Here is a 72,089-nt window from a genome sequence, read left to right as displayed (position 1 = left end):
TTTAAAAAGCACAGTCATGTTAGAATTCCATCCAAATTATGTAGTTTGTACTAACCATTTCTTAAGAATTTTCTTTAAAATGACATATACTGGAATAAGATTTTGAGAATCCATGCTAACATTAATATATTTCTCTGCCTTATTAACATGGGCTTTAATATTATTGTTATAACCCCAAAGTATTCAAAAATTAAATAAATTATCAGCACAAAAATATGTCTTCTAAAAAATAGAATATTGAGTTAAGGAAATAGTTCCTACTGAATCCATGCAGCTCACAATCAAAAAATATGGTGCTTTCAGTCTTTATCCTTAACTGTTCTAGAAAAGGGAGAGGAAACTGTTTGGTTTGACTCCATGAGTCCATTTGATCTTTTTTGAAAAAGTGTTATGAAATTCTTTTAAAAAACTCCACTCTACCACAACATCCATCCTAATCCAGTAAAATGGGACTAAGGACAGGTCAGAAAATTCCTGTCTAGGTCTGTCTTTCACTATATTTTAGACAGAGGGAAAGGTAAGGACTGTTGATTGATGATATCTCTCATAATGTGCTGAATAAAGATGTCCTTCCAAGGTGCCCACCATATCTGTGTAGGCCTTTGGACACTTCTATTTAATAGACTTGTAAACATCGGCAACTGTAATGGTTAGGTTCTGGTATCAACTTGGCCAAGTGATGATGCCCAGCTGTCTGGTCAGGCAAGCACTGACCTGGCCATTGCTGCAAGGATACTTCTTAGAAGGCTGGTATTTTAAATCATCAGTCAGTTGATTGCATCTGTGGCTGATTGCAACTGCAATCAACTAAAGCGTGTCTCCCAAAGGAGATAATACAGTCAGCTGAAGAATTTCAAGGGAGAAAGAGAAAGACTTTTTCACTCCTTCTTCAACCAGGGAAGTGTCTCTCATGTGGAGTTCATCCAGATCCTTCATTGGAGTTGCCAGCTTCATAGCCTGCCCTATGGATTTTGGATTCTTCCATTTCCACAGCTGCATGGGACACCTTTATAAATTGCATTTTTACAGATTTCTCCTGTTGGTTCTGTTTCTCTAGAGAACCTTGACAAACAGAGCTTGATACCAGGAGTGGTTCTTGAGAAATAAAATCTTAAAAATGGGTTTTTACAATTGATTTTCTACTCTGACTAGATTCAAAGGCACTGATGACTCTGTTTCCAATAAACAAGATGGCACTGAAAGTCTATGGGGTGAGTTGGCAAGAGAGATATGCAAAATATTACCCATTAGAGTTTGCTAATTGTATGCTTATATGAGACAAGGCTCTGGGTGAGAGTGTTTTTGACACCTTTTGTGGAATTTAGAAGTATAATGATGTTGGCTGGTTGTTGTTAGATACACTGGATACAGTGATGAGGGAAAGGGATGAGCTGGAGGCTTCAAATTTGCAACTTAAGCACCATATGGATGATGCAAAAGTTTCCCTGTTTGTCTTGAAAGAAACTCTTATTTCCTATGGTCGCAGACTTGAAATCTCTGTAACCAGACACAGAGCCTCATTATGTGAGTAGCAGATTTACAACATAGACTAAAATCTCAAACTTGCAAGGTGTCTGCTGTTAAAGTAAAGGCTTTCATTGGAAGACAATGGGATTCTGAAATGCAGGATGGTGATATATGACTTGATAATGACAGTGATGGGGAAATGGAATCCTTGGAATCTGCTGAGCCTTTGCTAGATAGACCTGCAATGGACTGCTCTGAGGAAAGAGCTTCCGGACTCCAGCCTGCCTTGAGGAAACAGATTCCCAGCCTCCAGTCTGCTCTGAGGAGTCTGCCATACAACTTCCACTTAACAAGATTGACCTTTCAGTGCCTGCTAACCCTGTAACCACCTCCCCTGGAGAAACAGCCCTCAATCCTCTGTCTGGAGTGATTAATTCTGTTTCACCAGATGAAACTGTAACATAATGCCTTGAGGTAACTGGCTTGAAAAACACTTTTACTTCTTTTCATCCCCACTGCCTCTCTTTTCTTCAAGGCGTCTAACTAGACTAAAGTCCCAATAGGCCAGGAAAGGTGAGATACAATGTGTGACCCATGAGGAGGTATGCTATATTACAAATGAACTACATGAGTTTTTCAATCTTTATCAAGAGAAATCAGGAGAATATATGTGGGAATGGATATTAAGGATGTGGGGATATAAAGTTGGATCAAGCTGAATTTATTGATAAAGGCCCACTAAGCAGAGATTCTGCATTCAATATTATAGCTTGAGAGGTTAGAAAGGGCATTAACAGTTTGTATGGAGGTTTGGCTGAAACATGTATCAAAAAGTGACTGACATTACCAGAGATTGAAATTCCAGAACTGCCATGGTATAATGTAGATGAGGGAATCCAGAGCCTTAGAGAGACAAGGAATATCAGATTGGATTTATCATGGAAGACCTGCTCACACACCCCAGGAATTTCCAGAGGATACATCTTTCACCAGAACCTTGAGAAATAAATTCATGAGACTAACTCCATCATCCCTGAAGAGCTCTGTAATCACCCTTCTCTCTACGTCAGATATTACTGTGGGAACTGCTCTCACTGAGCTGAAATCTTTAGGCACAGTGGGGATTATCAGATCCCAAGTTGGCAGGAGCCATATGGTGACAGTAAATCACCATAGACAAGATGAGCATGGCCACCATAATGGACAGGAGACTCAAAGCAGCAGTCAAAATAATGTGACTCACGGAGACTTGTGGTGTTGGCATCTACTGATCATGGGGTACCTGGAAGTAAAATAGATGGGCAATCTACTAAATTCTTGTTTGAGCTGTATAAGCAGAAAAATTCTAGGTCAAGTGAACAGAAGTCTAACTTGAATTACAAAAATGGAATCAGAGCCCCCTAATCAACTCACAGACTTGAGAGAGTTTACAGACCCAGAGCCCCTTGAATGAAGGGAGGACCAGGTACCCTTGGGGAAGGATGATTTCACACTGCCCAAAATTTATACTCTTAACCTTCTTCCCAGTCTTCCCCAAGGAGACCTATGGCCTTTTACCAGGGTGACTGTGCATTGGGGAAAAGGAAATAGTAAAATATTTAAAGGATTATCAGACACTGGCTCAGAAGTGACACTAATTCCAGGAGACCAAAAACATCATTCTGGTCTACCATTCAGGGTAGGGGCTTGTGGAGATCAGGTGATTGATGGAGTTTTAGCTCAGATTCATCTCACAGTGGGTCCAGGGGGTCCAGTGGCCCCTGAACTCATTCTGTGGTCACTTCTCCAGTTCCAGAATGCATATTGGAACTGACATACTCAGCAACTAGGAGAATCCCCACATTGTTTCTCTGACTCATGGAGTGCTGGTTAATTATGGTAGGAAAGCCCAATGGAAGCCACTAGAACTGCCTCTACCTAGCAAAATAATGAATAAGAAGTAATATTGGATTTCTGGAAGGATTGCAGAGATTAATGCCACTCTTAAAGACTTAAAGGATTCAGGGTGATGAGTCTCATTACATCCCCATTCAACTCTCCTATTTGGCCTATGAAAAAAACAAACGGATCTTGGAGGATGCCTGTGGATCATTATAAACTTAACCAGGTAGTGACTCCAATTGCAGCTGCTGTTCCAGATGTGGTAACATCAACACATCACCTGGTACCTGATATGCATCTATTGATCTGGCAAGTGCTTTTTTTCTTAATAAGTGTTAGTAAGGGCCACCAAAACTGCTTGCATTCAGTTGGCAAGTCCAGCAGTATAGCTTCACTGTTCTGCCTCAGAGGTATGTCAACTTTCCAGCCCTATGTCACAGTCTTGTCCACAGGGGTCCTGATTGTTTCTCCCTCCCACAAGACATCACACTGGTCCATGAAATTGATGATATCAAGTTGACTGGACCTAGGAATCAAGAAGTAGCAATTACTCTAGACTTAGAAGTAAATATTTTCATGTCAGAAGATGGGAGATAAATCCAACAAAATACAAGGGCCTTCCATGTCAGTGAAATTTCTAGGTGTCCAGTGGTGTGGGGCATGTTGCGATATCCTTTCTAAGGTGAAGGGTAAACTGTTGCATCTTGCCCCTCCTATGGCCCCTTCATGGCCTTAAAATTGTAAACTTGTACCTTATTAGATTCCCCTTTTTACAGGGCCATTCCATTTCTGGTATGCTGCATTCTGACAACTAACAAACTAGAACAATGATGTAGAGAGGAAAAGAAATGAAAACAAAAATTTCATCTGCCAAACAGAATATGCAAAGAAAGGGAAAGAGAGAAAGCAGATTAACAAAAACTAATATTATTCTCTGTGTTTTATTCATGTCATATACATAATGAAGAAAGGATGAAGAATAAGAGATACATAAGTTGGATTGTTCATGGTTATGCATAAAAAGTACTGGCTTTTCCAAACAAATGATATTGTCCATCTCTTGTGGAGTGTTTTGACATTTCTCCAGTTTCAAAGAAAAAAAACTTGCTTTCAGTTTAGCTTTTAGTATCCAGTGAAACCTCTTTAACTAGATCAACTTATAAAGTTTTAATGATTATCTTGTCATTCACAGTCTCTGTCACTATAATTCACATAAGGTTGTGAAATAAAAAGAAACTAAAATGAGTTAAGTTTAAAATGTGAACATGAATTGTCATTTTCTTTTTTCAAATAAGATCTTAATTCACTGTCAAAATGATGCATTGAAATGTGAGGAAAATTGTCAAATTAAAACAAATTAGTACAATAAATAGAGAAAGACTATGGCATGAATAATTAAGGGGAGAATAAAAAGTGATGGGGAAAAGCTTCAATATAGCATCCAATTAATTTTAACAGCAGAGAGAAAACCAAGTAAGGAAATGTGTAAGAGAATAAGGAGATTCCTTTTAAGGCTTCCACAATAGCTCTCCTGAGAAATGGTTTTCAGTTCTTATACTATGATAAAAATGGGTGTTGACCATCTTCCAGGGAGCAAAATTCTCACCCACAAAGATAACTTATTTACTAGACAATAAAATCTTGCTACTTTCGAAAAAACTTCTCTAAATCCGTGTTTTTGTGCTAGCCAATTTGCCATATATGATTATGGATTTGAATCTAAGCAAATACTATTTATTGGCAGACTATCATAAGAGTTAGGGAAATTTTTCATTAATTTTAAATTTTGAAATATTTGTCCTTGTCAATATTTCTCCCCACCACTCCTGGAAGAAAAAATACTTATACTTGAAGCCTAGAAAAATAATACAGGAATGGAAAGAAATAGGACAGCTTATTTTTTTTTAATATATATTTCATGATTTAATACACATGTCCTTGGTTTATAAATTGTTAAAAATAATTAAAATATGTTAATAGCATGATGGCTCCCCACTTCCAGTAGGTCTTTGGATATACATGACTATAAATATTTACAGTACAATTGTTGGTGAATCTTAAGGCAAGATAAGACTGAGATGGCAGTAAAAAATCTAAACTAAGCTTGAAAATGTATCAGCTTCATTCAAATGTCATTTTGAGCAATGACAAATCCTAACAATCATGGAAAATATACTTTGAATAAATGTATAGCTTTCTATATATAAATAAGATGAGAAACCCTCTATAGATCAGAAAATATGTAGAAACCCTGGAAGATGGAAAGAAGATGGGAATTAGAAAGAGAAAATGTAACAAAGGAAAGATAAGATAGATAGAATACCACAGTAAAGGCTTAATGTTCCACCATAGTTCTTCCAGTCTGAAAGTATTGGAAGCTAGAAATGGGAGGACATCCCAGGGCTGACAGCAAAATCCACCCTTTTCCAAGAAGTAAAGAGTCTAACTCAAAGATGGAAGGGGAATATGGGAGCTAGTGCTAGAGAGGCATCACAGCTAGGTGGCTGTCAACCCCTGGGGGCAACAGAAAGTACCTAAAACGAGAAGACCAGCCTCTGAGGAAACTCTGATCTCCTCAAATTTAATGGAATACAAAGTAGAGCCCATGCATTATCAGTACCCTCAACATTTGTGCCACACAGACTCTGCAAATTGATGTAGCAGACATTCTAGCAAGCAGTCTTAGATAAAAACCTACACAATCAAGAATCATATCATCAATAAATAAAACAGTGAAAGAGATGCAAACTCAACAAATAAAATAATTTACATCAGAAGAAACCAAGTTGATTTAAAAAAAAAGCAGAATAAGACTTTAAAACAAGTGTAATATTCTTGGAAAGATAAATGATAGGCCTTTGCCTATAAGACAAGAATAGGCAATAACGAAAAAAATTTTGAAGTCAATCTACCCCCCCCCCCACAAACACACAAAAAGATTAGATTCATAATGGACTCCATCTCAATCCATTATTTATTCCTTAAAAATTAGTTGTTCATCGTACCCCGGAAAGTTTCCCAGGTTTTCATGGGTTTAAAGCCTTTACCACTGAATTTTTTTTAAGTCACTAGTCTCACTCACAAAAAATAGAATAGAATCACAAAAACAGACTACAGAGCTGCCCACCACCCACTCTCAATAATGTATTAATTTTATATCCCTGGAGTAGTACTCACTTTCTTTATTAGCTGCAACTAAATGCTTGACAGTTCACAGTTTAAGTACTATGCTTAATCAGATACTGAATTGCTCAATTTGTTGAAGGTCCATTAGTATACACGCAACATTCTGTATTGCTTGCCCATCCTAGGCTGAATTTTGTTGCATTTTTATAGATGAAGGACTCACAAAATTCCTCTCAATAACTATTTCCTGTAAGAAACAACCTTGCATAGCTATGATTTAAGTGTGTAGCCAAATCATTTCCTCTACCTAATATGCAGTCCAGCTCAGCAGTTCTACTTCCACAGAAGTCACTATTCTGCATGTGTATGTAACATTAAGAAAGGAAATAAAGACTATCAATCAGATTTTCAGATGCTGTTTTAATCAGAGCACATTCAAGGAACCATCTGAAAGGCAGAGTTTTTCAATGCCCCTGTTCAAGAGGGTTTTGTTTAACTGATTTGCAGCCCACTGAGGAAGAACAAATACTGGCGATGCTTTCTATTTAATTTGGTATAAGTTCGTAAAGCAAATTGTCCAGATAATTGGACATGTCTTCAATTCTGAACAATATTTTCCATAGATGTAAACCAGATTTATAACTTAAAAGTGCAGCAATAAATGAGCATTGCTTGTAATAGACCTATGCCAAGTCTTATGTAAAAGTTAAATAAAATGTGAGATCAACCACTTTGAGTAATCAAATCTGTCAGCTCAGTTAAGTATTTCTAAAGTATAGACGAGAAACTTTAAAGTCTACAAAAACAAAAATTAATTATTTCTACTAGTACAAATATACATATAAAATAGGCAAAAAATATATAACAATCTGAAACAGGTTCCCTAAAAATAAAACTTGTTCAAATCTGTAAATGCTATTTTCTTGCATTTTTTTCTATTGTTCTTTTTTTACTCCTTTGAAGAATTTAAAATCCACTCATACTGGAAACTACGATCTTGAGGCTGAATTCCCATTTTCCACTATAGGAGGTTTTCCAACCCCGTTACATGAATTGCCAATTGTGCTTTTCTGAATTGGACTGCCTGGTCACCACTTGTCTGGTTACTAGTCCAAGAAGAAAAAAAATAGTAAAGGTCAGCCCTATAAAGGTTGGGAAATAGAAGATGGTTTTTAAGCACATCTGTTAGTTCTGTGATAAATGAATAAATATGAGGCAAATCTTAAAACTAAAGTTGTTCCCTAATTGAATTCTTCCTCTTTGTGGTCAAGAAAAGGGAAAGATATTAATGGTAATAAAATGGGGAAAGCAGATTTCCTGCCTGCAAAGACTTTCCTAAGACTAAATATTTCATCAAGTCTATTTGCCAAGGGCAACATTCCAGAGAAAATAAGTTTAAATAATGTCCTATTCCAGGAATGGACACTTTAGGTATATGAATGTGTGGAGATCAATTGGTATTAGAAAGACATTTCCAGAATTAAAATATATATATATATCAGGAAAGAAAGAAAGATTTATTTTAAAAGAGAAACTGTTTTCCCCAAATCCCTTTTTATATTTTTTAAGTAAGCTATTTTACTTTGCCTTACTAAAGTACTCAACACACACACACACACACACACACACAAATTCATCACCTTCTCTCTGCTTTTTCTACTCCTTTTGTATCTAAAAACATCATCCATTCATTTAGCCAAACTAGAAACCAGTTGATCACTCTTTTCTCCCTTTTCTTTTTCTCCCTTACCTCCGGATCTAGTTAATGGTGAAGATCTCATAGCTGTCACTCTTAAATATTTCTTAAAACTGTTATTTCCTTTCGCTAAAACTACTATTCACTTTCCTTTGCATTAATGTTCTACCTTTTCCAATTCAACTTTCCTTATGCTACCAGAGGTATCTTTCCAAAGGCAAATCTGATCATGTATCTCTCCCACTTAAAATCTTTCAGTGCGTCTCCTAAAGTACAAATTCCTTGCCTTAGTATACCCAAGACTCTTCAAAATACATTCCAGCAAATTTCTTCTATGTCATATCCTACCACTTCCTAAAAATCTGCAGTGTTATAGCCTGAAGTTTGCAAAACAATCCATGCTTCCACATGAACTGTGCAAAATTCTCCCCGTACATTTTATTCTCTTTACCTGGAATGACAGTTCCTCCTCTGAACTGTTGGGAATTTAGTCATATTGGATTGAAATCAAACATGACTTCTGAAACCTTCTCTTACTTTCCTTACCACAGCCTTAATATCCCAACTCTATAAAAACTTATCACATGACAGTTCTATTATTATGTGTGCTTGTATCTATCTTCTCCATTAGTCTAAGCTCCTTGAAATAAAGGAAAATATCAGTTTTTTTTCCCAATGATCTGACACTTAGCAGATAATAAATACTCATAATTGATTGTAATGTGAATGAATGAATGAGTGAATGAACGAATGAATGATAGATTTATAATTGACCCAAGTAGTAGAATCTCTGTTTCAAGTCTGGGCAATATTTTATAATTATCACCATGTTAGGTAAATTGAATTAACCAATTGGGACCAGTTTTGACATATCATTAAAATATGTTAAGTACCTCCCGAAGTTGAGCTCTTGAGTCAGCCCAATAAAATAATCCCACTGATCCTTTAATTGATGTAGATCTTTTTCCTTACAGTTGACTCTGCATTTCAATGGTTCCTTGGATTTTTGTGTTATGGTTTTGTTTTCTAATTTTATTTGCCTTGTTTTCTCTTTTGATGTTAAAATTTAAAGACTGGTGCCACTGCAAATCTTTCATTTTTAAATAAACTCTTAATAAATATTTATCTATGCTAAGTAGGAGAGTTTGTATTTGGAAATATAACCAAGGGAAAGGAATGTTTTCCATTGTTATTTTGATTTAGTTAATTTCAGAACATCTCACCACTCTTCTCTCACTTCCCATCAATCTATTGGCTCTGCATTTGTTTCCCACCCTGTGAAATAGGAATAAAATCCTTGCTCTTTACACAAGGACACAAGGCGTAAAAATACATAAAATCTTTAGGTAAAAAAGAGTTTGTGTAAGTTTTTTAAAGAGATTAATGCCATTTGAAGTGCTTATTAGGATGAAGGCTTTTTGAATTAATGACACTTTTTTCCCTAACATCATATTTTGTTTAGTTTTTCTTTTTTTAATATTTGATTGAATCCTTATTTTGGCATATACACCACTAACTTGAACCAAGGCAGATAGCCCTCAGGGGAACTTTGTTACCTTCCTCAATTTCTTTTGCCCTATAAAAACAACTCACTGACTCAGACTATATTAAATCTTTTATAAAAACAGCTCAAAACCTCAGAATTACATCTTAGGGGCACTTCTTCAGTCCTAGTTTATTCATTGTTCATTCTTTTCTAAAAGGATGCAGGTTTGGAGTCATAATGACATCACTAGAAACATTGTTTTATCATCTTTCTCTTGGTTTTAAAATTTGCTATTACGTCTACTTCTGTGACTATATATATATATATATATATATATATTTCAGTTATTAAGCGCTTGAAAATAAGAATCCATCATGTTTCTAAAGCTTTTTACTCTGTTACTTTTATTCTGTTTACATTTTTGTTAGTATTTCTGTTACACAATGAGCAACTCACTCCAACTAATCCTCCTGAAAGCTAGTGCACTATTTCTAATCTGAATTCCCATTAGAACTGAATTCCACTCCTGTGGGTGGCAAGACTGATTTCTTCACTCTTTCACCTGACATATGAAGGTTGTTACCAAGTTGATGAGGATAATCAAGTCATACTGGAAAGAATGTTTTGGACCATGAAAATGCAGCTGCAATGAGGAGATATTTTGGCATTTCCAGCGTTATAAAAGTTAGAATGATTAATAAGAAATATGGAATTGATCTACTGAGAATACTGTAATCCCTTCATGCTTATTAAGAGATGTGTGAAGCACATGAAAAATAGATGTAGATTATTTGTTATTAAAGGGATTCATGATTCAATTTCATCACCTTTTAAGAAACTTATGTTGTTTTTCGCATTTTACAAAACAATTGGAAGTTGTGACTTCTGAACATAGTGTTATTGGATAATGATATATTTTAAGACCTTGTATCAAAAATGTTCTCAATACTCTAAATTGAAAGGCAATTTATATTTAAAGATGATAAAACCATCACATGCTTACCTATTTCCTCATGACAACACCTTATTATGTAACAGCAAGTGGGTTTTTAAACCACAAATACAAATACAATGTAAGAAGACATGACTGCAAAACAATTTGGGAAGCTAGAAAACAAATAAACAGATAATAACTGCCTCATCAGCCTCGAGAAAACTGAAACCCAAGACAACCATCCAGAAAGTTCATAAGCAGAAACAAAGTGAGTTGTGCTGTAAAATTCAGTAAGCCTCCAGAATTGATGGCACCAGGTATCTGTGAATCTAAAGATAAAGCAAGGTTAAATAGAGGGGGATTATTGATATCTGCAATTAGAAACCAGGATCCATAAATGCACCATAGAGAGTTGACCTCTTATTCTCCTGCTGAGGGTAACCTTCAGAGATCTCTTTCATACCCAGAACTAAGAATAGTGTTGGTCAGCATTAGACTTTCCAAGTAGAAGACTGAATAACTCTCCTCTGGAAAATCTAAAAAAAAACCTAAAAACAAAGACCTGAAAAATACTAACATTCAGGCATCTACTGGCCAAATATTGGGGCCAAAGAACCTAGCAAGGAGGCATATCAGTTGATAAGCTGCCCATGGATACAGAGCTTCTGAACAGATATTCAAAGATTAATTCTTAAATATTTATGGGTAGCCAAGGATCCCTAGATATTTGAGGAAAGCCTGAAACAGAATTAAGTTTGAAGAAGGTAGAGCAATGTAAGCAGGATATAAATAAATGTGTACATGTGTGTATTTAATATCCAGCCCCTAAGTGATAAGAAATGTTGCTTTCATGAAAAACAAAAGTAAAGACAAATTCTTAGAAATAAAAAATATGATAGCAGAAATGAAGAAAAATCAGTGACTGTGTGATTGTGAAAACCTTGTGTCTGATGCTCCTTTTATCTACAGTATGGACAGATGAATAAAACATATGGATTAAAAATAAATAAATAATAGGGGGAACAAATGTTAAAATAGGTTTAGTAATTGAAATGCTAGTGATCAATGAAAGGAAGTGGTAAGAGGTATAGAAAAAATAGGGGAAACAAAGTCTAAAATATATTTGGTTGATGGAAATACTAGCAGTCAATGAGAGGGAGCAGTAAGGGGTTTGGAATGCATGAGCTTTTTTCTTTTTATTTCTTTTTCTGAATTTATGCAAATGTTCTAAAAAATGATCATGGTGATCATGGTGATGAATATACAACTATGTGATGATATTGTGAGTTATTGATTATATACTAAGAATGTAAGAATGGTAAGAATGTTCATGTTTGTGTGTTGTTATGATTTTTAAAAAAAAATTTTAAATGAAGGAAAATCAACTGGGAACTTTCTATTGTTAACGTGAAGAAACTTCCTAGAAATTAGTCCAAAAGTTCCAAATGCTAAAAATTAAAGCAGAAAGAAAAATAAAGCATCAATCTTAAAAACAGGAAAATCAGAAAGAGAGAACAGAGAAATTATGGTGAGGAAATAATTCAAGAAAATATTCCAAAGAAGAGCCCATGGAATGCGTAAAAAAAAAAAAAAAAAAAAAAAAAAGGAAAGAAAAAAGGCCCACACCAATGCATATTACACTAAAATTTAGAACACAGTGACGAAGCTTCCATAGAGAAAAACCAGAGTGGTATCAGACTTCTCAGAGGCAACACTAGAAGCTAAATGAACAGATAGATCACTGGGTAGCTAGAGAGATTAGATAGGTAAGACTGGATAGATAGGTAGGTAGATTGATTTATAAAAAACAAGGACTTCAACATTATGAGGGAATATTATTACTGTACCATACACTCTTCTTACAACAAGTCAAACTGTGAACAAACTGTGAGTATGAAGAAAGACTTTTCCATACATATAACCTTCTACAAATTTGATTTCCCATGAACTCTTTATCAGAAAATTAATAGATGTGTCACCAAAATGAAGGTGTAAACTGAACAAAACAAAGACATGGAATCTATACATAGGGGATCCAATACAGGCAAAATGCAATAGGAATCTTTAGGGATGATGGTGAAGGTTGATTCCAAAACACCAACAGCTCTGCTTAGGTCCAAATGAGCATCAAGAACAGAAGAGAGCAGGAGGAGAAAATATTCCTTGAAGGTTATCTACAAAAAAGATAAAATTAAAAGTTGAAATGTTTAAAATATTGAGAATTTATTTACCCTTTGACGGACAGTTTTGGGATTAGTTGGTGATAGGTATATAGAAAAGGAAGCAATCAAATACACACACACGCACCATTCTTAATTCTGTTGGAAACAAAACAAAAAATACATATTTAAGAATGGAAATATAAATATAATATTTTGTATGGGTTAGCTGTGAAAAAATCATTATAATATAAATGCATTAATGATCAAACAGAAGATATAAAGATATTGCTATATTGGGAAAATGGGGAAGAAAATAAAAGAGATTGGGCTTATAAAAGAGCTAAATATTCCTCCTCCCATTGTACTAAGTCACTACAAAATACATAAAATTGGAAAAGCATAGCTATATTAAAGGAGTGTAAGTCTATTCAGAAATATAAAGAAAATACCAAAACAGTGGATGGGAAAGGTAGAGAAAAAGAAGATAGACACTTATTTTCATAAAAAGGCGTGTAGAAATATTGGACTTTAAATTCATATCAGAGTTATTCATTTACTTATTTTAAAAGTAACAAGAGATTTTTGAGCTTGCTCTAGTTTGCTAGCTGCTGGAATGCAGCACACCAGAGATGGATTGGCTTTTAATAAAAGGGGATTTATTTAGTTGAAAATGTATAGTTCTTCAGAGGAAAGGCAGCCAACTTTCAACTTTCTCACATGGGAAGTTTCTTTCTTACATGGGAAGGCACAGGGTGATCTCTGCTGGCCTTCTCTCCAGGCCTCTGGGTTCCAACAACTTTCCCCAGGGTGATTTCTTTCTGCATCTCCAAAGGCCTAGGCTGAGCTGTGAGTCCTGAGATGAGCTATGCTGAGCTGCTTGGGCTGTGCTACATTGCGTGCTCTCATTTAAGCACCAGCCAATTAAATCAAACATCATTGCAGCAGGCACGCCTCCTAGCCAACTGCAGATGTAATCAGCAACAGATGTGGTTCACACGCCATTGGCTCATGTCCGCAGCAATAGGTCTAGGCACCTTCACCTGGCCAAGTTGACAATGAATCTAACTACCAAAGAGCTCATATTGAGATTTTTTAAAAGAAACAGTTTGTGAAATTGGAACAAATTTTGGATTTGGAGAGAGAAGTTCCAACTTAGAATTAACCAGGATTGTGTCCTCATCTGAACGCTTGGCTGAGTGAAAATTTGATTCAACTCGCAAATTTTTACTTTCCTCTTACATGAAACAGAAACTAATATACTGGCTTTATCTATATAGGGCTTTGTAAAGATGCAAAATGTGAAAATGTATATGAAATTATTTTAACAATCTGTCCCTATAAATGTTAGTACTATATACAATGTAAAAACTCTGAATAGATATGCAATAATTTACATTTATTTTCTAGTCTGTATAGAAATGAGGCAAAGAAAAAGGGATCTCAGGGAAGAGAAGTAGAAAATTATTTTGATTTTGAAAAGACATCTCATCATCATTTGATATTATCTTCTCAATTTCATGAATTATTCAGTTTTTCTGATGAAATACATTTTGGGAGATAAATCTAATGATCTATAAACTATGAAATTACAGATTAAAGGATTTCTGGCTTTGATAAATTAAAGATTTCTTTTCCTTTAATTCTCCAGTATTTCAGACAACAATGAATATGTTCTCAATGAAAATATGCTCTCAAAGATTAATAACACTTTCATGATTTCCAGTTCTTAACTGTGAAGGAAGAATATTAGTTATCCTGAGAAAGAAAGACATGACCACAAAAGAAGGACATTATCAGACCTCATTCAGAATGGTTTCAAATAGTAACATGCTGAGGTTGATGAAGGAATAGGAAATGATAGTAACTGAAACCATAATCAATTATAATTATTTATTTAGAGGGAACTTTTCTAGTGCTAAGATGAATTTTAGAAAAAAAAAAAAGACCAAAGACATGATCTTTTCATATAACTTTTTGAAAAGAGAAAATTTATAAGTTTGGGGAAAAAAGAAATTAGCATTAATTTTATAATGAATGTTGATCACTCTTGTAATGCTCTCAAAAAATGTTACCTTAAAGGGATTCAGGGGAGTTTTTATCCCCTCATATAAGTTCTCAATTGTAGAGGAAGATGAGTATTCTTTCCTCCTGACAGCCAAGTCTTACACTTGATATTACCTTGTTCCAATTGTTATATCCTTTTTCTGTATAAATTTTCTGTTCTACTTTTGACTCGTAATTCACATGACTATAAACATGCTTAGAATTGACTCTCCCATTTTGTAGTTAATTAATAGAGAACACCAGGCCTTACCTCATCCTCTTCATTAATTCCTACTATATCTAGCTCTGTCCCATCATTTACAACTAAGTCCTCAAAAGAATGATCTGAAATTGCTGTCTCCATTTTCTCATATTTACCTCTTCAAACCATGTCAAATGAGTTTCCATCATCCCCAAGGCTGTAAATGCTTCAGTAAATGTTACTGTTTTGTAATGGGTTATTATCAGTTGTTATTGCATTGGATCTATGTGTATCACATGTTGCATTTAACCTCTTTGTTACTCTCTTTTGATTCTCCTTCTACCTCTCTAAATATCACTTAGTCTCTTCTGTTTGTCCACCTCTTAAAGTGCTGAGTTTCTAGGACTTTGTCTTTAGTCTCCTACTCTTCTCTCCCTACGAATTTCTGACAATCTCATCCACATCTTTAGTTAACTTAGGTGTTCAACCATCCATTGTACCTCCCTAATTGGATATCTTGAAATGACCGGAATTGGACATAAATTTTCCCCAAAATCTGTTTGTCTTTCTGGAGTCCCTTTTTTCTTTGAAAAACACCATAAACCACATGGAAACAGAGAGCTAATCCTGGATATAGCCTTAGTCTCTCCCACCTTCTGTAGCCCCAGATCAGTCACCTATACCTGTATATTGCTAGTCTTTCCCTCTTTATTTGCCTGATTCCTGCTCTCCTTCACCACTGCTACCAAAATTTGTCAAACTCTCATCTCACCATCATTTTCACAGATAATGCCACACTCCCAACTGCTATCAGAGTGATATTACCTAAAATACCAATCTTGTCATTTTACCTAATGACTGGAAACTTTTCAATAGCTTCCCATCACCTGTAGAACAAAATTCAAACCCCTTAGCCTATTGCCTTCCATGATCAGGCTGCTAGTTATTTACCCAGGCTTATGTCTTACTGTTCCACCCTTGTATCCTAGACTCTAACATAATAAAGTTCTTCTAGCTCCTAGACTATATTACATTGCCATTCAGACTGCATTACCTGTCTGCGATTGCATTCCCCATATGGAAAAGGCCCCATCTCCACACCCAATTGAGAACATCTGCAGTGGAGAATCTTTCATAAGATCATTTTCTTTGGAAGCCCTCCTGAACTCTCCATCTAAATTTAACCACTTTATTATGCCTCCACTTGTCTTTCAGTAGAACTCTATCATTGGCAAATAAAAATTTTGAGATTTCTATACTGGACTGTAAACTTCTTCAGTACGAGATCTATGTCCTATTTGTTTTTGTAATAGAATGTTTCAAGAAGTTCCTGGAAGATAGTAGGAAATTCTTTCTAGCCTTAGTAGTTCCTTACCCTAGGAACATCACAAACCTCTGAGTGCTTTGTTCATAACAAACAAGGTATTAGAAAAAGCAGTTGCAGACATTTCTTTGCACAGAAGTTGTGATGCTTTGAGTTATGGTACAGTGAAGCTCCAACCACAATTGAATGAACCAATGATTCGCCATTTCAAGATTTAAACATAAAGGAAACTGTCTCCTTGGGTAGCAGTCTGAAGAATACCAACTAGGAAGATTGTTCTCTATTGTATATAAACCATATTTATCTCAGAACGTTAAATGCAAGACAAAAGCAGCAGAAACTGGCTTATTTATAGTAGTAACAATGGAAGCAATAAAGAACATTGAATCATGAGCATCATGGAGTGGCTAGAAGAGGAAGTCTCCTCTGGAATGCCTTCTGATGCCAAATAATGTTATTGAGCCTGAAAATGTTGCTACATATAAACAGGGTAAATGATGTTCCAATTCTCCATGAGGCCTGGTTGTGCTGCCATTAAGATGGCACCATATGGCATATTTTGAAAGTATTCCATGACAACAGATGGCTGTGTAAATTTCACAGACTGGATTTAGGTAACAAATTATAAAATTTAAACTTTATGGCATTTAAAATACTTCATTATAAGATGGTTGCATAATTTGTACCTTAAAGGAACAGAATTTACTTGGTGGAAAGAAGATACATTAAATTCCTAACTTTTATATTTCTGGACTACAGCCAGCTTTCTGAGGTTGTCTGGACCAAGCTTATATTTACTGTTCCCCTTCAGGCTGACTCTCAGCTTTAGCCGTGGATCCTTCCTTCCCAAATATCCAACAAATATCTTGTTGATATTTCCCTATACATACAAACTTAGGCCCTCCCTTTTTTTTCTATCCCCATAGCAGGGAAATCATTCTATTCTATTATTATTATTCTATTCTATCATTATTATTATTCTATTATATTCTCATTATTCTATTATGACAAGGAAATGACATATCCAAAGTTAGAGGTGATGAAAATTTTAACTTAAGCAAACATTAGAAGGGGACAATATGAAGAATGGAATAACTTTTTTAGAGACATGGTTGGAGTCTAGATACAGATGATATATGATGAAGGGAGAATCGGTGGAATAAAATTTTGCTGTTCAATATGGTAGCCACTAAACAAGTGTTCCAGAGCACTTGAAAAGTAACTAGTCCAAATTGATACATACCATATGTATGAAGATGCAGCAAATTTAAAAACTCAGTCCAAAAAAATCTCATTAATAATTTATATATTGATTACATGTTGAAATGATACCATTTTGATATATTGGATTAAATAAAACATATTATTAAAATTAATGTTACCTTTCTCTTTTTTGTTGTTGTTGTTGTTTTTGTTATTGCCACTACTAGAAATTTTAAAATTACGTCGGTGTCTAGCATTTGTGACCCCTGTTCCATTTGTATTGGACATAGCCTTAGAATAGGAGATATGTGGCGAAAGGTAGACAGCAAATATTAACTGAATAGCTTATATAGGCTGGGCATCTAATTCTCATGTTATTTCACTTTAGCCTCACAACATTTAGAGATAGTTTTAATAACTATTATTCATGTGTCTTCTAATTCCAGGTAACTGCCATATTTCTTTTCACTTAAACAAAATTCTTAAGACCAGAGTAAAACAAGTTAAATAGACATTTTTTCAAGCATTGAAGTCTTGTTCTGAGCATTTAATACTTTTCAGAGATAGTGAAACAAAATTTAATATCTCTTAATAGGTAAATATTGTATTATCATAAGTTGCGGTATAGAAAATATGTCCAAGAAAAATTTGTCTTAAAAACTGAATTATTTAAGTAGTAAAGGAGAAAACGGGTATTATGACCTTCCTCTGGTAATTTTCATTCAGATAACATTTATACAGATCTTCCTGCCTTTCCTGGGTATTTTTAATTGGTATGCCCTTTGCCTTTCATTAATGTATCTTATTTCTTCCATTATCTATAAAAGAAGCAAGTGTTCTTTCACCTTGAGAAGTGAAATACCTCTTCCTGATATAATCAGATGCTTTCCAACCCCTTTTAAAGGAAAGGAAATTGCTTCTCTGGCTGCCAGCCATTGTGAAGCTGAGAGTATCTCTTAGTAAAGGTAAGGCACCCTAGTGAATATCTTTTTTTTGAAAGAAATGGAGACAATCCCTGCAGTCATTCAGTCCAAACTGCTGTTATTTAGACACTAATGCAAGAAATAAAAATAGATACACAAAGACATAACTTCCCAAGTGTAGCTGTCAGAGATGATTCTAAACTAGTCATTACCAACCAATCAAAAATTTGAATTCAGTTACTTAAAGGAAAGTGCCCCCAAACCCATTTTGGGACATTAGATTCTTTTCCTTTATATATAGTTAAGTCATGGACTAGAAGGGAGGCAGAAGAGTGGGAGGAAAAAGGAAACAAGGATGGAAGGAAAGAGGAAGGGAGGATCGGTTGGAGGGAGGAAGGGAAGGAAGGACAGTAAAATCTTTAAAGAGGAAAAATTCTGTTCGAATTATTATACACTTTATATAGTTAGCTTTTATTCTGTCATGATAAAAGACCAGAGATTTTGTGGAGTATGTAAGAATCACATTTTTCTATAGCTGTTATTTTTAGTCATCTTCTCAATTTGAAGCATTTGTCTTAGTTAGAGAATACATGGAGTTATGAAGAGTCACATTTCTGCTGCTATACTGTTTATTTTGCTTTGTCTGATGTATTTATTTTACTCTAAAGTAGAAGGCCAAGGCATAAAGTTTTTAAAAATTGAACTGCTTTAAAATTCAACATGGTTCAAAATACATTGCTTGCTTTCTTACATTGCTTTACATTTACTTACTTTTATTCTCTATTTAATCAATTTTAGTAGTGGCTCCAGCTGGAGTTGAGCATAGGATTGCAGTTTTACAAAATTTCTTTGTAGAGTGGAAGTATATGGGTTGTCTTAGAGACCTTCTGAAGGAACCGGGATGGTCACGCTCATATATCTGGGACTCTGGTGCTGGCAGTTCTCCTTCACATGTTCTGTCTCTTCACTGGTCTCTTAACATTTGATTATCAAGGAGGAGCACCTTTCCAAGGGTGAAGCTGGAAGCCTCAATATCTCTTAAGATTTAGGTCCAGAAGTGACACATTGTTATTTGTCACATACCACTGATCATAGAAATTACAGACAGCACTGGTCAATGGGAAAGGAAACAGATTTCCTGTCTTGGTAAGAAGATTGACAAAGTCAATAATTTAAGCACTGTTGGGATGGGAGGAAATGTAGTTATCTTTGAACATAAACTGCAAGTACTTGTGAAACAATTAAGAAAAAATATAAAGGAATGGATACAAATGATGATGGATGGATGAATGGATGAATGGATGAGTGGGTGGATGGATGAATGATGGATGGATGGTTGGATGGATGTATAGATGGATAGATAAGTAGGTAGATAGATAATTATACTGTAGAAAAAGTTTAAGACACAGTTGTGATCTGTTTTGTAAAAGGGCTATATTCATTTCCTTAAAAACTTGAAATCTTGAGGACAGGAGACTTTTGAAAACAAGTTCCCACAAGGGTAAATTGAAGGTAAAATAAGTCTGCAGATGCCATAAGCAAAAAGGTTTATTATGGCAAAACGAGGAGGCATAGTGATGAACTTTCTGCCACTGTTGCTAGAAAAGAAAAGTTAAGGCCACTTCATTGAAATCAGAACTTATTGATCAAAGCTAAAATAACATTTTGAAAAATGCTTCACACATACTAAAAAAAAGTTCCTAATAGCTGGGTCAAAGAGGAAATAAACATGTAACACCACAATTAGAGACTACTTTTAAAATAACAAACTTTGACTGCAGCCTGCTATGAGGATTTTTCCAAATGGTACTAAGAAGTTTCCCTGAAATCAGCATATGTATTTATAATGTTAATGACAGAGTTGATGAGGTTAGGCCAGTGGTTCTCAACTGGAGGTGATTTTTCCAATGTCTCTTTCTACCCTTCCCAAGGGGACACTTGCCAAGGTGTGAAGAGTTTTTAGCTGTCGCAGCTGGAAGCAAGGATGTTATTGCATCCAGCGCATAGAGGCCAGAGATGTTTGGGGGGACAGCCCCCAAACAAAGAATATCTGGCCCAAAGTATCAGAAGTGTTGAAATTGAATAACTCTGCATTAGACAACATGTCAAAAGTGGATATGGGCTTCTTAGAGAAAACTTCTATTTTCCACTCAAAGGAACAATGCAAAAGCCTTTTAGAAAGGACACAATATGTATGGGGATTGTTCCCTCTGTTATTATACTTTCTGAGTATCAAATCACTTACAAACGATCTCATTATATTAAGTGATTTAAACCTCACACGACCTTGTGCGGTACTGGGGCAGAAAATGAAGTGAGCCTACCTGCCATTCTTCTCATCTTTCATAGTCTTGATGCTGGGTACACGGTTGTCCAGCTAAAAATATATTTCTCAGCACCCCTTAAAGCTAGGGGTGGGCTTTTAGCCATCAAGGGTAAAGATGAAACATAAGAAACTCCCAGGTATTTCCTGCAAAACATTTGGTGTACGCACATCTCATCCCTTTCTCCTTTCTGTTAGCTGGTGAAAATTGGAGCAGCCACGTTGGACACACAAGTAGCCAAATTCCTGCTTCATATCTTCTTCTACATTTGGCCAATCCTGTGTGTGAGAAATAAACATCTTCATTTTTAAATAATCCACTGTTGTTGAAGGTCTGATTATTATATTGACCCATACCCTAAGTAGTACACATAGGCACATAGTATAACCATTTTAACTCTCATTGTACTGTCATTTGTAAAAGTCCCTGTACTACTGGAAAAGCATGATTCCAAGAAACTGTACTGCAGCAGCTGTACCAATACATTGAAAACTAGAGTGTAACTTTTCTTCTAAAGGAAAAAAAATTTGAAGAATTTTAAACATCTAAGTGAACTATGGTGCACAGGAATGGTGGGCTATACTCACTATAGATACCATTGTCTTATTGCTTATTGGGGCCTGGTGGAAACCACTATTAGGTTGATAGATAGGGTCTATTCAAACAGAATCTTACAGTCCCTTATACAGGATGGTATTATAGTACTAGGTTTTCAAGTGGAAACACTACAAGTAATAAGACTTTTGTGTTCTTGTTCTTCAAGATAATGTCCGTCTGTCTACCCTTAGCACACACATAGCAACCCCACAACAAACACGCTTATTGAAGATTTTAAAGTCAATAGAGAAGCAAGAAACAGAAAGGAATGGAGTAGAATAAGCATTTTATTTATTTTATTTTTAATTTACCAGAGCTTGAACACCAGAAGAAAAAAAAATAAATCGGAGTTGCTGTTATCAATTTTAAGTGATAGGGGTATTTAACCAGCTTCCACATACTTTATGTAATTCTTATTGAAAGAAATTTTGCAAAGGTGTCTGAGTGAAGCTTAATATAGAGAGATATAAAAAGCACAAAAAGAATGGGAATAGATAACTCCTCAACAAATTATCTGAAGTGCCTTCATAGAAAACGTGGAGATAAGTAGTTTGAAAAATGAGTAATAGTTTGACAATCAGATGACAAGGCCATCTAGGAAAAAGGGACAGCACGTGCAAAGCCAATAATTTAACAAACACAAAACTAAGAAAATCCCAACACTATAGTATTTCACAAACAATGAATGTGAAGTGGCTTAACAAAAAGAATCTGAACCTCCTTACTTTCAAAAAATAAGTTCATCGATGTTAGAGGAAGTGTCATAACATCTGCTGTAACCAGGGAACACGGGCTTCATGAATCATAATTAGGAAAGAGGGTGATAGAACAAAGTGTTTTAAAGATACATAAAGACCACTGGAATTCTAAGGCAATAATACTAAATAACTAGACCTCAAGAGAGCTAGGTCAAAAAAGCTATCAATAACAAGTATCCCTGACTCCCCAGCAGAGATAATGTTTTCATGCATTTCTGTTATTTTGTTTTATTTTTCCTGTTAGACATTAGACTACTCATTCTCCTGCCTCTCTACCAAGAGACATTTCCTGCTTCAGTTTACACACATCTCTGAGTGACTGCTCTACTCCCACTACACCATAACAGCTCTTGACACATTATTTTGATGCATATCCCTAGTGTTAACTGCTGTAGGAAGGTTTGTGTCTCAATTCTTAATTCCTAAGAGATGGATCAGATTGTTTTTCCTCATGTTGTTGTTGTTTGTGAGTCAGGCCATGCAAGCCATAGGCTTCTGGCTGGCCTTATGGACTCTCTGCCTTGGGGTAGGTGCCCACTCTTGGTCCAATAAATATCAGCCTGATTATGTGGTCACCTGACCATCACATCCCACTCATTGGTGAGCAATGACTACAACAGCTTCCCTTAGAAGGGACTGAAGAAACAAACAAGCCATAATAAACAAATCTAGTTCAACTTTGATAACTTTGCTCCACTGAGAAATCATTTTCACCTGACATACTAATCAAGAAATGATTTTGCCAAATGCAGTAGAATAAAATATGTTTGCAATTGCTACAGTGGGTAAGAATACAGAGTCAGCTAGCCAGAGCATACAGAAATCAATAGGACAAAATACTGAGTTAGAAAGCAGCATTGCAACAGTAACAAAAAAACAGAGAAGGAAACTGTCAACTAAGGTTCATTTATTCTGAGGACAAAGCTAATTCATTGAATAGATATGGGTAGAGTGCTTAGGTCTAAGAGGAAAACTCATGTAGCAATCAACTAGCTTTTAGAGAGTTCCAGTTAGAAGGAGCTATTTAAATTCATCCAGGTGCTGTTGCTGGAATGAATAAGTCTGGACATTGTCAGTCTATTTGACACTCTACCCACTACTCAAATTCTCAGAATTCCAGGAATGCCCTGTTGGGCTTGAGTAGGAGAGGAAAAGCACCTGGATTGACAGACTATACCCAAAAGTAATGAGATAAATCCCCAAAAGGAAATCAGAATACTATTTCAAAGAGAAAGTAGAATGGTTGTTGGACAAAAAAATAAACGTCCATTACAGAAGCTGTTCTTGAGTAATAAACAGTTAGCAGGAGTATTTGACAGAATATACTGATGAGGACAACCTCTTTAAGAATACTCTTATAAAGACTGGTTAATAAAAGTGACATTTGAACAGTCTTAGAGGAGACTGAACCAAATCCTCCACTGGAAATAGTGACAACGGCAAAACCACAGCACTTCCTGTATACTACAAAGCTTTCTAGACACTTTTCATTGTTTAACTCATTTACTTCTCACTTTAAGACCATGAATTTGGAAGATAAGACCCATTTTGGGAGGAGAAAAGTAAAGCACTGAAAGGTTAAATGACTTCCACAAAAAGCCACACAGGAAGTTGCCGAGCTGGGATCAGCTCTCTCATGTCTCACTCCACTACACACTCTGTCTAAGAACCCACTGCAAGGTTTCTAGTTACATTAAAGGAACGGATAATGTGGTACCAAAAAATCCCAGGAACATGGAGAAGATAGCTCTGACAACTCAAAAGGAGACTCTAGAACTATATGAAACCAGAAAATCTTCTGACCATGGGAGACGCGAAGAAATTCACTGACCCTTTAGTTAAGAGAAAAAAAGGAATTATAGCACAATCTGCTGCATATTATTCATAACTTGTTGACTCTAAAGTGCTGAAGTTACTTATATAGTAGATTTCTCATTCCAAGGTATAAGGGCAATTATTCCCAGGTAACCCTATACTTATATCTTCCCTTATTAAAGCTCCCTTCTCCACCCCATGCAAGGGTTCTTACAGAGAGTTGATGTGGCTACCAAAATTCAGATATCTGCAGTTTATGCTATTGCATAAGGAAAATATTTCGTAGAGTCTTACATCCCGGTTTTGAATAATCTTTAAACAAGGGAAATTCCTGCTAACCTGATTTATTTCACTCTGGTTTAAGTACAGGAAAACAAGAAACTAAAAGAGTAAGAGGATGAGGGAGAACTAACTGTCTGTGTTCCTTAACTGGTTAACTGTTTATATTACAGGGTTTTAAGAATTTCAGTTCTCTCCCTTCCTGTTTGTTCTAACTATCAAATCAAATGGAATGCAAAATGGTAATTGTTTGTAAACAACCGAAGATTATGTGGTTAATAGGAAAGACTGGTCTACATTTTAGATAAACTTAAATTCTGTGTACTAGAAATAGCCAAACATTAGTCCTGAATTACAGGCTTGCCGTATATTTATCTCTATCTTAGGTGTCCTGCTTATAATGTGGCTAATTGTCCAATTAAGAACCTAACTAAACTGTGTAGAGTTGGTGGATTCCACTAACTGTAAACATGAACCATCTGGTAAATAAAATAGAAAATTTTAGTGTATTCTATTACCTGATACTTCTATCTCCATACTGGGAATGCATTAAAAAAAAAAAATGAGTGAGAAAGTATAGCAAACCAAGGGCCAGAAGAAGTGGGTTTCCAGTACAATTTAACTTTGCCATTATACTATCTCATAGTTCTTAAAAAAAAACAAAAACTTTTTTTTTCCTAGAAAGAATCCTGAGCTAGTGCTGGTTTAGTAAAGAAAAAAGTGAGAGGCCTCAGAAATTCAGTTATGAGTTGACATCAAATCTTAGTTCTATTTCCTCATTCTTTTTTGTCTTTGAGCTGTAACTGTTTGAGCATGTAGGATAACCCGGCACAAGACTAAGCACTTTGCATGCATTATCCTATTTAAGGCTGACAACAAACTGAAGAAGCACATTATTAGTATTATTATTACTTTAAAAATGAGAAAACTTAAAGCAGTTAAGTAACTTACCCATTACATACACAGCTCTAGATTCAGTTCACATCCAGCTCTATGTAGCTTTAAGGACCTTGGTGTGAATCACGGTATGAACAGGCCCTTCTTTGATTTCCAGTCTTTATAGCTCAACCATTAGTTATTATGTTTCAGGTACTATTCTAGACCCTGGAGAGATAAATAAGTCAACAAGCTAGACAGAGACCCAGCCATCATGGAGCTTATAATCTAGTAGAGAACACAGATAAAGCTCATGTTATTTTTTTTTAATATGCAATTTGAAGTTCTACCAGGATAATTAGTTACAGAGTATCTGGAAAGGGGCTAAAATGATCTAGGTGACCAATAAAGGCCTCTCAGAGAAAAAGGAATGTGAAGCCAGACCTGACTGATGGAAAGGAACTAGCTATAGTTCCTGGGATCAGACTGTACTGAGCAGTCTGGGATCAGATTATTCCAGGTAGAGGAGAGGGCTTGTGAGCATGCCCTGAGGGAGGAGCACACTGGGCATATTAAAGAGATGGGATGCCTAGTGGGCCTAGACCATAGTCAACAAGTGGTTGAGAATAGGAAATGAGTTTGAGAAGCAGACAAGACCCAGATCATGTAGATCATGAAGCCCCGAATAGGCCAGGTGCACACACATGATGATTTCATACAAAGTGAAATGGCAAATGGAATAGAAGGAGAAAGAGGAGGGAGAAGAGACCAAAGATGAGTCTCTGGCAGTAGCCCAAGCAAGAGATGATGGTAGCGTTGATCAAGTATGTGGTGAGAGAGAAGGGGACTTTGACTATATATTGAATATAGAACTGACTGGATTACCTGAAGTTTGGGACATGAACAATTAGAGAAGGAAAAGAATTAAGGATGACTCAGATCTGGGGCCTAAGTAATTTATTTCTCGGTGATATTAGTAACTGAGATGTGGGAAAGCAATTTCTGATTTCACTAGCAATGTAGATTGAGTACTCATTTTATTAAGTAAATGGTCCACTGGTGGTATGGACAGGGAAATGAAGAGGGAATCTGTAGTCCCAGGTTTAACAATAATGGTGTGACCTGAGAAGAAGTTATTTCCCCTGTCTGAGCCTTAAGTATAAAACAAGGTCAACAGATAACTAATAATCCCTATTGTTCCTTCATACACTTAAATTCTTCTATCTCAATTCATTCTCACCCCTGCTATTGTATTATTTTTTGAAAAGCAGACTGATAGCAATTCTTTTCTAACTAAAGGAAGAAAAATCCAGGAGACAATAGAGTAATCTGAAAACTTTTCTGTTAACAACTTTGGTTGTGACAAATTCACGTGTTTTACTATTGTAATATATATTGTGCTCTTGTGTCTTTTAGGAGTGATCACTGTCAACTCTCCTTTGAAGCTATGAGTGGCTGACCTCCATTTCACTTCCTCCTGGGTGGTTGCCTCCAACACAGTTATTCTGCTGTAAAGCCATTTAAAGCCTCAAGAGCTGATATACTGTTCTATGACTTAGAAAGCCAGCCCTATTTTTGTTCATATTTCATTAATCAGTATAAAGTATAATGTATAATCAGGAATGTTATTAGAATTAATGTTCTAATTTACCTTATGAACTAAGGTCTATGCATGCATTTCCAGAGATACCTACCAAGTGATAGGTAAATATTTACTGAGCTCCATGCAATGTATAGAAAATACAGCAGGTTCAAGTAAAAAGATTAAGATACAGTCTCTGCTCATTTGGAGCCTAAAGTCTAAAGGAGAAGGTAAAAATAAAGCAATTAATGACGCTGATGACTGATTAATGAAATATAGTGTGCTGAGAATGAAAAATTGGTCATCTTACTGTGAAGACCCAGGACCCAGGTTCCTCCTCCATAGTGAGTAAGATACTCCACTTAGCCCCTTACATGACTGGGACAAAAGTTAAAGGTCAACAGACCTGCTCAGGCAGGGAAGAATGTACAGATGGTATTGTAAACCACTTATCTTGTAAAGCATTAAAACTCCTCTCCCCTGATCATTGTTAATAACAAATCACCAGACCCTTGTGTCATGAGATCTTGCTGAAACTCTGTTCTCGTACCTTATGGAATGTCTTTGTCCTAAGTCCTCATAAGCTGTCCCGTGCATTCCTGCCTTTGCAGAGTGCTATTTTCATTTTTCTGGACAGCAGCCACTGGAGAAACTCTCCTGCTCATAAGTCTTAATAAAACATATGTCTGACTGTGTGCTTAGCGCTTTCTTTGGTCTTGGGGCTGCACCAACCCAAGCCCTTCAAGAGCTAGGTTGGAACACTTTCTTATTCAGGTGAGAACTGGGGTAGGTGAATGATTCCCTAAAAAAGGGATACTTGGGGTGCAGGAGTAGTTCAGTGGTAGAATCCTCACCTGCCATGCGGGAGACCCAGGTTTGATTCCTGGCCCATGCACTTCCCCAAAATAAAGCAAACAAGCAAATAAATAGCATACAAAAATTCAACAAATGATATTGCAATAATAGGATACTCACATGGAAAAAGAATGAAATGTAACACCACCACCACCCCACCACCCCACCATACAACATACAAAAAAAAGGGGGGGGGGATATTTAAGTTAAAATGTGAAGGATCAATCAGAATTATCTGGGCAAAAATAGATGGAGGGGTGCAGAAAATTATTCTCCAAAGAAGGGAAAGCTGTATGAAGGTCCTGGGATGAGAGAAAAATATTGGAAGAAGCCCAGAGGTCCCAACTTAAGGGAAAGTATGACAAGAGAGGATATTACTTTTTCAGGCAGGCTCCAGACTAGACAGGGTCTTATGGGCCAGCAGCATTCATGGTTTAGGATTTAACTTAGCAATCAGCATTCACAGAAGGGTAAAGAATATAATGAGCTCTGTCCTTTTATAGGGTTATCTCAGCTATTATATGAAGAATGAATTGGAGAGGGGTTCAAAGGCAGATGTGGGAAAATAGAAAATGTTTTTACAACATCTAAGTGAGAGAAGGCTGGCCCAACTAGGATGATGTGCTTGCGACAGAGAGAAGATTCAAGAGATTGCTAAGCAGTTGGAATGAGCAGGACTAGATATACAGATATGATAGAAAAAGTAATGTCCAACATGCTTCACAGATTTATGGTAGAGACGTATGAAAAGTCTATCAGGACTCTTACCAGGTATCATAGGTATCTGAGTTTGGATACTTTCAGTTCACACAGCTTTACCGGGGAAAACTTTTGAAGATATTTTGGGATATAAAAGAACTTAAAAAGAATATGTCTAAGTAGTACGATCATTGCCTTCAAAGAAAACCTAACGGATAATTAGGATAGTGCTCTGCAGTCAACAAGAAAATGTATACTGGTGGACAATCTCTAGGATTCTGAGGAACTTTACTACAGAATTAGTCCTTAAAATAAGCTTGTGTTCTGCATGTGAGTATACTGGTATTAGCTGCCCTTTCTAAACGCTAAGAGAAATAACTAAGGGCCAAAGGGGAAAGGAAGCATCATTGTCTTTGGGAACAGTATAAGAATGATGGAGCTCAGAGGTTGCCAGCAAACACAGAACAAGAGCCTTCACATCATTTGCAAAGTATTTTGGAGAAGAAGTCGTTTTCTATAAAAGTTCCAAAATGATGCTGTCAATTACCTACTTGTAGAGTTGGAATCCTGAAAATTCTTAATCAAGGATTGAACAAGTGACAAACAATTTGATCTAGCCTCCTGATTTTTGGTGACAGAGAATTCCAAGAAAGACAATAAACATAGAAAATAGTGCAGGTGTCTATTTGAATTAGACCATGTAAAAATGCTAAATCCAAACGTGTGTATATGTGTGTGTGTGTGTGTATACACACGCACACATACATATGTATACAATATACTTCTATATAGATGTGTGTGTACGTGGCATAGAGAGAGAGATGGAAAGAGAGGGAAAACAGAGACATAAGGGGAGAGAAAGTTAGAAAGGGGTACTGGGATATATGTCTATGTTGCTCCTGAGCTCTTTTCCCTTATTACATAATCTCCCTATATTCTACCATCCGCCTCCTCAACTGCCTAAATATCTTCTTAGTTAGCTATTTCTTTCTCTAGGCTTTCTCTAGGCTTCTCCTTAGAGGTATATTTTAAAAGAGAGTTCCTAATCCTCTAGGAGTTATCCTTTGTCCTATAGTTAATCTCTTAATAAGGTCAATTTCATTGTAATATAAATTGTAATTCATAACATACTATTTACTGTACAATTCTGAACTTGCTCATGAGACGACCCATAACTCGGCTGGCCTTACCCGTGGGCACAGTTGGTAAGTATGGTTTGAGAAACAGAGAAGATTCAGCTTTTGACTCTTGCTAAATGTTCTAGGAAGACTTTTTTTTTTGAAAACGTTGTCGACCCTTGAAAAAGCCTATGAAGAGCAGCTTTAGGCATAGTATCTGTTCTTAAAGTCTAGTCTAGGGGTAAAGCACTCAAACTAAGGTAAAATCCCTAACAATAACACAGCTACATTTGTAAACAGGCAAATCGACATAGCACAGGACAAACTTCATCACTACTGATGGCCAGAAGGAGCTAGAACATCACCGGAGGGCATGGTATATTATAAGGTATGAAACACAGTAATAATATTCCATTTTAATTTCTTGGGCTGTGTGACTACTTCCTTTTTTCACCAATTTACACTATCATCATTGGTTTAATTTCATTTGCCACTATTGACTACCCTGTCATTTGGAATAAGCTTTCATTCCATGTGTTGTAAATGAAGGATTTGCAAGGGGTATTATTCCATATTTTCTTAGGGTTTAAGGTGTCACAGGCTTTCAACTTGTTATACTTAAGGGTTCTTTGTCAGGATCCTACCTACTGCCAATTTTATTCAACTCCATAAATGTTTATTAATACAGCAGTGTACAAATTCTTCTTGAAGTATTGAACATGTCAAAGTAGGTATTTGTTTTTCTCCTTCTCCATACCCATATTTAAACACATTACGTAAATATGTCCACACCTAAATCTGTCCCATCTTGTTGATCCATTTTTAAAATTCACACCCTGTCTTGTTATAAATGCAACTCAACCATGAAAGTAACTTGTTCATGAGTCATAACCTTACAAACATTGAAGTAATTATAAAGGCATCTCTTGTTAGTTTGCAGTTAGAGTATTAAGTTTGATATCATGCTACTTTAGACTTTAGGAAAAAGTCATAAAGAGTTTTATTTCTTTTTACTCTATTATGTTTAATCATAAACATATAAAATAACAAAGTTAAATGAGTATCCATTTCAACACCTCAAAAATAATTCATTTTACTGAGCATATCATGGCAGATGGTGTCATTTGCCTTTTTTAATAGAACTTATGGACTATGTAGATGAAACAATACCAACAGATATTGCATAAGCTGCTGGAATGACCTATTTGTTTGATTAACATAATTTTTAAATGAAGGTATCATCTTCAATATTAGAAAAAAATTATCTATTTTCCTGCTATGAATTTGAGCCAAATATGCTTTAGTTCATCAACCCTTTATATTTAGAAAGATAATCAGTGATTTGGAGAATATGTAATCAAAGGGCGAGAGGATTATAAAGGCAACTGCATTCTCTATTCAATAAAATCTTTCAGTGTCCCTCAACTACACAAATTGAGAAGGCCATTAACTGGATTTTTCCTAGAAATATACGTAGTAGGCTAAGCTCTAGCAAGATACACATGATCTGCCAAAAGCAGAATGTTAAGCCAACTGGAGAATCTCTTGGTAAAAGCTATTCCCCCTTTTCTGCTTATCTCATTTAATGACACCAGGGTCTACCCAATCACTCAAGACAAAAATCCTTCTTGACTTCCCCCTCTCACTCATTTTTCCCTACATTGTACACTCTTAATATATGGCAAATCTATGCCTTCCTTTCCAAAATCACTAACACCTCCTAAATTTGACTTCTTGGCATTTCTTATCACTTATTAAACATTTTCTAATTGATATACCAACTTTAACTTCCTTCCAATTCATTCACTGTATGTTGAAACACAAATCTAGTCATATCGTTCTTACTTAAACTATTGAAATTATCTCCCCAATAACTCCAGGACTCAAAGACAACGTTTATGTTTTTTAGCTCAGAGACTCCAAACTACACTTTTTTCAAAGTTTATTTTCCATTATCATCCCCACTTTGTGTCTGCACTCAGAACCCTCCGTCCCAGATATGTAGAATTCACTAACTTCCCTAAATATTCTGGCTTCTCATTTTGTGGGACTTTGCTAAGAATACCATTCAAAATCTATCTCAAATATGTTTTTTTCCCTTAAGATTTCTTAGATTGTATGCACTCCAGGAAACTGAGATGTAGTAAAAGTCTGTGATTCTGAGCAACTAGTGTTCAGAAGTTCTGCAATCAAATTCTGATTCCCTTAATAGCTGTGTAATCCACAAAAAGCTGGTTGATCCCTACACATAACAGTCAAATATATCCTTACTAATTGTACACAATGACCAAGGCAGAGGGCAATAAGCTCCTCTCCGAAAGTGTGTGGTTCTTTAAATGCTGGCTATCAAATTTTGGAGGACTGACAGTTCTGTTTTCAAGCTGGTCTTTGCCGGTGATTTAAACCCTGGCTCTAACCCCATCTGCATTACTTGAATGAAGCATTTTTCTGTTTCTCTTAGCCATTCTCAATCTCTACAAACCATCTCTAGTGTTGCTTCTTGCCATAACTTCTCTTTAACCATACGGATATATCTCTTGTGGTTTGATCTTTGGTTGTGTGTATCAATACATACTCTTCTGAAATATAAAAGTAGTTTCTATCTCAACTGTGATTTGTTGCCTACATTTATCTATTAAAGATGCATTGTCCTACATCTTCCTGCCCTATCCTCCACTTCTCTTTCTTCACCATGGAACTCATGGCCTATTCTATCTGAGTTGCGTAATGGTAATAACTACCTTTATCATAAACCAACTTTGTGCCAGGCAGTATACAAGATACTTTATACATCTAATGCAATTTAATCTTCCCCACAAACCCAAAAGTAGAGGCTACTGGCAAGCACCACTTAAAAGTTGAGGGAACAGAAGCAGAGAGGTTGTGTAACTTACCTAATCACAGCCATTAAGTGCAGTGTTGTTGCACAATGTTGTTGCACAATGTTGTTGCAAGTAAAGTCAGCATAAGGTGGGAGAATAGAAATGGTGTAAGTTTGGAGGGGTGAGGAAGGTGCTTAGGAAGGGGAGATAAGGAAAAATGGTGTAGCAAAAGAGCACATCTCAGAAAGAGTATCAATAGAGAGATGAAAATTATGAAAAGGAATAAAATAGAACTGAAGAAAACATTAAGAAATTTAAAATGCCTTAGAGAGGTTCAACAACAGATTTGAGCTGGAAGAAGGAAGATTCGGTGAACTTGAACATATGACAGTTGATATCATCTAGTGTGAGGAGCAGAAAGAAGAAGCAATTAAGAAAAGGAAAAGAGCCTGAAGAACTTTCATACCACCAAGCACACTAATACCTGTATAATGAGCATTTCAGAAGAAGAAAGAAAGAAAGGGGCAGAGAGAATATCCACAAAAATAATGGTTGAAACTTTTCCAAATTTGATGAAAGACATAAATACACATATCCAAATTGTTCAATGAATTCCAAATAGGATAAACTTAGGAACTACATAAGTCTCAAGTGCCAAAGGTAAAGAGAGAACTTGAAAAGCTACAAGACAGAAGTCAAGTGTCACATGCAAAGGAGCCTCAATAAGAGTAAACACTGATTTATCATTAGAAACCATGGAAGCAAGAAGTCAGTGGAACGGCATTTTTGAAGTACTGAAAGCCAACATAAATTGCAAACCAAGAAATCTACGTATATTAAAACTGCTTTTTAAAAATGAGGGACTATATCTGAGCACTCTATTCAATTCCATTGGTCGATATATCTATCTTTATGCCAATATCATGCTGTTTTGACCACTGTGGCTTCATAATATGCCTTAAAGTCAGGCAGCGCAAGACCTCCGGCTTCGTTTTTTTTCCTCAAGATGTTTTCAGCAATTCGGGGCACCCTGCCCTTCCAGATAAATTTGCTTATTGGTTTTTCTATTTCTGAAAAATAAGTTGTTGGGATTTTGATTGGTATTGCATTGAATCTGTAAATCAATTTAGGTAGGATTGAACTCTTAACTATATTTAGTCTTCCAATCCATGAACACGGTATGCCCTTCCATCTATTTAGGTCTTCTGTGATTTCTTTTACCAGTTTTTTGTAGTTTTCTTTATATATGTTTTTTGTCTCTTTAGTTAAATTTATTCCTAGGTATTTCATTCTTTTAGTTGCAATTGTACTGTGCAACAGGACTAGATACAAAAACTCAAAAATGGACAGCACAATAATACCTAATTGTAAAGTAATCATGTTAAAACACTGAATGAAGCTGCATCTGAGCTATAGGCTTTTGTTTTGTTTTGTTTTGTTTTGTTTTTTACTATTATTACTTTTATTTTTTTCTCTATATTAACATTCTATATCTTTTTCGGTTGTGTTGCTAGTTCTTCTAAACCGATGCAAATGTACTAAGAAACAAGGATCATGCATCTATATGATGATGATGTTAAGAATTACTGATTGCATATGTAAAATGGTATGATTTCTAAATGTTGGGTTAATTTCTTTTTTTCCGTTAATTAATAAAAAAAAATTTTTTTTAAAAATAAAAAAAAAATGAGGGAGAGATTAAGACATCCCTAGATAAACAAAAGCTGAGGGAGTTAATTACCACTAGACTGGATCTATAAGAGATGCTAAAAAAAGTTCTTACTGTGGAACGGAAAAGACAATAGACAACAGATCAAAGCCACATAAAGAAATAAGATCTCCTGTAAGGGTAACAACATGGGTAAACATAAATGCCAATACTATTGTATTATTGATTAGTCACTCCACTCTCTAATTCCTACAGGATGTAAAAGGCAAATGCATGAATGTAATAATGAATCAGTGGTTTTGAACTCATAATATATAAACATGTAATTTGTGACAATAACTACATAAAGGTGGGGATTGGAAAGGTATAGAACATAATTTGTGTGTACTATTGAGTTAAATTTCTGTCAAAGCAAACTAGATTGTTAAAAATTTAAGATGTGAAAGTTAAGCCTCATGGTAACTACTGAGAAAATATGGGAGAATATACAAGTTCATAGAGACAGAAGATAGAATACAGTTACCCAGGATCAGAGGACAAGGGGGATGGGGGATGAATGCAAAATGTGTGTAGAGTTTGTTTTTGAGAATGTACTGCAATACTGTGAATGTGATTAATCCTATTGAATGACAGGCCTGAGAATGGTTGAAATGGAAAAACTGGGACTGTTTAGGTTGTATATATGTTCCCACAACAAAAAAAGGAAAGAGCAACTAAAGTGATAATGGCAATTAAATACAATACATAATCCTGGATAAGATCTAGTAAGGGAAGAGAAAAAGTCTCAATGGGACTTTTTTTTTATTTTTTAAATTTTATTTATTAATTAAAAAAATTAATCACAAACGAACAAAAACATTAAAGTATCATTCCGGTCTACATATATAATCAGTAATTCTCAATATCATCACATAGTTGCATATTCATCATTTCTTAGAACATTTGCATCAATTCAGAAAAAGAAATAAAAAGACAACAGAAAAAGAAATTAAACGATAACAGAAAAAAAAAAGATTATACATACCATACCCCTTACCCTTTGCTTTCATTTATCACTGGAATTTCAAACTAAATTTATTTTAACATTTATTCCCCCTATTATTTATTTTTATTCCATATATTCTACTAGTCTGTTGACATGGTAGATAAAAGGAGCATCAGTCACAAGGTTTTCACAATCACATAGTCACATTGTGAAAACTATATCATTATTCAATCATCATTAAGAAACATGGCTACTGGAAAACAGTTCTACATTTTCAGGCAGTTCCCTCCAGCTTCTCCACTACATCTTGAATAACAAAGTGATATCTACTTAATGTGTAACCTCCAGGATAACATATTGACTCTGTTTGGAATCTCTCAGCCATTGACACTTTGTCTCATTTCACTCTTTCCCCTTTTGGTCGAGAAGGTTTTCTCAATCCCTTGATGCTGAGTCTCAGCTCATTCTAGGGTTTTTCACAATCCCTTGATGCTGAGTCTCAGCTCATTCCAGGATTTCTGTCCCACGTTACCAGGAAGGTCCACACCCCTGGGGGAGGGTGCTGAGTTTGCTTGTTGTGTTGGCTGGAGATAGAGGCCACATCTGAGCACAAAAGAGGTTCTCTTGGGGGTGACTCTTAGGCCTAATTTTAAGTAGACTTGACCTATCCTTTGTGGGGTTAAGTTTCATATGAACAAACCCCAAGACTGGGGGCTCAGCCTATAGCTTTGGTTGTCTGCACTGCTTGTGAGAATATCAAGAATTCAACCTGGGGAAGTTGAATCTCTCCCCATTCTCACCATTCCCCAAAGGGGACTCTGCAAATACTTTTCCACTCACTGATCGAATTGCTCCAGGATTCATCGGGCATCACTCTGGACAAACCAACAAAAATCTCATGTCCTACCCAAGATTCTAAGCACTCATGGTGTTCAACCAAGCCATCTACATAAGTTATATTAGGAAATACACTAGTCAAAATACAAATTTTGTACCAAATAAACATTTTTTTGCTTTAGTCTCACACATACGGTGAAATTTTAGAATATTAATTACCATCTATTTTCAGTACCCTGCAGTAATGCAATTCCTTTGTTCTTCCTCATGCACAAACATTTTTAAAATTTGTACATTTAGTAACTATTATTATACACTCTAGGCATTCCTAGATTATACCTCAATGGGACATTTTTGAGAAATATGAAAAAAATCAGCGTGTATCCTCAAACTTGTTAATCACAAAATGGTTATGTAATTGAATATCCTTGTTCTTAGGAAATGTACATGACAGTATTAAGTGTTCAAGAAGCATGATGTAAACAACCCACATTCAAGTCTTTAGAAAATGAATGGATAGATAGATAGATAGATAGAAAAAAATGGATAGATAGAATGATACGGCAAATGTGGTAAAAAAAAAAAAAAAGTTAAAATTGGAAGATCTGGGTATATAGAGGTTTAGGGATATATTGGAGTTCTCTGTATGAAGTTTATATTATTTAACTGTTCAGTAAGGGTGAATATAATTCAAACAAAAAAATTTTTAAAAAAAGCAAGAAACAAGCAAGTTATTAACTGCAGGGATCTTTGGGCTTGAAAAGATAAAAAGGGGGGAATGTGGGACTAAATAAAACTGTCTTTCTTAAGACTGGGGCCTTAAGGGAAGCTCTGTGCCTTGAAAAATAATCTCTATAATAGCAAGAGGTACAATTTAATGAATACCTACTCTGCGCATGACATTTTATCCTCCTGATCCCCAAAACCTTACAAAAACTTTGCAAAATGGATTATATTATTCCTATTTCATACGTAATGAAATCAAGCTGTCAAAGGATTAAGTATCCTGCCTAAACCTATCTAGACTGTAAATGCTATAGAAGGGATTTAAACACACGTCTGTTCTTTTCAAAAGCCCACAGTCATTCTTCTTTGCCAGAAAACACTGAGGACCTCAACAGTTACATAGAATGTATGATTTTGTTATTTGAAATTGTACTAAGATCACTGAAAAGTGATGTGCAGACACACTATTCCAGAAATTATTTAGATTGGTAAAACCATTTAATTTTTGTACTCGAACCAAGTTAAGCACGTTGGTGCTATAATGCCTCAGAAAAGGAGAAACGAGCAGCTGCTGAAGGTGCTGTGGAAATAAAGAAAGCAACCACTTGGGCTTCTGGCAGGAAAGCTTTCTTCAATGGCTATGAATTCCATTGAGTCGAAGAAATCATTTGACATTTTGGTTAAATCAAATAAAAACTAAAATTAGTTTTAAGAAGATTCCTCCCATATATTGGCAGGCATGTTTTTCTTGCAGTGGCTCAAGAGAAAAGAATGAATCACATATTTCACTTAAAATAAGTAAACCAACTCCCCAAACAGGGGTGATCTGTCATTTCATTTTATCAAGACAGTTTATGGAGTTTCTGGGAATCAAATAACAGGAATAAATTAAGGTATTTATTACCTAACATTGCAAGTGAATTCCTTTGTTCCCGTGATTTCATGTGGAATTCTATTCTTTAAAAAGAGGAAAATATTACTTCAAATGACCCCGGTTCAGAATGTATCTGCATACATAGATGTTATAACTCCTTCTTAAATGAAAATAGTTATACATGAATGCTATTCAGTGAGCCCAATACCTAATATAGTCATATACTCTTTCCTTAATGCAGTTTTATGAATCACACTGAATTATTTTTAAACTTTGCTGAGGTTTAATAAACATATCATACGGTTTCAAATTCCATCAGAGTCCTGTGATAAGTCTTTAAGATTTCTTCAGCATGGATGATTATAGAAAAAAGAACTGTTTTATCAGTGAAAGGACAAAGGCCCATCAAATTGAAGAGCAGTTTTTTTCTTAGGATGATTGCTTTTTTGATGATTGAGGTTATATAAATCACCTGACTAATTTGGAGACATTTAATAAGATAAGCAGACATAACTCAGTGCATTTTGGCTTCTTTCGCCTTTTTCAGATAAGTATTATGAGGGAAATAAATGGGACGTCTTATAAACAAAATTTGACATCTTACTAAATATGAGGTTGGAGATTACTGTTATGAATTTATATAAGTGAAAAATAAGTTAAATTTGGGGCTCAAAATACCATGGTTCATTCTTTCATTGAGGAGGAGACTGCAGTTGATGGGAAAGCCTTGGAAAGAAAGTTGGACTTGGACTCTGACCTCCGAACAGGACCTGTTATTAACTATGACCTACTGGGTCACTGTCCTTTAGCTCTTTATATATAATGAGAATATTTACTTTGCATTTCAAAGACATAACACCATGAATCTGTAGAAAAATACCTAAGGAAGAGAAAAAGGCAAGAAAAGCCCTGCTGTAATGACAGAAAAAGATTGGGTATGAGAAAGTAAATCTGAATAAAATGTTGACACTAAAGATCTGGATGTGGGACGATAAGAGGAGCAAATACGGAAAGAATCAAAAAGTAGCAAAAACCTGGATGTCCAAATTATACCAATTATAGATTTGAAAATAACAGATAAACAGAAACTCCTGAGAATAGAGAATGTAATGCTGAAAAGGGAAAAGAGGGAAATGAAGCAATCAAAAGGGGGAAGAAGAAAAAGCTCTATCTGGTGCTAACTAGTATCCATTTAAATCTCCTTTTCCTGAAAAGGAAAACAAGGATCCTTAGATAATCAATGCATTCCAGAGTATATTTACATCTTTATCTAAATATGTTTAGAGCATATTTACATATTTATCTCATTTGATATAAAAGAACAAACCACAAAACCATTTAAATAAAAACAATCTGCAGAGTTATAAACAAGAAAATGTGCAAAGAAGTCAGTGATTGCCCATGTAGGGATTAGGTTATGGAAGTTGACTAAAAAGAACTGGACATATTTCTAAAAACACATTTTTGCAAAGATTCAAATGTCAGAGTTGGATGGTATAAGCTTTGAAAACAGAGCACTGATTTAATTTCAAATATATATTTGGGGGGAAAATCAGAAATACAAGCTGCAATCTGTAATAGCATTGTTAAAGGCAAAAATAAATATTGGTTGCAAGTTAAAGTAGAAATGAAATATTTATTAAATGCCATAGCGTTTTATGTTCAAAGAGCACTGCAGTGATAGAATTCACCAAATAACTTAATGAACTGATGTAAAATCAATACACAAATACCTAAGCTAAAGAAGAACTGAAGAATGGATAGTCAAAATAAGCCATCTATACAGATACGCTCTTGATCCTTCATATAGCATTAATCCAGAAGAAAATTATATGTGTTGATGAAAAGAATAACAGCTAGCAAGCATGATCAACTGAGTAAATAGCTGGTTGATGGTTTTTGCTTTCTAAGGTGCCCTTTTTTCTATATAGATTTATGTCCTTGGAACCAAGAGAGGTTCCAAGGACATATATGTACTTTCTGGGAAGAGGAACATTTGTTACTAAGAAATTAGGATTTAAGGGATGATTATGGTTGCTGAGTCATTATATAGATATTCCTTTTTGCTATCTCATATACTGGAGTAGACAGAAGGAAATACCTGAAATCTCTGAACTGTAATCCAATTGCCTTGTTCTCTGAAAATGATTGTATAGTCTTTATCTTATACTCTTGTGATTGTAAAAACCTTGTGACTGAACCTCACGTGTAAACATTTTATCCATTTTTCTCAACTTTGGAGTCTTATTATCACTAAAGACAACTCCTAATGTTTATTAATGAAGGGTCTTGGTCAGTCCAGATCTAACCCACCCCAAGTCCAAAGTCATCTTGATAATCAAAGCTTGATCTAACTAAAATGGGCCCACCTGACATGTGCAGTAGCTTAAATTTTAATCTATAAGTCACCTATAACTCATTATAATACTAAAAATCATGTCCCTCATCATATTAAGACCTCCATTTTCTAACATATGTTCTGTGGCTAAGCATGTAACCAGTCTGTGCAGGCTCAATAATTAGATCACTTCTAATTAATCTCTGGAGCCATTGAGCTCATTATCCAAAACCTGCCCATCTTTTGATACTATAAAACTGTCAGAATCACTGCAGTTCAGGGAGACAGATTTTGGGTTGATTGGCCATTTGCTCACCTGCTTTGTGCCTAGCAATAAACTTTCTCTCTTCAAAATCCTGGTGTCTCAAGAATTGGTCATTTGAGTACACAGGGCAAAAGAATCCACCACCTTTTTTCCAGTAACAATTTTGGGATGGATAATTATATTATTACAAATAGAGCTTTATAATCACTGCACTGATGAGAAATGCCATAGGCACTCCACTGTACTGGTAAATATGTCCAATAACAATAATTTTCAAAACCTTTTTATAGGAATTTTTATGAGATCTTGCTTAAAATAGGAAGGAGGTATATTATCTTGTTCGAATGCTCTGATTTTGAAGAAGATCCTGCAAAAAAGATGCAAGCAACACATTCAAGAAGAATGTGTAATAGTCAAGTACATTAGCAACATTAAACTTAAATCATTATAGAAAACTTGTAGGGGAATATCTCCAAAACTGGATAAATTGCTGAAAACACATATTACAAAGTTCTCTTTAAAGGCAGTCCCCTCCTTAGGAACTAATGCAAAAGTATCCAAAGGCACTTTAGAGCAAGTTTGGCTGTATCCCAGCTCCTCCACTTTTTAACTGTGTGATGGTCTAGGAGGACCTGCTAAACTCTCTAAACCTCAATTTCCACTTTTTTAAAATGAGGTTGATAATAATATGTTCTTTATAGTGATGTTTTGAAGATTAAATATTATATTTATCACATTGCAGTATAATTATGTCTCCTTGGCTCTTTTGCTCTTACTTATAATCAACAAATATTTCTTGAGAGACTATTAAAGGGACTATATTTCTTGAGAGACTATATTAAGACTATATTTCTTGAGAGACTATTAAAGAGACTATTAAAACTCAGCCTCTGTCACTTAATAGTCATGTGGCTTTGGGCAAGTTAATTAACTTCTGTGTCAATTTCATCATCTATAAATTTGTAATAAAATAGCACACATCTCAAAGGGGTATGATAAGGGTAAAATGAACTCATATAAATACTAGATAATTTAGAACAATGCCTGGTACAAATTAGAAAATTAATAGATGTTAGCTAGGTTATTGTTGGTGTTTTTCGCCTTCTTATCATCATCATCATCATCATAACATAGCAGGCACTCTGCTAAGCTTTGTCATATCAGAATATATTCTTTTGTTCAATCTATGATAGATATAAATATGCTTACTGAATGCTAGTTCCAATTATTAGTCAAGGACTTTTGGTTTGCAAGTAAAAGTCAGCTCAAAGTCAACTCAAACTATCTCCATTAAAAAGGGGGATTGTTTTTGCTGAAACTACCAATCAACACAAAAGCAAGAGGTCAGCCTCGTCTCAAAATCATTTGGCTCCAGAGAAATGAAGCTTCTCAAGGTATTCCTTCCAGTCATTTCTATTTTCTGCTTCATTCTGAGTATACGCTCCATTATTTCCTCCTGCAGACAGCTTTCTCTGCTCTGAAGCAGAGATCACAGGCTGACAATTGTACAACTGAATCCTAAGAGACCTTGACTGAGATGACAAGGGATTTACTACCAGCTCTGACTAGAAAACTACATGGCAAATCATTGGCTCATTCTTGAGCCAATCATGATAGCCCTGTGAGAATATATGCTAACAGAAGTGAAGAGGAGTGGAAAACAGAATATGATGATTGGAAATATCCAACAACTAATTTAGGCTTCTGACTGTTCTTTTCCCTATTCCTTTATTTCACTAACCTCATGCCTAGCATGGTTTGGTACATAAAAGGTACTCAATAAATATTTTTTAAATGAATCTATCAAGTGTACTGGCATCACAAACCCAGTAAAAAGAATAGCAAAATTTTCAAGGCTTTTTCCCCTTTAATAAGTCCCTTGAAAAAAATCAATACATTTTCACAATTCTCAATTTTAACATATTTAATAAATACTTTATTACTCATATCATGATAATATATACATAAGTCTCTGGTTCTCATCTATCCCCACTGTAAGTCTGAAAGAGGTAATACCTTCTGCACCATGGGCTGAGCATATCCTGGGATCAAACATCACATTTTGGGGCCATTTTTGCCTGGATCATCCTAGTTCAGTATCTTTGGGATTGTTATGTAGCCACATGGAAGCTGGGGCAGGGCTATTTAGTCTTACCTCAAGGCTTGGTGGTAGATTCATTGCATAAATGGTCCCAATTCATCACTTCTTTTAGCTTCTCCCATCAAGAGGTTAACTCTATTTCTTTATTACTTGAATCTTAGGCTAGCTTCATGATTTTTTCTGATCAATAAAATGTAGAGAGTGGATGGTTTGCTGGTTCTGAGTCTATACCTTAAGATGCACATGCATTCTCCTGTGTTTATTCTCACTACTCTAGCTTTGCCATAAGAACATGCCTGGTGTATCTTGAAGGAGGATAAGGAATGTGTTAGCCCAGTGGCTCTATTACTCCATCCAACAGCCAGGAAGCCACCAGACATGTGGCGAGCCCAATCAAAACAAGAACTTCCCAGCTGGGCCAAGACTTCATCACTGACCTGCAGGGCTGTAAGCTAAATAAATTCTTATTAATTTAATGAAACATTATTGTGGTCACAGAAATCTTGCATTCAGGACCTACTCAAATCATAACTGAAGCAGTTTAATAGCCTCATACCCAATCAAACAGTTTTTCTTGTTTTCTTACACTGCTGGTTCTAATATCGTTAAGTATTGTGCATGATCCAGCTAGTCTTTCTGGCCCATTTGACAATATGATGCTAAATATTGAAACAAATTCTTTGCCATGAGCAGTCTTGTGTACTCAGTGACTTGGCAAGACCCTAACAAGCAAAAAGACTGGAATGTCAAAGAATTCTTAGAAACTTGTCAACTTGACCAAACATGGGCAAAATCACATTCATAACAACCAGGAACTAACAAAATAAAGCTATGTGTAATTTTTTTCAAATAGTCACTATATCATTGGAGACCTTGATTAAAAGCTGTACTTTGAATTAATAATTGAGATCCTTATACTTCAACAACTTAATATGCATTTTATGTTTTTAGATAACATTGATCTAAAAAAAAAGCAGGATGTTCCAAGGTATCAATAGTCAAGAAGTTTCAGTATTCACATATAATTCTCTGCCTCCTTCTCCATTCTTTCCCAGAAAAGCACATTTGAAGCAAGATGCCTAGCTTTCCCAGTGAAAAGCAAGGTAAATATTAGTAGAATTCAAGACTATATTCGGAATGTATACTAGACCTTATGAAGATCTAAAGTCTGAAAGTGATTTTAACTTCAGGCACTGAAAAGAGAGTGATGCCACTCCACATAAAAAGAGGACTGAACGAAGAGAACATCTGGCAATAACATGAATACTACTCCTCTTCGTATTTCTAGCAGTTTTTCATGGTTTCCATTTGAGGGAGAATGTATCATATTAGTTTAATCCTGAAATCACTCAACTGACTATCTTATAATACATTTGCTAAAATAAGAAGAACAAGACAATTTCAGGAAAGCAGAATGGTAACTGTCTGGTTCCACATAAATTGAGGATAAGTGTGGGACACACTTTCCTATTTGATTCCCCCAGTCAGGATCCCATCTCATCTCTTTACTCAAATGGAAATGGTAGAAGATTGAGCTGAGACCACTGTGCTCTACCTAACCCTCTTTACCCTATGACTATATTTTGAAACCATCTAATCTTACTCTTTTGGAAAAGTATTATAGAAAGCATTCACATTAAGGTGTAAGAGACAGATATGCTGTAATTGATTATCTTTCTTGAATTCATTTTAATTAAAAGGAACCTCTTACTTCGGCCTTTCAGATAGCCATGAATCAGTTTGGAAGATATTTTGAAGACACAATTCACATGTTATGTATACTTCTGCACAAACCTGGCCAAGGATTGGTATGCAGGATGGGTATGCAGCCCAATGATGATTGGTAGGGACAGAGGTTCCGCAGAAAGATATGTCATGAAAAGTATATGTTTTTTTCTGCACAAACCTGGCCAAGGATGGGTATGCAGGATGGGTATGCAGCCGAGTGACGATAGGTAGGGATGGAGGTTCCACAGAAAGATATGTCATGAAGAGTATATACCTGCTCACTTTCGCAGCACATATAATAAAATTGGAATGACATTGAGATTAGCATAGCTCTAGCACAAGGATTACACTCAAATTTTCAGAGTGTTCTATATTTTTAAGTTAATATCTTATCAAGCTATTAGGTTATGGATGTGAGTTGTTTAATAAAAACCCCAGAGTAACCGCAATGAGTGTATTTTAAAATATGCAGAACTAGAAATAAGAAAGGGATCAAATAAAGCACCAAAGGTCAACTGTATAGAAAAGAAGTCTGCAATAAAGGAAAGGGAGACAAAAATCACAGGAAAAAATGACTGAGCTAAGTACTACCTTTACAGTAATAACACTGAATGTAAATGAATTAACTCCTTAATCAAAAGACACAGATTGGGTGCTTGCTTTGGCAGCACATATACTAAAATTGGAACCATACAGAGAAGATTAGCATGGGCCCTGCACAAGGATGACACACAAATTCATGATGCATTCCATATTTTAAGAATAAATAAATAAATAAAAGACACAGATTGGAAAAATGGATAAGAAAGTATAATACAACTATATGCTGTTTACAAGACACTAACCTTAAACCCAAAGATATAAAGAAATTGAAAGTAAAAGCATGGAAAAAGATATTCCACGCAGAGTTATCAAAAGAGAGCTGAGGTATTTATACTAATATCAGAGAAAATACATGTTAAGTCAAAATCTGCTACAAAAGACAAAGAATGATACTATATATTGATAATAGGGTTGATTCACCAAGGAAAAATAATAATCATAAATATTTATGCATGTAATTACAAAGTGCCCCAAACACATGAAACAAATGCAAACTGAAGGCAGACATAAATATATCTACAACATAAGTTGGACATTTCAATAGACCATTGTCATTGATCAGTAGAATTTCTAGACATAAAATCAGTAAGGAAACAGAGAACTTGAATGATATGACAAATGACCTAGATATGTACAGTACATTGCACCTCAAAAGAATAAGAAACACAATCATTCCAAGTGCACATGGATTGTTCTCCGGCATAGATCACATGTTGGGTCACAAAACAAGTCTTTTAAAATAAATTTTGAAAGACTGAAATCATAAAAAGCATCTCCTCTGAGCATAGTAGACTGAAACTGGAAATCAATAACAGGCAGAGAAATGGAAAATCCCCAAATATATGGAAGTTAAATAACACACTTTTAAATTACCAATAGGCCAAAGAAGAAATGACAAAGGAAATCAGCAAATATCTTGATTTGAAGGAACACAAGTGCACAACATATTAAAATTTATGGGCATCAAAGAAGGCAGTGCTCAGAGGGTAAGTCATAGCCCTAAATGCTTACATTAAAAAAGACATGCAAAAAAAAACACAAAAACTAACTGCACACCTGAAGGAATTAGAGAAAAAGCAAACCAAACCCCCCAAAAGTAGAAATAAATGAAATTGAGAATAAAAAAGAGAGAGAGCATTAACAAAACCAGAAGTTGTTTCTTCAAAAACATCAATAAAATTAACAAAACTTTAGCTAGACTAACAAAAAATGAGAGAAAGGATGAAAATTGATAAAATCAGAAATGACAGGGGGGCATTAATGACACCACAGAAAGGAGAAGGATCACAAGGGGATACTCTAAACAACTGTATGTCAACAAATTAGTAAGACCAATTTCTCTTAGGTACAGAAATGCAGAAATCCTAAACAAAATACTTGCAAATAGAATCCAAGAACACATTAAAAAAATTATACACCATTATCAAGTAGGATTAATTCCAAGTATGCAAGAGTAGTTCAACATAAGAAAATCAATTAACACAATACACCACAATAACAGAACTAAGGGGGAAAAAACACAAGATCGTTTCAATGCTGAAAAAGGGTTTGACAAAAGCCAGCATGTTTCTTGATAAAAACACTTCAGAAAAAGGCAACTTCCTCACTATGATAAAGGGTATTCATAAAAAACCCACTGCTAATATCATACTCAATGGTGAAAGACTGAAAGCTTTCCCACTAATTCTGGAAAAGACCTGGATGCCTACTGTCACCACTGTTATTCACCATTGTGATGGAAATTCTATCTTAAGTTATTAAGCAAGAAAAAGAAATAAAAGCATCCAAACTGGAAAGGAAGAAGTAAGCTTTCATTTAAAGATGACATTATCTTATAATAGAAAGTCTTGAAAAATCTACAACAAAGCTCACAGAAGTAATAAATTCAGTGAAGTAGTGGGACACAATATCAGCACACAAAAATCAGTAATGTTTCCATATGCTAGTAATGAGCAATCTGGGGACGAAATCAAGAAAATAATCCATTTACAACAATCACTAAAAGAATAAAAATTCAAGGATTAAATTTAATAAAAAATATGTGAATGAGTAAGCACAATAGCAAGTAAAAGAATAAAAAATCCAGTAATAAATTTGATCAAGAATATGTCAATGTATAAGTGCATTTCCAAACATAGAAAACTACAAAACTTTGCTAACAGAAATTAGAAATTCAATTTCAATTAGAAATTGAAAATCTAAATAAATTGAAGAACTTTCCATGCTTATGAATTGAAAGACTAAATCCATTAAGATGAATTCTATTCAATTTGATTTACAGATTCAACCCAATCCAATTAAAATTCTAACAGCTTACTTTGCATAAATGGAAGAGCCAATTATCAAATTTATTTGGAGGGACAAGGAGGCCTGAATAGCCAAAAACATACTGAAAAAAGAAGAATAAAGTTGGCAGACTCACATTTCCTGACTTTTAAGATTTTCTCAAGGCTACAGTGGTCAAAACAGCAATATACTGGAACAAGGATAGATATATTGACTGATGGAATTAAACTGAGAGTTCAGAAATAGACCCTCATTTTGTAGTCAACTGATTTTGACAAGGCTGCCAACTCTACTTAACTGAGAAAGAATAGTCTCTTCAACAGATGGTCCTGGGACGACTGGATATCCAAATGCAAAAGAATGAGCGAGGACTCCTGTCTCACGCCGTATACAAACATTAACTCAAAATGGATCAAAGACCTAAATATAAGAGCCAGTACTATAAAACTCCTAGCAAAAAATGGGAAGCATCTTTAGGATCTTATGTAAGGCAATGGTTTCTTAGACTTTACACCTAAAACAATAGCAACAAAAGAAAAAATAGGTAAATGGGACTTCATCAAAATTTAAAACTTTTGCACATCAAAGGACTTAATCATGGAAATGAAAAGACAACTGACTCAATGAAAGAAAATATTTGGAAACCACATATCTGATAAGGGTTTAATATCCAGAATATATTTTTAAAATACTACAACTCAACAATAAAAAGGAAACCCAATTTTAAAATGGGCAAAAGATTTTAATAGACTGTGCTCCAAAAAGGATATACAAATGGTTAATAAGTATATAAGAAGGTTTTCAACATCACTAGCTATTAGGGAAAGCAAATCAAAACCACAGTGAGATACCATTTCACACTCACTGGAATCGCTGCTATTTAAAACAAGCAAAAAAAAAAGAAACAGAGAATTACAAGTGTTGGAGAGGAGAAATAAGATTACTCATTCAAAACTTATGAAGCATGTAATAACATGGATGGACCTAGAGAACATTATGCTGAGTGAGACTAGACAAAAACTAAAGGGCAAATACTGTATGATCTCACTGATATGAACCGACATTAGTGAATAAACTTGGAATATGTCATTGGTAACAGAGACCATCAGGAGATAGAAATAGGGTAAGATAATGGGTAATTGGAGCTGAAGGGATACAGACTGTGCAACAGGACTGGATACAAAAACTCAGAAATGGACAGCACAATACTACCTAATTGTAATGTAATTATGTTAAAACATTGAATGAAGCTACATGTGAGGTACAGTTTTTTTTCTCTCTATTATCATTTTATTTCTTTTTCTATTGTCTTTTTATTTCTTTTTCTAAATCGATGCAAATGTACTAAGAAATGAATATGCAACTATGTGATGATTTAAGAATTACTGATTGTATATGTAGAATGGAATGATTTCTAAATGTTTTGTTAGTTGATTTTTTTTAATTAATAAAAAAAGAAGGAAAAAAGCAATAATAAATAGGTATTAACAGATGGGCTAAAAAAAAAGATTACTCATTCATTGTTGCTGACAATGTAAAGCATTGCAGCCACTGTGGAAGACAGTTTGGTGATTCCTCAGAAAGATAAACATAGAACTCCATATGACTCAGCAATTCTTTACTAGGTATTTACCAAAAATTTTGTAAAGAGGGACTTCAACAGATATTTTCACACTAATGTTCATAATGGCATTATTCACAACTGTCAAAAGATGAAAGTAACCCAAGTTGTTTATTGGCCAATGAATGGATAAATAAAGCATGGTATATACATACAATGGAATATTATTCAACCATAAAAAGGAATGAAGTCCTGATACATGAGACAACATAGGCAAACCTTAAAGTTTCCTGAATGAAGTATCAGATGCAAAAGGACAAATATTGTATGATCTCACTAATATGAAATAATTTGAATTCCTAGAGTTAGAATGTAGAATATTGGTTACCAGGGGTTGAGTTGGAGGTAGAAAATGGATGGTTAATTCTTAATGATAAAACATTACTATGAGTGTAATGAATGGCACTGAATTATGTACGTGAATGAGGTTAATGGCAGATGTTTTAGGTCATGTATATGTTACTAGAATAAAAAGTAAAAGCTAAAACATAGGACTGTATAACACAATGAACCCTATTATAAACAATGGACTACAGTTAATAGTACAAGGATAAAAGTATTCTTTCATGAATTATAACAAAAGTAACATACTATTAAAAAGTGTTAATACTTTTTGTATATGGAAAAAATATACCCAATGTAAACTATGGACTATAGTTAATAGAATAATTTTAATATTCTTTCATCAATTATAACAAAGGTACCAAACTCTAGGGAGTATATGAGAATGCTATAATTTTTACATGATTTTCCTGTAAACCTATAACTTCTCTAAATAAATAAATAAATAAGTAAATATGTCATGATTAGGATACAAGATAATATTTAAAATAATATTTTAATACCACTGAATTTTTAAAAGCCCATTAAAATTTTTTATTTCTTTGAGCTAAAATATAACCTTTAAGCCAATTTGTTATAAAAAATCCACTTGTTTAGAAAGAAGTGCTAGGAATTTATAAAGCAACTTATCTTTCAGTAGTTAATTTCAGTTTCATATTTTGTGAAATAACTATAAAAGTTTTAAATAAATTAGAACAACCTACAAATACATTTTTTATCTTTGTAATATTTTATGTGAAATCTGTAATTAACACCTACATTTGCAACTAAAGAAACACAGGCCAGCATGGTATTCTAAGGGATGATGAGATGATAGAAATCCCTGAGGACTAAATTATTTGAGCTAGAGGGTCAAAAAGATAAAGGTGAGGCATACTTTCATGCCTACCAAGTGAAAGCAAATTTCTTCTTGTTCTTCTCTACCCAGGGACAAAAGATGCTACATTGAAACAATAAAGCAAGGTGAGTTCCAGGTCTTTGTTGATTTGCCCCACTATAGAGAACCATCTGAAACAGCAGCTTAACTGAAGACATGATATGATTATATTATATAATCCATGATCATTTCCCAAGACCTACTTATCTGTTTTCTGCACAAACTAACCAGGTGAATTCAATTGTAATATTTAAGCATCATCACCACCCTGTTTGTTAAATTCTTGATGATGGTCTAATTTATGAAAATCCCTTGAAGTAATATTGCTTTAGATTGTAATGTTTTAGAGAGCATGCTTTTCAGGCCTCCACTTTGCCCTCTTATAACGGTAGTCCTAACAGCATGCATCTGGGAAGACTGGAGAATATGCTATTCTCTGGGTATGTCTAATCCAATTATCTGAATAGGAATATGAAAATGATCATGGATTTGGAGACTCATTAGATCCCAGATCAAATTGTCTTCAGCCAAAATTTAATTTCTTTTCTGACCTGCATCTGACCAGTGGATCAGAGTGACATTTCAGTACTTCAGAGATTTGGCTCATACTCAGTCTATGTCCAAACAACCCACAAAAGGCCTGGGTATCTCACTTTCTTCAGTGCACAGAAATCAGGAATCCTATTTCAGAAGGCTAAAGAAGACTTAAATATGAATGATAATGACAAAGGAAATTTTTTCAAAGGTGTTCATCTTCTTTAGTGAAGGCGTTCTGGTTCTATGATCTGACTTAAGGCTGAAAGCCATGTCTCTATTCAGCAAACTGGGAGTTTTACATTGATTTAATAGAGTTTAGGTGGGTGTTGTGTGAATGGTCCAGTTTTTTTTTCTCAAATTTTTTTTATTGTGAAATATAACATATACACAAAAAAGCAATAAATTTCCAAGTACATTTTAACAAGTAGTTATAAAATAGATTTTAAAGTTGGTATGGGTTACAGTTTGATGATTTTTTATATTTTCTTCTAGCTGCTCCAAGGCACTGGAGACCAACAGAAATATCAATATAATGATTCAGCAGTCATACGCATTTGTGAAATCCTATCTTCTCTGTTATATATATATATATATATATATATATATGCAATAAATTTCAAAGTACATCACAACAATTAGTTTTAGAACAGATTCCAGAGTTCGGTTTGGGTTACAATTCCACAATTTGAGGTTTTTATTTCTAGCTGCTCTAAGATACTGGAGTCTAAAGGAAATATCAGTATAATGATTCAGCACTCATTTGTTAAACCTGACTTTCTCTGTATAACTCCACCATCACCTCTAATCTTTCTCCTACTCTTTAGGGGTATTTGGGCTATGCCCATTCTAACTTTTTCATATTGGAAGGGGCTGTCATTATATGGGATGGGGGATGGACCTACCTGATGTTATGGAAAGGCTAGCCCCTTTCATTTCAGGACTTATCTGGTCCAAGGACACATCTGGAAGTTGTAGGTTTTGGAAAGTTACCCTAATGCATGGAATGTTGTAGAATCTTATGTAATGCCCTAGGTATTCTTTAGGATTGGCAGAAATGGTTTTCATTAGGGTTTGCCAAGTTATGATAGGTAGTAAATGTCAAACTGAAGCTTGCATAAGAGTGACCTCTAGTGTAGCCTCTTGACTCTTTGAACTCTCTCAGCCACTCATACCTTATTTGTTACACTTCTTTTCCCCCTTTGTGTCAGTATGGCATTGTTGATCCCCATGGTGCCAGGGTCAGGCTCATTGCTGGGAGTCATCTCTCATGCTGCAAGAGAGTCTTTCATCCCTGGATCTCATGTCCCACATAGGGGGGAGAGCAATGTTTCACTTGCAGAGTTGGGCTTAGAGAGAGAGAACAGCCCATCTACTTTGAGACCACGGTCACATGCTCACTTAGCCAAAACCAAAATCACCACAGGCCTACCCAGCTAATAGAGTAACTATACTTGCCTTGCCTCTGGCATATAAATAACATTGTTTGGCCTCTATTCACACAGAATCCCAGCATCTCCACTGAAATCAGGGAGTCTATTCCATGATAATATCAAATATGCATATTGCCATCTATATTCCCTGAGAAAAGACTACAGTGATTTTCCGAAATGCTTGTGTTACTCTTGCCAACTTATACCTACTAGCTGAATGAAGGTAATATGTTCTAGCCCTTTTGGGACAGATGAACATTTGCATGTAATAAATCAAAACAACATTTTCATCTCTCTAATACTGGATTCTTTCCTGTACATTACACCAAAGAATCTCTGTCATTGCAACTTTATTTGGCATAGACTAGCACTAACTCCAAGTCTCAATCAACCCAACTAACAGAACAGAAGCACCAATAGTTGTTCAAGTTAGCACAATGAATTCAAAATTTATGAAAAATGTATTCATATTTATAAATGCAGTCCAATTTAAAATTATGTTTCTCCCTTTGTATTGATTTCCAATTGCTTCTGCCACACATTATCACTCAGTTAGTGGCTTAATACAAATTTATTGTCTTACAGTTCTGGAGATCAGAAGCCCAAAGTCAATTTCACTGGGCTAATATCATGGTGTTCATAAGGCTGGTTACTTCTGGAGCCTCTGAGGAAAGAATTGTTTTCCTCGCCTTCTCCTAGTTCTAGAACTGCATTCCTTACATTCCTTGACTCATGACTCTTCCCTCCACTTTCAAGGCTAGGAATGTAGAACCTGCAAGTCTCTGCTTCCATGAAATTCTCCTCCCCTGCAGTTAAATCTCCCTTTGACTCCCTCTAATAAGGACACTTGTGACTATGCTAAGGCCCACCCAGCTAATCCAGGATAATCTCCCCTGGCTCAAAATCTTTAATTACATCTCTAAAATCCTTCTGCCATGTGTGCTGGTTTGAAAGGAGTATGTACCCAAGAAAAGCCATGTTTTATTCCTGACAAGAGCAACCGTTTCTTTTTAATCTCTATTCAGTAATGTAGGTTGGAATGTTTTGATTAGATTATCTTCATGGAGATGTGACACACCCAATTGTGGGAATTAACTTCTTGATTAGATGGAAATGTGACTCTACCCATTCCAGGAGAGTCTTGATTAGTTTACTGGAATCCTTTAAAAGAGGAAGCATTTTGGAGAAAGCTTCAGAACAGTGAGAAAGCCATGACAGAGCCACAAGGACCCATGACAGAGCCTTGAGAACCACAAGAGCCCAGGCAGCCAGAGACCTTTGAAGCTGAAGAAGGAAAATGCTCCTGGGGTTGCTTCATGAAACAAGAAGCCTAGAGAGAAATCTATTAAATGTCACCATGTTTGTCATGTGCATTTCCAGTTTGAGTGAAACCCCAAACATCTTCAGACTTCTTGAACCACAATATCTATCCCTGGATGCCTTAGATTGGACATTTCTATATCCTTGTTTTAATTTGGACATTTTTATGGCTTTAGAACTGTAAACTTGCAAATTAATAAATTCCCCTTTTTAAAAGCCATTCCATTGCTGGTATAGCACATTCTGGCATCTAGCAAGTTAGAACACCATGTAAGCTAGCAATCACAGCTTCCTGGGATTAAGACCAACATACTTTTATGGGCAATTTTTCAGCCTATATCATACTTTTCATAGTAAATAAAGATTAGATTACATTCACACATGTATCCCAGGATTTTGCTTATATATCTTGGTATTCCTTTGGTAAATCTTATCTTTCAGGATTTGAATTTGTAATTTAACTTTGCAATTGGACCCCTGGTGAATGCTGGGTTATAGGGTTGGAAAATTCTTGAGTTTTCACAATATCCCACAATTTAATGAATCTTTATATATTTTGATGTAACAAAAAAAAAAACTCCAATATTTTCTTGGCCTTAATAACACTGCCATGTTCTTGTTGAAGTAAACCCTGACTTTTTCTGTGGGACTACTGCTCTGAAGTAGAAAGAACTTTTATTCAGGAGTCAAATCTGGCTAGGTTACCAAATTATGTAATAGAATAAACCTTATTACAAAATGCTTCAATCAGCAGCATAGAGTATAAATTTTCCAAGTTTTTCACTAGGAAAATATCAAATCATCTGCCTTGCAGCTCATATTAAAAATCCAAATTACAATATTATAATAACCAAAAGTCCTATAATTATAAGAGGACTTTTGACTGAATCTAACAGTGGTTTTGTTCCAAAATCATCTCAGTTTGGATTTGACCAAGATAAAGTTACAATATTGAAGGCTGTTATCCACAGAATCTTTGAATATCTAATAAAAAGAGGCAGAAACTCTGGAGGACCTCTTTTGTTGCTCAGATGAGGCCTCACTCTCTCTAAACCCAACTCTGCAAGTGAAGTCATTGCCCCCCGGCCCCACGTGGAACATGACATTCAGGGGTAAAAGTCTCCCTGGTGGCAGGGAGAAGACTCTCCAGGAGTGAGTCTGGCTCTGGCACTGTGGGATCAATAATTCCATCCTGACCAAAAGGGGAAAAGAACTGTAACTAATAAAATATGAGTGGCTGAGAGAGTTCAAAAAGGGTCAAGAGGTTACTCTGGAGGTCACTTTTATGTAAGCTTCAGTTAGACATTGCTACTTATCATAATTTGCCAAACCTCAACTAAAATAATTCCAGCCAATCTTAAAAAATACTTAGGGCACTACATAGGATTCTACTAGATTCCATGCACTAGGGCAACTTTCCAAAAACTACAACTTCCAGGTGGGTCTCTGGACCAGAGAGGTCCCGAAACCTAGAGGGCCCAGCCTCTCCAGAACATCAGATAGTTCCATCTCCCTACCCCATATTAGTGACAGACCCTCCCAACATGAAAAAGTTAGAATGGCCATAGCCCAAACACCCCTAAAGAGTGGGATAGAAATATCAAAGATGATGGTGGAGTTATACAGAGAAGGTAGGGTTTGACAAACCAGCATGATTGCTCAATCATTAAATTGATATTTCTTTTAGACCCCAGTATCTTAGGGCAGCTAGAAGTAAAAACCTAAAATTGTGGAATTGTAACCCATACCAAACTCTGAAATCTGTTCTACAACTAATTGTTGTGCTGTGCTTTGAAATTTATTGCTTTTTTGTATATATATTATTTTTCACACACACACAAAAATTGACGGTGATGATTAAAAAAAAACTGATTCCCTCTAGCCTTCTATATTCTGGAGCAGCTAGAAGGAAAAATCTGAGATGATGGTATAACAGCTCAAGACAGTCTCTGGGACCTATCCTGTAACTACTTTTGGAAGAGTGCTTTGAAAACTATTGCTTTTTTCTTCTTTGCTTTGTGTATATGTTATATTATACAATAAAAAGTGTTTAAAAAACTGGCAGAACCATCTTCCACAGAACCTTGGAAAACAGATAAAGGGTGGCAATAAATAGGCACATGCCAAATTAAGAAAAGCAACTTTAAAAATACTAGTAGGAGAAGTACATGTTTCCCTGCTTCTCCTTCCCCCATCTTCAACACAAAATAGGGATGGCTTGTGCTCCCACTATGGATCCTTGGCCCTGTTCCAGATAGATCAGAGTAAACCATAAAGGGTTCCTGTAAGTCAGTATCAATCTATTAGGTGGCATCCAGGAAGGCTGAACCAAGAAATTCCTCTCTAGTGCACTCTCCCAGAAAATAACTGGGAAGTAATAATGGTTTGTGGATAGCTAAAGCAGTGTAAGAAAAATTACGTCAAAGTCAGATAAAGATATCACAAGAAAATAAAATTACAGACCAATATCTGTTATGAATGTAAATGCAAAAATCTGCAACAGAATACTAGCAAACTGAACCTAACCACACATAAAAAAGAATTCCACACCATGATCATGTGCGATTTATCCCAGTATGCAAGGATGATTCAACATAAGAAAATCAATTAATATAATATAGCACATTAACAAAGCTACTAGAGCTAATGAATGAAAATGGTGGTATACAAGATCAAAACAGACACATACAAAAATAATAAGTAGTGCTTCTATATGGTAGTGTGATAGTGAGGCTCTGGTGTCAACTTGGCCAGGTGTTGATGCCCAGTTGTCTGGTCAAGCAAACATTGGCCTAACCATTGCCGCAAGGATGTTTTATGGCTGGTTGATAAGCCAGCAGGCTGGTTTATTAAATCATCATCAGTTGATTGCAGCCATGGCTGAATGTGTCTACCATCAATTAAGGGCATGTCTTCAGCAAGCGAAATGATCAATTAGTTGGGTTTTATCCAATCAGTTGAAGACTTTTAAGGAAGAAGAAAGAATTTTCAGTGTTTCTTTCTTCACCAGCAAGCCTCTCCTGTCGAGTTTGTTTTCAACAGGAAAGGATGTTGAATCTTGTCAAATGCCTTCTCTTCATCAATTGAGATGATCATGTGATTTTTCTGCTTTGATTTTTTGATATGGTGTATTACATTAATTGATTTTCTTATGTTGAACCATCCTTGCATACCTGGGATGAATCCTACTTGGTCATGATGTATAATTCTTTTAATGTGTTGTTGGATACGATTTGCTAGAATTTTATTGAGGATTTTTGCATCTGTATTCATTAGAGAGATTGGTCTGTAGTTTTCTTTTTTTGTAATATCTTTGCCTGGTTTGGGTATGAGGGTGATGTTGGCTTCATAGAATGAATTAGGTAGTTTTCCCTCCACTTCAATTTTTTTGAAGAGTTTGAGGAGAGTTGGTACTAATTCTTTCTGGAATGTTTGATAGAATTCACATGTGAAGCTGTCTGGTCCTGGACTTTTCTTTTTAGGAAGCTTTTGAATGACTAATTCAATTTCTTTACTTGTGATTGGTTTGTTGAGGTCATCTATTTCTTCTTGAGTCAAAGTTGGTTGTTCATGTCTTTCCAGGATCCCGTCCATTTCATCTAAATTGTTGTATTTATTAGCGTAAAGTTGTTCATAGTATCCTGTTATTACCTCCTTTATTTCTGTGAGGTCAGTAGTTATGTCTCCTCTTCCATTTCTGATCTTATTTATTTGCATCCTCTCTCTTCTTCTTTTTGTCAATCTTGATAAGGGCCCATCAATCTTATTGATTTTCTCATAGAACCAACTTCTGGTCTTACTGATTTTCTCTATTGTTTTCATGTTTTAATTTCATTTATTTCTGCTCTAATCTTTGTTATTTCTATCCTTTTGCTTGCTTTGGGATTAGTTTGCTGTTCTTTCTCCAGTTCTTCCAAGTGGACAGTTAATTCCTGCATTTTTGCCTTTTCTTCTTTTCTGATATAGGCATTTAGGGCAATAAATTTCCCTCTTAGCACTGCCTTTGCGGTATCCCATAAGTTTTGATATGTTGTGTTTTCATTTTCATTCACCTCGAGGTATTTACTAATTTCTCTTGCAATTTCTTCTTTGACCCACTCGTTGTTTAAGAGTGTGTTGTTGAGTGTCCACGTATTTGTTAATTTTCTGGCACTCCACCTATTATTGATTTCCAACTTCATTCCTTTATGATCCGAGAAAGTGTTGTGTATGATTTCAATCTTTTTAAATTTGTTAAGACTTGCTATGTGACCCAGCATATGGTCTATCTTTGGGAATGATCCATGAGCACTTGAGAAAAAAGTGCATCCTGCTGTTGTGGGATGTAATGTCCTATAAATGTCTGTTAAGTCTAGCTCCTTTATAGTAATATTCAGATTCTCTATTTCTTTATTGATCCTCTGTCTAGATGTTCTGTCCATTGATGAGAGTGGGGAATTGAAGTCTCCAACTATTATGGTATATGTGTCTATTTCCCTTTTCAGTGTTTGCAGTGTATTCCTCACATATTTTGGGGCATTCTGGTTCGGTGCGTAAATATTTATGATTGTTATGTCTTCTTGTTTAATTGTTCCTTTTATTAGTATATAGTGTCCTTCTTTGTCTCTTTTAACTGTTTTACATTTGAAGTCTAATTTGTTGGATATTAGTATAGCCACTCCTGCTCTTTTCTGGTTGTTATTTGCATGAAATATCTTTTCTCAACCTTTCACTTTCAACGTATGTTTATCTTTGGGTCTAATATGTGTTTCCTGTAGACAGCATATAGAAGGATCCTGTTTTTTAATCCATTCTGCCAGTCTATGTCTTTTGATTGGGGAATTCAGTCCATTAACATTTAGTGTTATTACTGTTTGGATAATATTTTCCCCTAACATTTTGCCTTTTGTATTATATATATCATATCTGACCTTCCTTCTTTCTACACTCTTCTCCATACCTCTCTCTTCTGTCTTTTTGTATCTGACTCTAGTGCTCCCTTTAGTATTTCTTGCAGAGCTGGTCTCTTGGTCACAAATTCTCTCAGTGACTTTTTGTCTGAGAATGCTTTAATTTCTCCCTCATTTTTGAAGGACAATTTTGCTGGATATAGGAGTCTTGGTTGGCAGTTTTTCTCTTTTAGTAATTTAAATGTATCATCCCACTGTCTTCTAGCTTCCATGGTTTCTGCTGAGAAATCTACACATAGTCTTATTGGGTTTCCCTTGTATGTGATGGATTGTTTTTCTCTTGCTGCTTTCAAGATCCTCTCTTTCTCTTTGACCTCTGACATTCTAACTAGCAAGTGTCTTGGAGAACGCCTATTTGGGTCTAATCTCTTTGGGGTGCGCTGCACTTCTTGGATCTGTAATTTTAGGTCTTTCATAACAGTTGGGAAGTTTTCAGTGATAATTTCTTCCATTAGTTTTTCTCCTCCTTTTCCCTTCTCTTCTCCTTCTGGGACACCCACAACACGTATATTTGTGCGGTTCATATTGTCCTTGAGTTCCCTGATACCCTGTTCAAATTTTTCCATTCTTTTCCCGATAGTTTCTGTTTCTTTTTGGAATTCAGATGTTCCATCCTCCAAATCACTAATTCTATCTTCTGTCTCTTTAAATCTATCATTGTAGGTATCCATTGTTTTTTCCATCTTTTCTACTTTATCCTTCACTTCCATAAGTTCTGTGATTTGTTTTTTCAGTTTTTCTATTTCTTCTTTTTGTTCAGCCCATGTCTTCTTCATGTCCTCCCTCAATTTATCGATTTCGTTTTTGAAGAGGTTTTCCATTTCTGTTCGTATATTCAGCATTAGTTGTCTCAGCTCCTGTATCTCATTTGAACTATTGGTTTGTTCCTTTGACTGGGCCATATTTTCAATTTTCTGAGCATGATCCGTTATCTTCTGCTGGTGTCTAGGCATTTAGTCAGATTTCCCTGGGTGTTGGACCCAACAGGTTGAAAGATTTTTCTGTGAAATCTCTGGGTTCTGTTTTTCTTATCCTGCCCAGTAGGTGACGCTCGTGGCACACGTTTGTCTGCGGGTCCCACCAGTAAAAGGTGCTGTGGGTCCTTTAACTTTGGAAAACTCTCGCCATGGGAGAGATTCACCAGCCGAAGTGTCTTGGAAGAGTCCCAGCCGGCCCGGGGGTCCGAACGCGGGGAGGGTCGCCGGCCGCCGCAGCCCGTGAGAGCACCCGTCCGAATTTCCTAGTCGGCCCGGGGCGCCAAGCATGGCAGGAGGGCGCCAGCTGCCGCGGCCCTGGAGAGTGCACCATTCCCAGCCGGACCGGGGAGTCATGTGTTTGGAAGGGACCCCCCCGGTCACCGTTCTCCGCAGCCTGGGGATTTCCGATCCAATTCTCTCAGTTGGTCCGGGGGGCCGCGGGTGGTGGGGGCGCCAGCTGCCTCGGCTTGAGGGGACCACCTGCTCAATTCTGCCAGCTGGCCCGGGAAGGAGGAAGGGAGGGACTCCCGCCGCTTGCCGCCCCACCTGGGGATACCCGCGCCCCTTGGCGATCTCACCAGAGCGGGTTCTCTCAGCCAGTCAGCCGTTCCAGGATGGGGTACGCTGTCTTTTTGATCTCTGTCGTGGCTCTGGGAGCTGTTCTGTATCGTTTCTACTCCCCTAGTAGCTATTCTGGAGGAGGAACTAAGATCCGCACGTCATACTAAGCCGCCATCTTCTCCGGAAGTCCAGTCCTAAACTTTTGATTTTAAGTAAATGTTCTAAGTATGCCTTTTAGAAGATAAGAAGAGAGTAACCCAGTCAAAGGTCCTGGGGCTTGGATCTGGAAATGGTTTCTCTCTTTGAGGCTTCCTTAAAGAGCCGAAAGTCTCTAGAATGCTGGCTGAACAGAGAAACTCCAATCCTGTCGAGTTTGTTGAGACCCTTCATTGGAGTTGCCAGCTTCACAATCTGCCCTATGGATATTGGAATTTCCACTCCCATGGTTGGTGAGACACCTTTATACATTTCTTATTTTTCGATAGCTGTTGATTCTGTTTTTCTGGAAAACCTTGACTAATACATACGAGTAATGAACAATTTGAAGAGGAATCAAGAAAAACTTCCATTTACCATAGCAACTAAAATAATCAAACATAGGGGAATAAATTTAACCAAGATGTAAAGGACATACACACAGAAAAACTACTAGAAGAAATCAAAGAAGACCTAAAGAAATGGAAGGACATTCCATGTTCACGGACAAAAAAACTAAACATTGTTAAGATTATAATTCTATCCAAAGCAATTTATAGTCTGAAAGCAAGCTTAATCAAAATTTCAACAGACATCTTTGCAGATTGGAAATACCAGTCAAGTTTTTATGAAACGATAAGCAGCCAATAATAGTCTAAATCATCTTGAAGAATAACTAAGTTGGAGGACTCACACTTCCTGATTTTAAAACTTAATACAATGCTACAATAAATAAATAGCATGGTACAGGCATATGACAGACATGTAGACAAATGAAATAAAATTGAGAGTTCAAAAATGAACCCTCACATCTATGGCCAATTGATTTTTGACAGGGAAGCAAAGTCCCTCAATGGAGAAAGTACAAGTTTTTTTAAAAAATGGTACTGGGAAAATGGTATATCCACAAGCAAAAGAATGAAACTGAACCCTTACTTCGCACCATGTACAAAAATTCACTCAAAATGGATAAAACTTCTAAATATAAGAACAAAACCATAAAACTAGAAGAAAACAGAGGGAAGCATCTTCAGGAACTGCATTAAGTGATGCTTTCTTACACTGAGTATGAACAACAAAAGAAAAAATGGATAAATAGTGTTTCACCAATGTTAAAATCTTTTGTGCATCCAAGAAGTTCATCATGAAAGCAAAAGATAACCAATAGATTAAGAAAAAATATTTTAATACTGCATATCTGATCAGAGCTTAATATCCAGACTACATAAAGAAAGATATAATAGCCAGGATATATAAAGAAATCAATAAAAACAACCAAATTAAAAGATGGGCAATAGACTTGTATAGACATTACTCCAAAGAAGATATACAAATAACCAGTAAGCACATGAAAAGACATTCAACATCATTAGGCATTAGGGAAAGGCAAATCACAATCAAAATTAGACACCATTTCACACTCACTAGAATGGTAACTATTTAAAAAAATGAAAAATAACTAGTATTAGAGAAGATGTGGAGAAATAAGAATGATCATTCAATGCTGCTGACAGTGTAAGATGGTGCAGCCATTGTGGAAAGCAGTTTAGTAGTTCCTTGGAAAGTTAAATATAGAGTTACCACATCATCTCGCAATCCAATTTCTAGTTATATACTCTAAAGGACTGAAAAAGCAGATATCCAAATGGATATTTGCACACTGATTTTCATAGCAACACTATTCACAATTGCCAAAGGATTGAAGCAACCCAAATGTCCATTGACTGAAAAGTGGATAAACAAAAGGTGGCATATGCATACAATGGAATATTATTTAACCATAAAAAAGGATAAAGTTCTTGAATCATGTGAAAACATGTATGAAGCTTGAAGACATCATAATGAGTGAAATAAGGCAGACACAAAAGGACAAATATCTTGTGATCTCACTGATAGGGAATAATTAGACTAAGTAAATTCTTAGACTCAGAAACTAGAATACAGGTTACCAGGGGCAGTGATGGTGGTTTGAGATGGGGTGTTTCATTGGTACAGAGTTTCTGTTTGGAGTGATAGAAAAGTTTTGGCAATAGATGGTGGTGATATTGGCACATTTCTGTGAATGTAATTAACACCACTGAATTATATATATTTGAATGTAGTTAAAGGAGGAAATTTGGGGTTGTTTATGTTAAAATAAGAATTTAAAAATAGGACTGTACAGCGCAAACAGTGAACACTAATGTGAACTAGTGATTATGGTTAATACAAATAGTATAATAATAGTGTTTCATCAATTTTATAAAGGTGCTATACTAATGCAAAGTGCTTATATTAGGGGAAACTGTGTGTGTGTGTGCTGAGGGATATATGGGAATTCTATTTTCTGTATGATTTTTCTGTAAACCTACAACTTTTCTAACAAAAAAACACAAAAATTAAAATTAATAAATGTCTCAAAACAAACAAAAATTTACCTCTCTTAGCCCATGCTCAGGAAGTTATTGGAAAATACACTCTACCAAAAGAAAATAAAAAGATGTGTAGAAAGAGGTAAATGGAATCTTTGGGGGTGGAAATCAAAACAGAATAGCTATATGGCAAGCACCGAAGGCCTAAAATATTTCAGAAAAACAATTGACTGAATTTTTATCAAAACATTTTTCTCAGGTTTTTCTTGCAGTTTATGGAATAATAAAATATTTGAGTTGTTTCCAATAAACACTTACAGTCCAAGAACTCTTTAATATGCTATTTCTTAAGTCTCTTTGACCTTCTTTGGACTCTGTGACATCATCTCAATAAAGTGGAATGTTATATAACTGTGGGCTTAGGCTGTATTATTTTGGATAATATTCTATATGGATAAGAATTATGAAAACAGTACTTAAATTTGTTCATATAATTATAACATAAAGCATTCAGCTATTAACATACCAGTGTCAAAGCAAATTGCAAGGATGGGAAAGAACTGCAGATGTTCTGCCAATTATTTTAAGTTGCTATTATAATAAAAATCTAATGACTTGGACAGTTAGGCTCATGACATGTTATGAAAAACAGTTGCTGTTTTAAAAGGAGTTAAGTTCATAGTTATATTACGTTTTCATGAAATAGTGTGATAATCTAACAAAGACTGTTTCTTACACTCTTAGATTCTGACTTGGCATGCTTAGAACGTATTATTCAAGGATTTTGCCTATGGCCAAGTTCTAAAGAAGGCAATTATAATTCCACATATTTGAGCAGAGGAGAGGTTCAGATGTTTACAATGTTTACACATTAGGCACAATAAGAAGGTTGTTACCAAGATTTGAATGAAAAATCTCAAATAGAAAAGAAAATTATATATATATATATATATATATACACATATATATAATAGCTAAAAGAAATCATAATTCTATCTCCAGGAGGTATATGAAGACTTCATTTAGCCTACTATAACTACAGAAAAGAAACATACTTGTTAATTATGTTTCTAATAAAGGTTGCTAAGGTATAAACTTTTTCTGCAATCCCTAAATGATGGGAGCTTGTGTAAGAAAACACTCAGAAGCAGTTTGTGCCAGTTTGAAGCTATTATGTACCTCGGAAAAGCCATGTCTCTTAATCCTCATTCAGTATTGCTGGATGGAATCTTTCTTATTGTTTCCATGGAGATGTGACCCTCCCAATTGTGGGTGGTAACTTTTGATTAGATGGTTTCCATGGAGAGTGTCTTCACCCTTTCAAAGTGGGGTTGCTTACTAGAGCCCTTTAAAAGGGAGCCATTTTGGAAAAAACTTTAGAGCTCCAGAACCAACAGAGCAACCAGAATCAACAGAGTCCATACAGCCAGAGACTTTTGGAGATGAAGAAGGAAAATACCCCCAGGGGAGCGTCATGAAACAAGAACCAGGAGAGAAAGCTAGAAAATGTTGCCATGTGCCTTTCCAGCTGACTGAGGTGTTCTGGACCCACAGGCATTCTTGAGACAAGATATCTGTCCCCGATGCTTTAATATGGACACTCTTATAGCCTTGCCTTAATTTGTGTATTTTCATGACCTGTAAACTTGCAACTTAATAATTTTCCCTTCTTAAAAGTCATTCCAGAATGCAATATACCAGAATGTGGTATATCAGAATGTGATATATCACATTCTGGCAGCTTTTACAAACTAGAACATAGTTCAAGAAACTCCTCCATGCAACAATCAGATGGACTTCTGCTTCTCTGTATGTCTTCAAGCTTCAAAGCAATCTACTATCTGATTAATGCATTTCAAAGTTCTTTGAAAGAAAAAACTCCAATTGGGTCAGTTAAACACAACTCATTAAAAAAAACATGACTAAAAGGCAAAGTTCAGCCTCCAGACCACCTTCAAGATCCCAGATATCCAGTTTGTAGCCAGTTGCCACTGGTAACAAATACAGAAGAAACTGACTGGCTATCTTGCTAAAAAGGGCCTGTGGATTCTCTACTCAGCATGACATGAAATCAAAAGCAGTTTAAAACTGGGCCCTGTTTTCAGAATCTCGGAATTTATATCTCAACATTTCTATAACCAAGCTCACACAACTAGTAGAATTATTTTATCTTCTAAAACTTCGGTTACCTCTTCTATAACATAAATAATGCAATATTACCTACCTCACAAGGGGTTGTAAAGTTTAAATAAAATAATCCATGGAAATCACTTTGTAGAAAAATCAGGTATTCTTTTTCTTTTTTTCTTTGTATACTGTATGGTGGGGATCGCATTTTATTCTTTTCCCGTATGATTATCCCCTTACTGCAGCACCATTTGTTGAATTTCTGTTTTTATTTGTTTTATTTGTTTGTTTGCTTTTTGTTTGTTTGGGGGATGTACATGGGAAATCAGTTATTATTCTTACTTAGGAAAATCCATTAAATCATGCATAGCTATTAAACATTTGATTATTCATTCGTATACTATTAAAATTAACTCAACCATGACTAGTGATATAAGACAATATTTGGGTAAGAGTTGTACTTGAGAACCTTGAAACCCTATCTTGAATTCTTTTGTAATGTAAAAATATTGTCCTGTCTGAAGGTGATTTTATTTTTTTGGTTCTCTATGAAATTTCTATATATTGATTTTTTTTGGAAATAAGAACCTATTGCAATAAGAATAGATGGGTCATGAATTTAAAAACAACTGCATTAAAATAAATGGGGATATAAAGCATACTAAGGTATATTTATATCTTGTTTCAATATGTAAGGTCACATCTACAAGTGTTACTGTTCAAGTAATTCATTCCTTTGAGGGAGCAGAAATAAATAATGAGAGGCTTTTTTTTGCAGCAAGTGGTACAGTCTCTGCTCTCACACACCTTGAAAAGTCTGTAAGATAAAATGGTGAAGTTTGGGCTGTGCTGGTTTGAAGCTGTTACATACCCCAGAAAAGACCATGTTCTTTTAATCCAGTCCTGTGGGTGGACTTGTTGTGGTGGGACCTTTCTCTTGAGTTATTTCAATTTGAGATGTGACCCACTACCCCATTCAAGATGGGTCTTAATCCTAATAATGCAGTCCTTTATGAGAAGATAAAGTACAGAAAAAGCCAAAAAATGCTTAGAGGGAAAAGATGTGGAGAAACTATGAAAAGACACATAGAAGCTCAGAGAGGAAGCCACCGGAACCAGAAGCTGAGAGCAGTGGAACCCAGGAGCAAAGGACTAGCAGATGCCGGCCACTTTCATATGTGGCAGAGGTGACCCAGATGCCAGCAACCTTTCCTCAGACTAGGTATCTTCCTGTTCATGCCTTAGTTTGGACATTTTCATAGCCACAGAACAGTACATTTGTAAGCTAACAAATCTCCATTGCAAAAGCCAACCCATTTCTGGTATATTGCATTCCAGAAGGTTTAGCAAACTTGGTATTTAGTCTGACCTAGGCTTTAATTCCTACCTACTAGCTAAGTGACCTTAGGGAAATTATTCAGTCTCTCAGATATCCATTTCCTCAGACCAATTAAGTGAATTTCTCTGCCATAGGGCCCAGGTATCATATTTTTAAACTCTCAGATGATTCTGATGTTGAGGCAAGTCTGAAAGCTTATGCTCTGAGCTGGTTGTTCTCAAACTCAGCATACATCATAACCACCTGGAAGAAATGCTAACCCCCTGACTGCTGGGCCCACTTCATAATTTCTGATTCCTTAGGTCTAATCTGGGACATAGGATTGGCATGTTTGACATGCTCCCAGGTGGTGCTGATGCTGCTAGTACAGGAACCACACTTTGAAAACCACTGCTATAACCACATCAGATTACTGGTATGTTTCCTTTCCATGGGGTCTATGAATCCCCAGCTGCATCCTGCTTCAAGACGTTCAAAATCCTTCTTCTCCTAATCTTTCTTTCGCACTCCCAATCCCCACCAACCTTGACAGTATTAATAATTATAATTTTTTTATAGCACCAAAACCAGGATGTTCATTGTATTGTTTATAAGTCTGTCATTCTTACCAATCTCTAAGTTTTTTGATGTGTTAACTTATTTTTCTATCCCTACTTAAACATACAGTAGATGCTTTGCTGGATGCAAATAATTCATAAACAAAAAAAAAAAGGAAACATATCTAACATTTAGGGTCAGACCCATTTCTCTGAAGAAAATCAACCTGAATTGATGGCATGACCCTTTCACCATCTACAGGAACAGTCAGCTCTTTTAAGAAATGTAAACGGTTTTTTGCTTTATATAAAGAGGCATGTTTTTTGTAACCTTATTCTTGTAAACACCCTTTCACACCTCTGTACCTCAGTCTGACCAGATTCCTCTGTCAGTCTACACATACTAAACTTGATAACCACACACTGCTAATACTCATCGTGCTGTGCCTAAAAATACCTATTTTTCCAAACTAAGGTTTCTCACTTACACAGTATTAAAATAGAAAACAGAATAGTGAAGGTTGATTCTGTTTAGATCTGCAGCCCAGGTAAGTAAACAGGATGGAAAGCACAGCAGGAGCATATCAATTAGTCCGTATGGGTGCTGCTGATGTAATTGGCTCAGCATCTGGGGAGGTGCGTCTACTTAATAAAGTGGAAGCAGAGACCATGCCTGTTATCCTTTAACCTCTGGGTCTGTTTATAATTTGTTATTCACAAAACTGCTCACTCTTTTACCAGGAGGCCAAAAGCTGCCTACCTTTGGCATGATCCAGTGTCTTTAGTCCTGTTGCTGCTTGTCTTCCCTTTCCTTTAAGCAGACATTATTATGAGCAAGCTAAAGGAGCAAAAGCATGCGAGAAAGGAAGATTGTGACATTACCTTATTGAAGTATAGTGAAAGCTCTTGAAAACAGTCTTTGCTTAAATACAGTCTTGGCATTTAAGTCCCAAAGGTCTTTAAGGAGAAGGTTTTTTGTTTTGTTTTGTTTTGTTTGTTGATTTTTATGATGGTGGTGGTAGGGAGGGTGAGAAGCTGCAATTGACTAGTCAAGTTTCTTTTACTCCAGAGTGCAAGAAGTTCAGAGACATATCAGAAACAGGAAAGTACCTGAAACAAAGAGCAAAGAAAACAAGCAAGCAAGCAAACATGTTAAAATAGTGGCCTAGTTTTAAGAGAGAGAATCAAAGATTCATACTACCTTTTAAATTTAAGGAAAGGGCATGAGTTTGCCTGCTTATTGAAATCATTTGGAAACCCTGCTTATTAAAATTAACCCTGAAGAGTTATGCATTCACAGTTTCCTTACTATTTTACCATCTTCTTAACAAACTATATGTATAAATCCCTAGGCATGCTGCCCTATTCATAATGATGACCCATCTGGGTAGTTTCAGTCATTCCACAAAAATGTTCTGCATGCCTACTATGCTTAAAAGTCCATAGTGGTAAGAGAATACACACACACACACACAAACACACACACCAGGCCCAATGCTTTTTTTTTTTTTTTAAGGCTGGTCCTTCTTCATCATGAAGACAATCAGAAAGAAGTTAAAAATAGATGATATAAGCTAAGCAAGTCTCTAAATAATGGCCTTTGGATAATGTGAGAATAGCAGAGATGCAGACAGTCCCTGTTTGGTGAGTAAATACTGCTTTATTAAGAGCCATCCAGGAAGTGTCATCACCACCACCAGAAAATCTCCTTCGAAATGAAGTCACTAATATCAGTGGGAGCTGGAAAGAGCAAAACATGAATTATTGTTTTAGAGTCATGTAAGGAGATAAAGCTATAGGCAATACTTTCACATTTGTTCTTTATTCTTATAATGTGTATCAAGATTAAAAATTCAAGAATTAATTGCTAAGAAGTTTTTTAAGAATTCACACTTCTTCCTTTGTAGAAAATAAGAACGTTTGCTCTGCTCTCACATAAAGCAATCACTAACCCCTTCTTAAGTGTAAGTTTTATCATCACAAGTTACAGTATCTTCAACTGATTCAGAATCTTATCACCCAAAAAACGTTGCTGTCAAAGCCATTTCCTCCTCTAGGAAATCATCTGCCCATGTAGCTCTTTGCAGAATTTTGTTCATCTCGTAAATCATTTAATTCACCCTCCATGTGCATCTGGAAATAGGTTCTGCACGTTCTTGTTTATTTTATTTTTAGAAAATATGTCTTACCTTGATTATCAATGCTACACCTCGAGTCCAGAAAAATTGTTTCAATATAACCCAAACTTAGTAAATTCCAACCTAGCATACTGCCAAAGTGCATCACAGTGTACGTTGTAAGTGGTCAAGGGTGGTTTCGACAAAACAGTACAAAATTTTCTCCTTGTTATTTCAGGATTTTTTGAAAATGTGCCTCTGAGCTCCAGCATAGGGCTTGATTAATGCATGATTTCCTCTTTAAAATTAGAAACAGGAATCAAGAGTGAAGCTTAATAATTTTCATTTGCTCTTCTTTTCCAAGCATTTTAATTAAGGCTTGGTTCCCAGATCTGATTAAGCAGCTCCTACATCTGACTGCAGTTTGCAGTTATCCCTGCAAGGCAGGAAGTTAAACTTATTTTGAGTGAATGGGAACAATCTGGGAAGGAACAATAAGGTGAGGTATGTTGGAAGAGAGTTAGTTATTTGGTTTTGGTTTTGCTCTTGTAATCAGAATTTGCAAAGTCCATTTCAGAGTGTCATAATACAAGTTAACAAACAGTGTCAAAAATTGTCAGTCTAAGTAAAAAGCCACTAGTTAATGATTTTCAGAGTATTCAGGCACACCTTAGATTCCTTGATTTCTCTCTCTGAATTTCTTTAATTAAATGGTATAAGAGCAATATACACTTTATTTCATATAATTTAAATGTAAAAGATATACATGGCTTTCACTGTTCTTAATCTTCTGGATTCACTGAAATGATAATGTTAATCTGAAGTATATTTTTTATGACTTTCATGGAGAAAAATGTTGAAAAAATCAATAACTGTCAAACATGAATTTTCTCAACACAATTTTTCAATTTGAAGAAGTGTCCCCAAAATATTTTAGGATGTTATTTTTTTTTTAATTTTAAAAATTTGCACTTTCATATAGGCTGTAATTTGCACTGTCATATAGGCTATGCCCATTAAATGTCTCTGGTTTATACTCAGGAAATAGATATCAAAGTTGTTTTTTGTAACAAAGGAGTGAAAGCCCCAAATCCTAGTACGTAAATCATCTAAGGGTGAAGTCAGTTTCTTGGAAGCCATATATATAACTAGCCCCTCCACTCAACTTTTACAATTTTTATTTATTAATATTTTCATCTATTATGGCAGTATTGGTTCCAGGAATGTCATATATCTCATTGAATGGGAAGCAATGTGGAGATACAGAAAGCTAGACTTCATTTACACATTTTTTTTGTCCAGAGTTCACCACTATATTTACATTTTCTTTATTTTACCTTTCTACCTCCGAACTTGCAGACTGTCTACCTACTTCTCACTTCTAAGATAATTTTGACTCATGTCAACCAATGACACTTAAACTACTTCAGTATGTCTCACAGAATCCCTCCTATTCCATTCCCATTGCCAAAACCTATCAGAAAGATATGCTTTGTGATGCTGCCCTGATGTTCTCAGTGCTTCCACGCTTGCTCCCCATTCCAACCTGCAAAGTGGAATGATGTTGCTCTTTGTAAACACCACTTATATTATGTCATTCTCCAGATTAAAACCCTCAGTCACACCCGGGTCAATATCAGCGACCTTCAAATCTAGTATCCCTTGATGTCTCTGAGCCTTCTGTTTGCAGAGGTCTCCTCTATTATGGTTTGCTCATCCGAATCTTAGAAACATGCAAATCATCTGAGGATCTTATTAAAATTGTAATTAGACTTAGATTTGAATTCTAATTCAGTTGATCTGAAGTGGAGCCTGAGATTCTGCATTTCTAATAAGTTCCCTCTTGATGCCGTCGTTGGTGGTCCATGAACAAAGCTTTGAGAAATTAAGATTTAGATAACTGTTCCTTTTCATCAAGGAAACATTGGTCCTTGGCAAGAGCTTATGTGAATGGTGAAAAAAGAGAGCTATAACACAAAAGTGTGATATCTAATTGAATCAGTTTAAGGGGAGGCAAATGAGTCTTTTCCAGAACTTACAGAGTACTGCATGACTGACTGCTGTAACTTTGTACATGTGCACTATTCTATAACTATACTCTGTAGTTTATATTTCTATAAATGCCTATATTCCATGTTTTAGAAAGAAAGAAAATAAATTAAAACATGGAATCTTTAAATTTATAAATGTACACATAAAAATGAATGAGTAGGGGGTGCAAAGGTAGTTCAGTGGTAGAATTCTCACCTGCCATGCGGGAAACCAGGGTTCAATTCCCCGCCCATGCAATTCACAAAAACAAACAAACAAACAAACAACAAACAAGCAAAAAGTCAACAAGTGATGCTACAACAATGGGATACTCACATGGAAATAGAATGAAATGTGACCCTGCCATACCGCATACAAAAAAAAAAAAATGAATGAGTAGATGAAAATGTTTTGGAACTAGATAGAGGTGATGGTTGCACAACATGTGACGATACTAAATGTCACTGAAATGTATACTTAAAAATGGTTAATTATGTTTCTAACTCCTGCTGGACTCTGTTACCAATGACATATTCCGAGTTTATTCTCGAATGTCGGTTCACATCAGTGGGACCATACAGTATTTGTCCTTTAGTTTTTGGCTAGACTCACTCAGCATAATATTCTCTAGGTCCATCCATGTTATTACATGCTTCATAAGTTTATTCTGTCTTAAAGCTGCATAATATTCCATCGTATGTATTGGAGCTGAAGGGATACAGACTGTGCAACAGGACTAGATACAAAAACTCAAAAATGGACAGCATAATAATACCTAATTGTAAAGTAATCATGTTAAAACACTGAATGAAGCTGCATCTGAGCTATAGGTTTTTTTTTTTTTGTCTGTCTGTTTGTTTGTTTGTCTTTTTTTTTGTACTATTATTATTATTTTTATTTTTTTCTCTATATTAACATTCTATATCTTTTTCTGTTGTTTTGCTAGTTCTTCTTCTAAATCGATGCAAATGTACTAAGAAATGATGATCATGCATCTATGTGATGATGTTAAGAATTACTGATTGCATATGTAGAATGGAATGATTTCTAAATGTTGGGTTAATTTCTTTTTTTTCTTTAATTAATAAAAAAAAGTAAAAAAAATAAAGTGATAAAATAATAACATATCACAATAAAAAAACGGTTAATTATGTATTTAGGTGAATTTCACCTTAATAAAAATAATTATTTATAGAATAAATGAGCACATGAAAACAAAGTATAATACAATAGAAGAATTAAATTTCAAAACAATCACCCAAAGTATTTATATGCTATATAAAATTAAAACTCTAGCACAAATGACATGGCAAAATTTTGTCTCAATACTCTATTCATCTGTCTTTCAGGGATGTGCATCATACGTTTATTTACTTTTGTCCAGTTAACTGTTCTCCTACTTGCAGTGATCCATGGGCTGGATTTTCTCCATCTGTTCCATTACCCAGAGACCAGCACTCCGTAGCATATGGAACTTCATACCTGTCTTTAATCTCTCACCACTGGTAGAGCTGAAATAAAGCACCTCAAAAAATTCTGGTGGTCCTGATTTTATAGTTTTATGTACTTTTTTTTATTAGTGAATTTTTATACATTTTTTATTATGAAATATAACATATATACAAAAAAGCAATAAATTTCAAGGTACATTTCAACAAGTAGTTTTAGAACAAATTTCAAAGTATGGTATGAGTTACAGTTCCACTATTTCAGGTGCTTCCTTCTAGCTGCTCTAAGACACTGGAGACTAAAAAGAAATACCAATATAATGATTCAGCAGTCATACTCAATTGTTAAGTCCTACCTTCTCTGATACAACTCTTCCTTCTCCTTTGATTCTTCTATTCTTTAGGGATATTTGGATAATGGCCATTTTAACTTCTTCATGTTGAAAAGAGGTGTTGACATGATGTGGCAGGGGAATGCAACTGCTTGATGCTCTTAGAGAGATTGGTAACATGGTTTCAGGGCTTATCTGGCCTAGGAACATCTGGAGGTTATAGCTTTCTAAAAAGTAAACTTAGTGAGTTAAACTTTTATAGAGTATCAGATATTCTTTAGGGTTTACAAGAATACTGTTGGTTGAGGCTTGGAATACCATGGTAATTAGCAATATCTAGTTGAAGCTTTCATAAGAGTAGCCTCCAGAATATCCTCTTGATGCTATTTGAAATCTCTTAGCCACTGATACTTTA

At 35.5% G+C, this 72,089-nt stretch overlaps 1 long non-coding RNA gene and 2 other non-coding genes across 3 annotated transcripts; 2 read left to right on the top strand and 1 right to left on the bottom strand.

Moving 5' to 3' along the window:
- Positions 1-20,888: 20,888 nt before the first annotated feature.
- Positions 20,889-62,975, bottom strand: LOC143679431 (uncharacterized). The gene is made up of 3 exons (XR_013173749.1): positions 62,924-62,975; positions 25,172-25,324; positions 20,889-21,049 (listed from the first exon to the last, which is right to left on the bottom strand). It is a non-coding gene; the product is annotated as an uncharacterized LOC143679431 (long non-coding RNA).
- On the top strand, positions 43,970-44,073 carry LOC143681922 (U6 spliceosomal RNA). The gene has a single exon (XR_013174963.1). It is a non-coding gene; the product is annotated as a U6 spliceosomal RNA (small nuclear RNA).
- Positions 44,348-44,454, top strand: LOC143681779 (U6 spliceosomal RNA). Its single transcript, XR_013174839.1, has one exon. It is a non-coding gene; the product is annotated as a U6 spliceosomal RNA (small nuclear RNA).
- Positions 62,976-72,089: the final 9,114 nt, after the last annotated feature.

The sequence above is a fragment of the Tamandua tetradactyla genome, chromosome 4 (genome assembly GCF_023851605.1).
Source record: "Tamandua tetradactyla isolate mTamTet1 chromosome 4, mTamTet1.pri, whole genome shotgun sequence".
Classification (NCBI taxonomy): Eukaryota; Metazoa; Chordata; class Mammalia; order Pilosa; family Myrmecophagidae; genus Tamandua; species Tamandua tetradactyla.
Note: the sequence above shows the minus strand (reverse complement) of the source record. Positions and strands in the feature narration are given on the sequence as shown.